The sequence below is a fragment of the Serinus canaria genome, chromosome 1 (genome assembly GCF_022539315.1).
Source record: "Serinus canaria isolate serCan28SL12 chromosome 1, serCan2020, whole genome shotgun sequence".
Taxonomy (NCBI): domain Eukaryota; kingdom Metazoa; phylum Chordata; class Aves; order Passeriformes; family Fringillidae; genus Serinus; species Serinus canaria.
Window position 1 is genome coordinate 36,344,163 of NC_066313.1, and position 60,948 is coordinate 36,405,110.

At 37.2% G+C, this 60,948-nt stretch overlaps 1 protein-coding gene across 1 annotated transcript; it reads left to right on the forward strand.

The window, feature by feature from the left end:
• Positions 1-16,611: 16,611 nt before the first annotated feature.
• DEUP1 (deuterosome assembly protein 1) lies at positions 16,612-56,945 on the forward strand. Its single transcript, XM_050980124.1, has 14 exons — positions 16,612-16,655; positions 20,385-20,556; positions 21,899-21,994; positions 27,173-27,307; positions 30,106-30,219; positions 32,633-32,842; positions 37,574-37,719; positions 38,343-38,448; positions 40,107-40,304; positions 41,298-41,384; positions 43,901-44,100; positions 50,531-50,672; positions 55,294-55,335; positions 56,775-56,945. The coding sequence occupies exons 1-14, from the start codon at positions 16,612-16,614 to the stop codon at positions 56,943-56,945; spliced, it is 1,863 nt and encodes a 620-aa protein (XP_050836081.1).
• The last annotated feature ends 4,003 nt before the right edge of the window (positions 56,946-60,948 follow it).

Consider the following 60,948-nt stretch of genomic DNA (forward strand, 5'->3'; position numbering starts at 1 on the left):
GTGGCGGGACAGAGTACACCTTCAAAGAGTTTAAAAATAATACAAAAGTGGGAGGACTGGCTAATAGCCCAGATTGGTGTGCTGACAGAACAGATTGGATACATTGGATGAGAGTAACCTCATGAAGTTCAGCAGAGGGAAGAGCAAAGTCCTTCCCCTGGGGAGGAATAAAGCAGTGGATCAGTTCGAGCTGACAGGGCAGACAAGGAGCTGGGGGTCACAGCAGACAACAGCGCTGACCGTGAGGCAGGAAATGTGTTGTGGCAAAAAAAGTCAGCAGCTTCTAGGGCTGCATTAGGAAAAGTGCTGCCAGCAGGTGGAGGTCCCCTCAGGGCTGGTGAGGACAGATCTGGAGTACTGTGTCCAGTGTTTCCCAGTACAAGACAGATATAAACTTACCAGAGTAAGTCAAAGCAGGGCCACAAAAGTAACTAAGGGAATGGAACTTGTTTCATAACAGGAGAATCTGAGAAAGATGGACTGTTCAGCATGGATAAGAGACGCCTCAGGGAAATCTCATCAATAAATAAATATAAATACCTGGTGAAAGGGAATGAAGAAGAAACAGTCAGACTTTTCACACTTGTGCCCACTGAGAAGACAAGAGGTAATGGGCACAAATTAAAAAACATGAACTTCCATTTGCTTTTGTGCTTGAACAGTGGGATTTGACTTGATCTAAGGAGATTCTTTCCAAACTAAACAATTCTGTGATTCTGTGACAAAACAGCAATGAAAAATCAACTAAAGTGACGCTGTTCATAAATCAAGACACAGTAAAACATGCTGAATGCCTCATTCTCAGGAAATAAAATAATAATTTGATCTAACAGAAAACCTAGTATTGCAAATGACTGAAAGAAAAGCACAGTGTTTCTACAGAAACACTATGTAGCTCTGGAAACCAAAATCCTCTGTAGAATGATGAGTATCAGTCATTTTGAATTATATTAGAATACATTACTGTGAGGAAAGATAGCAGAGTTCTAAATCAAAGGAAATACAAATTCTGCTCTCTTTTAAAACGCCTGCTTTTCTCATTAAGAAAGCCTTAAGAAAATTCAAAGCTTACAGAACTTACTATTATTGAAGCATAAGATATCTAATGGTAACTGCCAAATAGAGATGGTCAGGCTGAACAATCTGGTAAAAAATAATGCATTTTTAATATATCATACCTCCTATGATGTTTGTCGTATTTAAGCAAAGAGTAAAAATTTCTGAATTTTGAACTGGGAATATAGTCCATGCCTTCTGATTCTGTTTTCTCTGTTTCTTGATGTAAGTTTTAGAACAGGCATCCCTGTATAATGTCTGATAATGAGGCTTGAGATCCAGTGTACATTCTTAGGAGTCACTACAATGCAAATAAATAGCACAGAGGGCACAAGGTGAAAAAGAGATAGAAAAAAAAGAAATTAATTTAAAGCATAGACCCTGTTTCTGGTTGGAAAATGAATGGAAGGCTGTTGCCTGAGCTTCAGGAGAGTCATAGCATGCTGGAAAATCTGGCTAAACCACGGATCCTCAAAGCCATAAATCAGAAGGCCAAAATGATCTTTTTCTCTCATTATCAAAAGAGAAAAAATCTGTTGATTCTGAGGTCAGGCAGAAGAAAGCAGAGATTGGCTGCCTCAGCACTATGTCTGGTACTATAGTAGACACTGTAAGGTAACTAAAATACCTAGCATGTATGAAATATAAAGGAAAATATTCAGGGAGTGCAGGTACCCATCCATATGAGAAAGAAATAATTTAGGGGCACATACCATTGCATTATTCTCAGTTACAGGCCTTCAAAAGATAATACAAAGCTCCCTAGATGTCAGTATGCAGTCACAGAGAAATTATCATCTGAGAAAGCAGCATACACTCGCATTAACTTTGTGCCTGAACTAAAAGCTAATCCATAGTAGTGCACAAGATAATGACTGTTCAAGATGTTAGAGAAATACTCACATGTAATCTACGGATTGTGGAAAAAAACCCTATGGATTAGGACAGAATTACTTAAGCCACTAATTATTGGTATGACTGCAACCTTGGCAAAAGATCTGCCAATAATAAAACAGAAAAAGCCTGAGTTAGTGATCCTACAGGCAGAATTATTTTTGAAAATTCACAAGTCATATACATGACAAGGAACTGTAGAACTCTCAGATGGGTTTGTTTCCATACTTCCTTTCATCCAAAATTATAAAATAAGAATAAAACCTTCAGCTTCCAAAGCACAGTATAATGAATAAAAAAGCTGAAAGTTTTTTTTACTTAAAGAGGAAATATGCCTCTCCCAGTCTGAAATCACTGTTCTCTGAGAATAAATTGTATTCTAGAACCAGTGATGTCTGAGCGTGATCTATACAAGCCAAAGCAACCAAGTCTGCCAAACACTTCACAGCTAACTAGCTACGATTCCTAAAAGCATCAGAAAAGAGAATGAAAATAAGGGAATGTAAGAACACCAAAAAAGTCACACAACCCTAATTGCAGTACTATCTTCTTAACCAAAATTACTTATGTGTAACTCATCTAAAAAACCAGTGACTTCCAAGGCAGGAAACCTTCTCCTTCATTAGCTGCTGTTTAGAAACAACCCACTTAGATCTCAAAATAAAATGCGCATAAATACACTGTTAATAATGTGGCTTCAGGGTTCTCTGAGAGGTTGCAGGTTTCTACTGGTAAACCAAATAAACAACACTTGAAAAACTACTCTCAGAAAAATGTCACGCTTTCCAGACAGGTGTTAGGTACATATCACTTCCTGTTCCCCCACATTCAAAAAGCAGTCTTTTCAAAAAGAAAACAGCAAGTCAAGGAATCAAAATTCTATTAAATAACATCCTTCACATTCTGAGACATTGTTTTGACAAGCTTCTCTATATCATTTCATTAGTAACAGCATTTTTAAAGAAAGAAATGTCACATTAAGTAATAGGACTACATATTCAAGCCACCTGTGTATTTTCTTCTATACTAATTTCTCTAGATGGTGGAAAGTATCACATTGATGTGAAAAGTGTTTCTTGAGTTTAAGATTCAGTTCACTTAGCTTTAGACATATAATATACAGTTTTCTATGTAAACCAGGCATTGTAACTTTCCTTTATAGTCACCGGACAGAAATAAGGACTTTGAAGGCAATTTTCAACAACCTCATTTTAGTTATAAACATAGGAAGAGACTAACTGGGCCTAGAATGCTTATTTCTGTTCACAGACAGAAAGTCAGAAATTTCAGCTATGGACAACAACTATGTAGATCTTTCCAGGTCTTGAGACTTTGACTTCATTTGACCTAAAATCATAGAAAAGCAGCATGATTTACAACCAGATTTTGAGGAATTTGTTGCATACCTAAATGGCATCTTCACAGAGTAGGGAGACAAAACAATTCCTTCTCTAGCTGGGGACCAAGGACAAACGATCCAAATTTCAGGCCCAAGAGCATAAACAAGGGGGGACTGACGAGAAAAAAACAAGAAGGATGGGAACTCATGCCCTAAAGCTATACTTGGACAATTAGCTCCAATATGCTGATGGACCAGAACTTAAAAAAGTGTGAGACCCCGTGACAAGATGTCCATTTTGTTTCTGGCACCCCAGGCGGGACATAATCCCTGGCTTGGGAAGCCAGTGCCTTATCCACTGGACCACTGGGACCTGTCAGGTCTGAGAGTTTGTGCCCCTTCGTGGTCGCCAGAAACTGATGCCTTGTGAAGGCTGACCTAGAACGGGGACTAGGCAGAGTTAAAGAATAAGGTAGGTATTTATTAGAAGGCCTCAATGGATCCACCTTGGGCAGCACAAGGCACAAGAGCCCAACCAGGGCTACACCCAAGATGAACCCAAAATGGTCACAAAACAGACGACCGGTCACAGGGTCTCACACTTTTTTAAGTTCTGGTCCATCAGCATATTGGAGCTAATTGTCCAAGTATAGCTTTAGGGCATGAATTCCATCCTTCTTATTTTTCTCTCTTCAGTCCACCATTGTTTATGCTCTTGGGCCTGAAATTTGGATCATTTGTCCTTGGTCCCCAGCTAGAGAAGGAATTGTTTTGTCTACCTACTCTGTGAAGAGAGCTTACTATCCCCTAATATGAAGCTCAGAACTACACACTAAAGCAGTACAGAATCTGAGAAACACAAAAGCTAAAACCCGAGGCATCACCTTCCCTAAAACCCGAGGCATCACCTTCCCCAAACCATGCACATACCAAACATATACCAACCATAACTAGCTTTGCAGACAGTGAGAAGGATACAGAATTATAAGCCTGAGTGCACACTAAAAATGACAGAAGATATTTCTAAATTCACCATTTGTATAACAATATGTCAAGTTTCATAACTAAGAAAAATAACCTACTAGACCCTGAAAAATTACAGAAGGCAGAAGCAGAAACGTTCACAGGTTTGGCTCCATGTGGCAGTAACAGTCTACTGGCCATGTGGCTTGGAAGTGCTCTTAGAACCAAAAAAAAGAGTAACATTCACTTCCCAAAACTCAAGGAAAGGACAGCAATGTTGTGAATCTGTTTAGACAGCCCTCTCTAATGCTGCAAATATGGTTACTCTCTTTGCACTGATAAAGAATTCAACACCTCACAAGGACACATGCTTTTTTTTCCCTCTGAAGGTTTGGAAAAATGCAATAACATAAAAAAAAAATTTATCAGCATGTCAGTTGGTGCTTTGATCTATGGAATTCCTTTCAGCAGAAAACTCGGTAGGAAAAATCCTTTACACTATAACAAGAACCATCAAAGCAGCTTAATTTTAAATGGTCAGAACTGGCCAATTTTTAGCACAAAGATGCTAAACTGTAACATAGACATTTATAATGTTTCTAAACAAATACAGTATTATTTCAATAAATATTTTTTAAATATTTATTACATTTATTATTAAAGATCTAATTTTCACGTGTGGTAGTACTTAAAAGCCATAAAAAAAATTCTAATATTCCACTGATTCTGAAAATCTGAATGCAACCCCTCTGATTTCAATGCAACTCTAACAGTAATTTTGTAAAATAATCAATTATATCTGTTGAACCACACTGAAAAACAAGATGAAAATGCAAAACACCTTTTCATTACAACATATTAACAGAAACATTAGTTTGCTTAGATTTATTTTTCTCTGTCAAGAGAAGGCAAGATGAAATTCCATTAAACTACTTTTAGCTAAAGTGAATAAGAACAATCTGTGAATGAAGAACATATATGAATAATTAATGCCATGGCCACTGAGTTATTGAATCCCAGACAAGACAATTATTGGATGAGATGACTTGTTAACCAAGCCAAGACTGTTTCTTTTGTATTCTGTGCACAACAACAGAAAATGGTCACTGCTACAAAAGCTGAAAATAAAGGATAGATAAACAAGTGAAAATATAATTAATAGTATGTCAAATTTCTGTGTCTGGAAATTAATCCAAGTAGTTTGCTGAAAAGTATATGAAGCCTATGACAAATTTCAGAGTTGAGTCCAGAATTCATGAGTTTAAAGAACCACCCTTTTTCTCTAATTGTTAAAAGTTACAATCATAAATTTGGCCCAGACAGTTTCTTTTTTTTTTGCAGTAACCATATGTAAGATGGCCAAAAATCCATTGCTCTCAAGCATCCATCCTCAGATACTTCAAGCAATCTGTTATCCTACTGAGTAGCTACATTGAAAGGAGTGCATGGTTTTGGCAGGAAGCATGAAAAGATTCAGAAAAATTGCTACCATGTAAGTGTGGCTAGCCCCATCTGACTGGTCTATATACTCTGTAGAAATAGGAATTTTGGGGGTTGGAGAAATGAAATTCAGAACATCTTGGATTCCACCACTGGTGAGGTTCCAGATGGCTGGAAGCTGTCCAATGTGACCCCCATTCGTAGAAAGGGTAGGAAGGAGGATCCTGGTAACTATAGGCCAGTCAGCCTGACATCAGTACCTGGTAAGGTGATGGAACAGTTTATATTGAGTGTTATCACACAGCACTTACAGGATGGCCAGGGTATCAGAGACACCCAGCAGGAGTTCAGGAGAGGTAGCTCGTGTTTGACCAACCTGGTCTCCTTGTATGACCAGGTGACCTGCCTGGTGAATGTGGGAAAGGCTGTGGATGTTGTGTACCTGGACTTCAGCACAGCCTTTGCCAGTGTTTCCCACAGCACACTCCTGGAAAAGCTGCAGCCCACAGCTTGGGCAGGAGCACTCTTTGCTGGGTTCAGAACTGTCTGGATGGCCAGGCCCAGAGAGTGGTGGTGAACAGTGCTGCATCCAGCTGGGGCCAGTCAGCAGTGGTGTCCTCAGGGGTCTGTGCTGGGGACAAGTTCTGTTCAATATCTTTATTGATGACATGGATGAGGGGATTGAGTCTTTCACTAGTAAATTTGCAGACAACACTAAGCTGGGATCTGTTGGAATTGACTGAGTGTGATGATCTGTTGGAATGTAGGAGGGCTCTGCAGAGAGACCTGGAATGGTTGGATGGATGGGCAGAGCCCAGTAGGATGAAGTTTAATAAATCCAAGTGCCCAGTCCTGCATTTTGGCCACAATAACACCCTGTAAGATTGCAGGCTGGGGATGGTGTGGCTGGACAATGCCCAGGCAGAAAGGGACCTGGGGGAGCTGACAGCCAGCTGAACATGAGCCAGCAGTGCCCTGGTGGCCAAGAAGGCCAAGGGCATCCTGGCCCTTCTCAGGAACAGTGTGGCCAGCAGGAGCAGGAAGGTCATCCTTCCCCTGTACCTGGCACTGGTGAGGCCACACCTGGAGTGCTATGTCCAGATCTGGCCCCTCAGTTTGGGAAGGACATTGAGACACTCGAGCACATCCAGAGGAGGCAGTGAGGCTGGAGAGGGGCTTGGAACACAAACCCTGTGAGGAACGGCTGAGGGAGCTGGGGGTGTTTAGCCTGGAGAAAAGGAGACTCAGGGGTGACCTTATCACTCTCTACAACTCCCTGAAAGGTGGCTGTAGCCAGGTGGGAATTGGACTCTTCCTCCAGGCAGCAACTGACAGAACCAGAGGACTCAGCCTCAAGCTGCGTCAAGGGAAATATAGGCTGGATGTTAGGAAAAAATTTTTATTGAAAGGGTGATAAAGAATTGGAATTTTTTGCCCGGGGAGGTGGTAGAGTCACCATCCCTGGATGTGTTTAAAAGAAGATTGGATATGGCACTCGGTGCCATGATTTAGTTGAGGTGTTAGGGCATGGGTTGGACTTGATGATCTTGAAGCTCTCTTCCAACCTAGTGATTCTGTGATTCTGTGAAATATCCAAAAATCACATCAGGGAGGTCTATCTGCTTGTTGAAGAAAACCTCTGAAAAGTGATACTGTTTCAGTCAGTAGAATCTAGACTGGATATAAAGAGGATTAGAACTGGCCTTTAAAGATGATTATGACTTTGAGAGAAGTAGGTAACCTAGAAGGTTCTTTATAATACTGTGAATTGAGTGGGGGAAGCTATTTTTAGTCCTCAATTTTATATTTGGGTTCTCAATTTAAACTACTGGGAATGTGGAGAGCGGAAAATATTGCTTTAATATCTCCCCAGCTGTGAACTTTCTCTGATAAGATGGAAAATACTAATATCACCTTATATGTATGCAGCTAACTTTGTCCCAGAGGATCCTAGGACATCAACAAGCTATTCATAAAGAAAAGTATATTCACTCAATCATAGATTGCAGCAATCAGGCAATAGTCAGGAATACAAAACAAGTAAAAAACGGGGAATAAACAAGGACATTTTGAGCACTGATCTCACACTAATCCCTGTGCTTATAGCTCATGATTAGACAACCCTGTAAGATAATAACTTAATTATTCAACAGTTGAATTTAAAAAAGGAATAAAAATTGAGCCTTTCCTGGGATGTAGAGAATGAAGAATACAGCATTTCTAGTCAAAGATAATTTTTTAGCTCAGTGTTCCTAAACATGTGCAAGATGTGCAAGATAACTGAGGAGGACATGGAAAGTTTCAGAGAGATAGAACTGGAATTGTTTTAAGGCAGAGGAAGAATATTCAAGATTGTGAAAGGATCACTATAGAACAAATCCATGGTGGCTCTAACATTAGTAAATAACCATATTATTTAACAACAAGGTAATAACCATGTTATTTAGTAGTCGGTAACAAGTAAATAGTAATTATTAACTAATAATAATTTAGTTATTAGTAATAACTATGTAATTTAGTTATTCATAAAACAATTAAGTTCTTAATGAACCAAGATCTTTCCTGCAGACATTAGTCCACAGTACATCTGGTTTTATGCAACATTGTGAGATTAGCTAATGAAGTTCTGGAAATTCCATTCAAATATTCTTCTTCATAACTGGTGCAAAAGTTTGAGAGGAGGATTGATTCTTCATTTAGTATTTGTTCAATTCTCTGTTCCAGATAATCTGTAAGCCTTTCCTGTTCCAGTAGCAAGGCAATGCTCCATGAACAGCAGTGTGCTTATATCCCCAATGGACTTGACAACTAAGTAACACATAAAATTGCATTAAGTACATCATAAAATTGCACCAAAAAGCATAAGCATTGTGTAAGGGATATGTTTTCTCCTTCTAATGCTTCTTTTCCCAGCATCAGTGTATGTACAGCTAGCAACTAACATCCCAAATAGCTCCCAATACACAGAGGTGATTTGGGTCCTTGCTGGCAGAATATCATTCCTCTTACTTTAAGAACTACTGTTGTCCAACTCCCTTCCTCATGTGCTCCACACCTCCCTTGTCTTTCATCTACCTAGTCCTTCCTAAGCCTCTCTAAGCTCCTCCCTTAATCCTGGTGTTTCTCACACACCACACTGGTATCTGTAAGGACTGCTAAAGGACACTTCATTCTCAAGTCTTGTGTTTCAGACAGGAGGACGCAAGCAGAAAATAAATCTCATTGCTCAAAGGCCAGAGACACAATTAAAACTGGGGCTGATTTCTATCCTACTTTCTTGTTTACCACTTTACAGCAAGAGTAGCAGTATGCACACACACACACACACACACAAAACACACAGAAAATCCTGATCCAATTACTATTTCCTAGAAAGAGCAATGGAAAAGGTAACTTGTCAGAGGTTGAAGTTCATGATATTCAACAGTGATGTTTCCTGTTTCCTTGTTCCAAAAACAGGCACAAACCCTGGCAAATTATTCATGAGAAAAACATAAAATTTGAAAATGTCCAGTAGCCTGAGGAAATCATTCCCTGGATATACACTTTGCTGGATATACCTTAAGACCTGATGGAGGTCAGGCTGAAGCAAGCAAGTAGCAGAAGAAGGCAGGTTTGAAAGTACTACTAAGCCCCTGCCCCAGCTGGCTCAGCCTAGTCGGGCAGGGAGGTCAGCAAGAGCAGCTGCTCTGAGGAGACCTCTGCTTACACCCCAGAAATGCCAATCAGAAACTTGGTCAAGCAACCCTCAAGCCATGAAGGGGCAAAGGCCTGAGTCAACTGTGGCATTTTTCTTGCCACACGTACTGTGTTGGAAGATGGAATACTTCAAGAATACCTCTCCAAGAATCTTTTGCTCTAGACAGTCAAACACTCAAAACAAGTGTAAAATCAAGACATCTGTGTTTGTGTTTTTCTCCATGGTTCCTGCAGGTTTTTCCCCACTAATTTGATGAGCTACCCTAAATGAAAAACAAACTGACCATGGCTTATATCTGTCTGGCCAGTTACCCTTTTGGATAATAGCATAGTGCTTATAATATAATAATTAGTTATGCCTGCAATAAAGTTGCAGTGTAGTCTTATGAGACGGTAGGTTTCAGGTTGGGAGGGAAAGTCAAGGATTAAGGCTCCACTCTTAAAAGTAATTGTGTTACTCTGATGAACAATCCTCATTTTCAACTTGTAGAAAAATGTAAAGTATTTCTGTTTGCTTGAATTTTCTAGGAAACTTTTGCTTGCTTTTGGTTTTTTTTACCAGGAAGGTGAAGCAAAGTTTCCATTGCTGCTGGTGGTGGTATACATTTGGATGCAGTTGGTTCTGCAAGGAGCACTCACACTAACCCAAGTCTCATTACTAATGCTGCCAACTGTTAAGCAGAACAGGACGTCCAAGCAGATGCAGTATTTGCTTAGCCCAGACTCAGCCTTGAGCATGTAAATGCTCAGAGCAAGTGTCTGCAGAAGGCAGAGACAGCAAGCAAATACTGTGCTACTGTCATTTGCACTCTGGTTAGAATTATGGCTCTCAAGGTCAGAAGGATGAATTTAGATGTTAGGTTGATAAAAAGCTCTTTTCTGTTTCTAGAGAAAAGCAAGATAATGACAAAGCCAGTATCCTATATGCCTGCCTCTGAATCCCCAGCCAAATACCTCTTTACGGTCAAGTTAAATGGGGGCTTAACTTTTCCCGGCAAGCCAAATAGTTCAGACCTCATAATGGACTTCTATAGAAGGTAACACAGCAATTCTTTTTAATTGCCCTACCACTGTACCCCAACACTAATTCTGAAAATAATGACATTCAGTTAATTAGAAAACTAAACAAGGACTCCAAAGATAAACGAAATAAAATTAGTTAAGGCAGAGCACCTGATCACTCAAGCATAACCTGAAAATATCATCTTAATATAACCAATATAGCACCGTATTCTATATGAATACATTCTTATGCAAGTGAGCAATGTGAACTCCCATAACATCTACTCAATTGCTTTCTCTGAAACCCCAAATGACAACTTAAATGTCAGCACTGTTAATTATTTCTCTACAAGGTATTTCAACAGAACATTCACTTAATGTGCTTGATTCAAAAAATAAGAACTTAAATCTATGCCACATTGGAAAATTCCAATTATACACTCTTCCATCATTAAATTTCAGTATGACCAAAAGTAGCTTGTACAATTGTTAGCACATTTGTGCCGTTGAAAACTAAAACTGTCAAACTATCACAAAATAATTTACATTCAAGATGAAAACAAACCAGTTTTTTTTCCTGTAATCCCCTCATACAGTACAAAGTCAAATTTATGCTTCTAGAGTGTTTATTTTTTCTATCACTTGCTTATCTTAACCAGAATCATTTTAATAAATTCTTATGTCACAATACAGAAACTGAGGCAACTGTGACAGGATATAAAGCCATCGATGAAATGTACTGTCTCAAGTTTAACAGTCTTTTATTTTAACTGCAGACAAGATCACAGACAACATTTGATAAGCTAAAACAAGCTAACCAAGAAGTATTTTTGTCTATAGAGCTAGAAACCATCCACATGCTGCCAAACCATAAAATGCTTTTATATTTTTATGCTTCAGTAGGAATAACTACAAAAGACCATGCCATACTGAAAGATGTTGCAGTAATGCTAAAAACTATTATGAGTTTCCAGGAAAATATGAGCAGCAAACTTTGAACAAGTGATTGTTCTTTTGTGTGGACAATATCTAGCACCATACAGATAAAGTTCAACAATGATCTTAGGTCAAAACAACCTCATGCCATGCTCCAGGGTCAGAATGGCTGGGAAGTTGTCCAGTGGAAAAGGACCCAGGGGTGCTGGTGACAGCAGCTGAAAATGAGCCAGCAGAGTGCCCAGGTGGCACCCTGGCCTGGATCAGCCAGGGTGTGGCCAGCAGGAGCAGGGCAGTGACTGTCCCCTGTACTCAGTGCTGGTGAGGCCACAGCTCCAATCCTGTGCTCAGTTCTGGGCCCCTCACTGCAAGAAGGACATTGAGCGTGTCCAAAGAAGGGCAACAGAGCAGGGGAAGGATCTGGAGCACAAGTCTGGTGAGGAGCTGCTAAGAGAGCTGGGGGTGTTTAGGCTTGAGAAAAGCAGGATCAGGTGGGACTTTATTGCTCTCTACAACCATCTGAAGGGAGGGTGTGGGCAGCCTGGGTTCAGTCTCTTCACCCAAATAACAAAGGACAGGACAGGAGGAAATGGCCTCAAAGTTGCACCAGGTGAGGTTTACATCCTACATGAAGAAAAATTTCCTCACTGAAAGGCTTGTCAAGCATTGGAACAGGATGCCCAGGGAAGTGGTGGGATCACCATCCCTGGAGGTATGTATAAGATGTGTAGATGTGGTGCTTGGGGCCATGGTTTAGTGATGGACTTGGCAGTGCTGAGTTAGAGGTCGGACTCCATGATCTTAAAGGGTCTTTCCCAGCCTACACAGTTCTACCATTATTTTCTGTCATTCTTAGAGACTGACACAAAAAGACTAATTTGTAAGTGTCACAAAAACAGGCCTAATGGCACCTTTATCTCCTGTCTGCATTCTCCCAGAGCACTATCCTTAATTTTCAGGTTTCCTCTTACAGGATAAATTCTTAAAATCCTCCACTCCAAGGTTTCAGCCTACAGTGTGACACATCAATTGGTTTACCTGGCAAATCCTACTAAATCTAAACTCTTTCTGTTCTTTCCTTCAGTGATTTCATAAGCAGCTTAAGAAAAGAGTAGTTTTCAGTTTAAACTAGAAACAAAATATTTAGAAACAGTACTCTTCATCTATGTCTGTGTTATGTCAGGATTTAGCAGCTCCTGCCAGTAAATTAGTTAGGCACTTTCAGAATCTTCAGGCACATTTTATGCCTGTCTCATTTTCACAGCAGAAATCCCTCTTGCAAAGGTTCTTTTTTAAATGTCATTCTTCTGTTATTGCTTACATCTTAAGGATCTTTTTCATAGATTTTATTGTCTCTCAGTGACTCCTGCACAGTTGTTGATGGATGGCCTATACTCAGCTATTCCTTTTCTTTTCTCTAAATTAAGTTGGGGTGTCCATACACATTCAAACTAACATGCAGAAGGCAATTAATAAACTTTTATAGAGCTGCTGTGAATGCATCACATAAATATCACTAAAATCATGTGGTTTCTATGCTAAAGAAATGAGTCTGTTTCTTATGAGAATTATACTGAGCTTACTGGTACAAAATGTTCAATCAAATCTGTCATCTGAGATTGCAAAGTTGTGAATATATCCTGTAAATACAATCTGTATTTAAAGTTAAATATACAAATGCACTTAGTTTTTACCTGTTATTACATATTGCACTACAAGCCAAACACACATTGAAGAATTTAAGTGACAAATACCTAGGAAGGATAACTAGTAGGTGTATAATAATTCATCACTGAAATTATATCTAAATTATGCTATTCCTTTAACACCACCACTTTTATTCTGCTCTAAGAATATTCTATATTGAATTGTGTATTATTGCTTTATTATTAGAAACTCTCACTTGCTAGATAGAGAATCCAACATTTTGACTTGTTTAATTCCATCCCATTAATCATTGCCCAATCCGAGATCCCTTGGCAAGGCAGCTTCCTAGGTAGTGCCTAGCTCCCCTCGTTTTTGTGAAAAGATCAGTGTTGCACCTTGTCTTGTTTGACATTTGTTCACACTCCGTTGTGTACCTGCCCTGATTTACTTTCTTTTTTTCCTGCAGAAATGCACTTACAGCTTTCCATGAATTTTAATCTAAAAGCTGATTTGAAATTAGCTTTTATTTTTGACTGGTTGGCTGTCACAATTTGTAAGGCATGATCTTTAAAGTCAACAAATAACAGTTTTGAGTCTCATAAGACAAGCTCTAGTCAAGAGATGATGTGGATGAGCAAAAGCAAATAAAAAAGGTCAGAAATTTGATATGGGAGTTTTTTAATATAGTGGGGGAGGTATTTGGATGTACATAAGAGAGTTTGAAACACAACTCCAGCTACTGGCAGTGGAATTGTCCTTCTAAAGAGCTTTGAAAATGTAGAAAAGTAATTTTAAAATTATTCTTCTGCATTTTTTTAAGTTGCCCCCCTCCCAATTCCATTTAGGCATGACAGATGGAAGTTAAATTTCTGAATAACTGATTACCACTGAGAGAGGGTAAGACAGGGAAGAAATTAAAATATATACACTGGGAATATGGCTGAAAAGTTCATTTCAATTGAACAGATGAAAAAATTGAAATTTGCTGTCAGTGCATTAGAAATAACTTCTAGTTATTTCTATATAATACTTCAGATCATCTCAAAGCTCAGTATTTAAAATAAATAAACCCAAATTTCACTATTTAAAAAAAAATCTCAAAACTATTTCTATTGTAAGAAATTATAGTTGAAACATTAACTCAATTACAGTATGTAAATAATGAAAAAAAGTGTAATGAAGTATTAAAAGTGTAATGAATAAAACGTTTTCAGGGCTCAGAGTGCAGCAACTGATCCTACAGCTTCCTCCTGTCATCCTGACTGGCTTGGCTACAAGGGTAAACTCTTATTTTCTAGAATGAATAGGCAAACCTCATCAGGGAGTTCCTGTCACCTTGGCCAGGGAATTGGACAAAATGATCTCCAGAGATCCATTCCAGTCCTAATAATTCTGCCATTCTGTGACTTTCCTGAAACTCCACATGTAATTTCAGTTTAGTCTCTTATTTAAAAAAAAAATCAAAAATCATTTTTCACGGCTTGAAACAGCATTTCTGCTGACACAAAAACCAGTATGTAGGAACCCTGAAGTAGATTATTCCTTAGAACTGGTACTAAAGCTTCTGTTCACTTGGTTAATTTCAGTAAGCATCTTAAGAGCAAAGCCAAAGCTGGACATGTAGTACACAGAAATAGACTAGTAGATCCTGAAATGGCTTAGTGAAATTTCAAGACAATACACACAAAGTGAATGGTACCATCCTGGTAGAAAACCTCACTGGTGTTTGAAGAAATGTAAAGTCCCTCAAATTATTACTGCAAAGAGCTGAAACAGCTGTGATTCCTAAAAGCATTTTGTTGTACAGTAAGACAGACTGAAGGCCACAAGAAAGGAAAGACATCAGGCCAAGGTCGTTTGCAAAATAATCTGAAAATCGTTTGATGCTCTTTGAAAAAAGCACAGCTAGCCATTGAGGGAGGAAAGGGTAAAGTTCAGCCTTTTCATCATCTAGTAATGACAGTTTTAAGGGAAGGGAAAAAGAAGAAGGAGAAGGAGAAGGAGAAGGAGAAGGAGAAGGAGAAGGAGAAGGAGAAGGAGAAGGAGAAGGAGAAGGAGAAGGAGAAGGAGAAGGAGAAGGAGAAGGAGAAGGAGAAGGAGAAGGAGAAGGAGAAGGAGAAGGAGAAGGAGAAGGAGAAGGAGAAGGAGAAGGAGAAGGAGAAGGAGAAGGAGAAGGAGAAGAAACACCTTGCCTACTGATTTAGGAAATTATGTTAAAGGAGAAGTACATGTTCATCACCTCGGGTGAAATTTTTCCATGGTGAAAGTCACTCCAGCTTCCTTTGCGTCGAAGGAGGGACGCAGGCAGTGACGGCGGGACGCCCGCGCCGCTCCCCCTGCGCCCGGCGGGGCCGGTGCCCGGCCCTGTACCTGCCCCTGCCCTGTCCCTGTCCCTGTCCCTGTCCCTGTCCCGGCCCTGCCCTGTCCCTGCCCCGGCCCAGTCCCGGCCGCCTTCCCGCCTCTCCTGCCGCCCTGCGCGTTACCGCGGCGACGGGCGGGAGCTGCGGCGGGACGGGCCCCGGGGCTGGCCGGGCTGCGGGGCTCGTACCGCGGCCACAGCGGCAGCGGGGGCGGCAGGAGCGGAGGGGGGAGCACGGCAGGTAACGGGAGGGGAGGGGGCGGCGGGGGAAGCCCGGGGGTGCTGTCCGTGGCCCGGTCTCCTCAGGTGCCCGGCACAGCCAAGGCTGACCCTGTGCCGGTGTCACCTCAGGTGCCGGTCTCCTATGGCTGGTCCTGCGGCAGCATCACCCCTGGTGCCTGGTGCTTTTTCAGCCAGTGTCCCTCTGGCAATGTCACCTCCGGTGCGGGTCCCCTGTGGAGACAGCGCCCCTTTGGCAATGTCACCTCAAGTGCCGGCTCCCTGTGGAGCCAAGGCTGCAGTGCCATGTGTCATCGCCCACACGTCTGTGGGTGCTGGGACTGTGTCCTTGAGAGCCCCACTGCTCTCCCCCACCAGGAATTAGGAATTAGGGCTGTTCCATGCTCCCCCATCAGCCATACTATTCTTGCATGCATGCAGGCAGGCATGCCCCCACACCCTTGTGTCCTGCCGGACCCACAGAACCCGGCTGGTCTCTGCAGTAGCATTGTTCTGATCGTCCTGCCGAGGTATTTGAGGGCTGCGTGGCTCAGACTGCATCTGCCAGGCCAGGCAGTGACCAGGAATTTGTGTTTGGGAGCGGCCACAGCCGGGGTGCAGGTTAATCGCGGTGCGCAAAGGTACAAATGTTTGATGGGCGCAGCCATGGATCTCTGGCAAATTAAGATTCATGTGCTTCAGAGCGTCTTCGCAAATCGTTGACATCACACAACAGGGAATGATCCAAAACAAATTTCCGGGTGGAGACCCAGGGCTAGGTTCAAGCTCAGCACCACCTCTGGTATCTCAGTGCTGCAGCAAGTGCGAGAGTTGCTTTCAGAGCTGAGCTTACTCCCGAAGTTTTTGTCTCGCCCATTCCAGTCTGTAATTAGAGCTGCGCTCCCCTGTCCCTGTTGTTTTTAATGAGAAAATTGCATACTATGAAAGGAAAGCACAGAACTGTCCAGTTTGCACTACTCGGCTATGTAAATGAATTCATTTAAGAATCTGAATTATTTGATTTTTGGTGTTTTAACAGGTTAAAACAATCAGTGTTATGGAGGAGGACTTAGAAATGTTCCAGGAACAAGCTGTGACTAAGTACGTAATGACTTACTCTCTTGGGAGTTGAATATATGATGGAATTGAACTATGTATGTTTATTAAAAACGTGAAACACAAAATATTAATGATTTTGGAAGCAAACTTTACTCTGTATTTCTTCTGCTTTCCATGCAAACTGGAGAAGTTGCTGATAATTAAGACATCTTATTGCTTTTGCTAGTACTCTACTCACTGTTTCTGTTAGTAATTTTAATGTTTTAAATATTCATACCTGAACCAGAGGTGGGGGGGAGAATGAAAGTTATGTAGGGTTTTATTAAGATGTTAAGAAACATTATTTCAAACTTTTTTTTTTAAGTACTTGGAGTTGCTAGGCTACAGCAATATAAACTTACGTATCACAGCTCTTAAAACATTGAGAATCTTGAAAACAAGATCAATTGCTAAAGCCCTAGCCTTATTTTGCACATATAATAACTACAGCTGTTCTCCCCAAGTATTAAGTGCACTTTTCATAATAACACATAATCATTTTTTATTTCTACATAATCCAAGTTTACTTCTTTTAATGTTAATCTAAAAAATATGTTAATATTTAGTTAATCTAAAAAATATATTAGCACAGTCTTTCTAAAGAAATGAGAACATGAGTAAGATTTGATGTAGCAAATTCAGCAATTTTAAGGAACAAACAAATGTAAGAAGTACTTCCCCACTTAATGACTTAGAATATTTATCCATCATAATTTTGTGAGTAAACTTACTACTTTTCAAATAAACCAGTTTATTCTGCCATTATTACCAAGAAACAACACAACGTGATATGACACATATTAAGTGTAAAAGTATTTCTTAAAATAAAAGAGGCATGATCTATCATTCCTTATTCTGGCCCAAGAAAGTTTTTAATGGGATTTAAAAGTGTGCTTTGAGGCAATTCTTTTTTCATATCATAGTTACATGATTTGTAGAAGTAGCCATATAAAAACTTGAATTAGAAAACCCCAAAGGTATTGCTATTCTTTGGCTACAACTCAGAAGCCTATTTCAAAAATTCAGGATTCTGCCTTGCCTTTATTTTAATCAATATATGAAATTTCAGGCTATTTGCAGATGCATCTAGAGGAATTTGTCCCATCATTAACCATAATTCTTGCTAGTTAGTTAGTTCCATTAACTATACAAAGATTCTGGAAGAGTAGTTTAGGGTGCATCTTCACTGAAAGGAAACAATTTCAGTCTATGCTGACAGTATTCCAGGGATAATACAGTGCCTTTAAAACTTGGGAAAATGGCTGAGTAATGGTGGTGAAAATCATGACAATTACATTCCAGCTGCAAGGACTCATAAATCACAAATTGTCTCTCCATAGATGTGTATGATTCAGTATGGCTGAAAGTTGTTAAGTTGGTTGTAGTTCTTATAATGGAATTTTGGGGTAGTAGATTCTATCACAACTAGTTTGTATATTTCTTATTTTTAGAGAAATGTTTGCAATAATTAAATTAATTAATACTGACTGTGGAAGCTGTGGTAAATATCCAAATCTAATAAATATACTATGTAAAATTGAAAAAGTTTTACTTTTATTTGTATAAATACAGCCATACTTATTTTCCTATTTGTGAGCAAATATAAATAATATGGAAAGAAAGTATAAATTCAAGACAGACAGAATGAACCAAACATTTCTTAAATCATCTCTTTTTAAGTAACAACTTTATTCTAGAGTGTATGGACAATACCATGCTTTCTACCATTCATCTTTCTGTCTGTTAGGAAACACTCAGAAAAATGCAGACCCATGCAGAACTCCAAAGCAAAAGATGGAAAAATAGAGCTAGAAAGGTCTAGCCAGTGCAAAAATCCTTTGTGACAAAGAAAAAGGCCTGGAGGTGGTAAAACTTTATCTGGATTTTTGCCTAAATTTGGAAACATTTTGTTTTACATGAAGATAAATAGCTATTAATGACAGTAGAATATGACTCATCTCTATTTTCACTTATATGGAGACAGAATAAAAGGAGACTAAGAGCTTGCCTACACCACTTTAAAATGACATAACCTTAAGTGTTTTGAGCTGTTTCAAAGTAAATGAACCAAAAAAAAAAAAAAAAAAAGTAGCTGTCACTTGCTAAGTACAGGTCATTACTTCCCCTGTATGGCAAATCCATTCAATGTATGCATTTAGCAAACTGGGAATGCTGAATCCACATGGGTAAAAAAACCCATGCATACTTCTTTGCTTATGAGAAAATGTGTTCTTTGTGTGTTTGCTTACACGTGTCTTACTAAACAAAAGAAACCATTGCATGCCACATCCAGTGATCAAAATAAATTCTCTTGACTGTGGTGCCAAATAATTGGCCATATTCTGAGGGAGCTAATCAGCACTCTTTCCAAAACACTAGTGGACTAAAGCAATAGTCACTGCAGCAAGCAGCACCTCTCTGCTAGTGGGTGGGGATGACTGCAGATCTGTTTTCAATACCAGAGCCTTGGTACAGAGTAGTTTGGTAGTAGAACAGCAGCAGTAATCTACAACTTCACATACAGATTTCCTTTTGCAGTTGGAAGTGTGCTTAGAGGATCCAGGTAAGGAATTAGAGAAAGTGAAAATAGACTGAGAAGCTCTTTCAGAAGGGGTTTTTCTTTCAACAGCTCCTTTTTATATAATGATGACTAGGTTCAAGAAGCATGCAAGAACTGTAAGGAGAAATTTTATATTAGCAACAAATGCAAAATTTGCCATGTGCCAGAAGATCTGAAAGAGGCAGGTGACATTTAAGAGTGAAGGGTGTCAACCATGGTGGATCAGAAAGGGTAATCTGATGATCTAGGCTAGAAGTTGCCTTCTTACTTGCATAATAATATTTTGATAATCCATGTGACACAATAGAGCAAGCACCTGTTTCTGAAGGCTAAAATAATACAGCTGAGTCATTGCTGATGGTTCACCAAAGTGTTGCCATGTGACATTAGAGGAGGCTGGAAGTGCACAGGTCTTTACAGCAGTATCTAGGAAAAGGTAGTCCTGATATAGCAGGTAGACCTGATAAAGCAGTATCACTCTATCTTCTGTTTTCAAAATCCCATTTTATATTCCACCCAGAGGCAAAGTTTATCCATCATTAATGCTACTTTTGAGATGGGTTCCAGGCACTTAGGAGTGGGGTGTTTTTGTTTTGAGCAATATACATTACTTGCTTGCACTTCGGATATTGTCATCCTATGATTCGTATTAAATTTCAAAACAGCATTACCAACAGTTTTAACATTAAAAAGTCATTAAGATATATGTGTGCATTTAAAAAGCCCTTCCAAGCTTAACATTGATACCATTACAGTTTCAAGCATTTGTGGATGTAAAAGAAGTTTTAAAGAATTTAACTTCCAAAAATCATGTTTAGTTTTAATTATGGTGTTATAAATCTAACAAATTCACTCAAATTTCCTGTAATAATTATGAAAACAAGGGATGTGCGCAATTTAAGCACCAAATAAAAGATTTGTGATATCCACATTAAGGAGCTGGTTTTTCAGTTTAGTGCAGTCAAAAGTTGAGCATGCAAGCAAACTCAAGATTGATGAAGTGACGTTCCACCTAGATTTGAAGGCATCATTTAACTTTCCCATTTCTTTCTTTCTGTTGTTCAAAAGTGGTTATTTTGGTCGCAATTAAAACAGAATTGTAGCGATGTAAAGAAAAATTTGTTTTCTCCCTTATTCTTTCTTTGAAAATATAAATCTCTTCATGTTTTTAGAGCTTCTCCATGTGAAGCTGAACTTCAGGAATTAGTGCATCAAATTGACATCATGGTAAACAGGAAGCAAGTAGAATGGGAAAGAAAGATGAGAGCTTTGGAAGCAAAGATGGATATCCAGGATCAAGAATTAGCAAGTGCCCAAAGCAAACTGGATCAAAAAGGTCAAGAGGTATTTAAGAATATCACATTCTATAAAGAAAGTATTTATTCTTGTAGTTTCTTATTAGCATGCTTTAAATTCTCCATAAGACCGTTTGTTCTATCATGTAAAAATACCAAACACCCCTTAAAGGTCACTAATTATCCTTAGTGTTTTGTTTTATAGTGTGCTTCTGTTCCGAAAAGTGATTGTAAAAATGTCATTGAAAATCTCATATTTCTTCTATTTCCCTAAAGTCTACATCAAATAGTCTCAGGGTTACAGGGTTAGCTGTAAAAAAATAGTTTGATGTTTTTTCTAAATGCCAGCACTTCTCATTTCATCAGAAATTTTAAATGGAAGAATGCAGTTCAAAAAGGTTCTCAAAATCATGTCTTTGTTACTCCTGTTTATTCCTGATTTTTAACATTTTACATTAGATAGCATCTTTGTATGATAATTTTACTTATTGTGAAGACTTGAAATGTATTACTACATCGACTTTCTCATGAAACTTAAAGACCCACTGTACCTGATGTTGTCTGTATTTCACAGTCTTTTCTTCTGAATGATTCAGAAGCATCAAGAAATCTGTGCATAGCATTCAGTTCTAGTTCAAGCCAGCTAAATTTAGGTGTTTGCAGTAGGGCATCCTTGTGTGAGCTAGGTGGCTAAATTGGGAGTTTTGAAAATGGAGTGACTCTCCCTAATGAGCAATTAGGAACTCGCCCTTAGTCCCTGCAGTCAGAGGAACCAAGAGAAGAATTCAAGTAGTCCATCCTGAAAGTATTAACTTGTTTGTTGTACAGAGACATTATCTGAAATACTTCAGCCTATTCTACCAAGCTTCCAAGTGCCCCTGCAGAAAAGCACAGATGCTGTGTATGCTCTCTGACATATTTCTCAGGTCTCTGTGAAACTCAGTAAGAATTTATGATATCGCAAATGGCACTGCACTCAGGGAGCTGAAATGAGTCCACAGTGTCTTCCGGTAATTTGTGCATAAATACTGGAAGGTAATTTGTATCATTTTATAAGCTAAACAAGGAAAATTTTCACAATGGGGAACAGCATAGTTGGGTTGAAAAAGCTTTCAGGAATGGTCTTTCATGACAGATTTGTACAATATTATGACTAAATCATAACATCAGCGTGTAATAGGATTTTTTACTACAAAATCCCTAATTTGATGTTGACACAATCTAGGTCTGTGGTATGCAGTTCTATTCTCAAGCTACTGATTTAATACTTGTTTTTAATATCTCTTCTTAAAGCAATGATCTTCTTTCAAAGTTTCAAATTACTTTCCCAAAAATTACATATTTTGGAAAATGTCAGAAAAGGTACATTTCAATGCTTATTTGAACTTTAGGTGGGACTGCTTCAACAAGAATTGGAAAACTTACAGAAAACTAAAAATGAAATGGCTCAGAGTTATGAAACTCAGCTTCAAGCACTGAAATCTCAAGTAAGAAAAATGTCGGTTTCATTATTTTGTGATTGCAGTATAAAAAACTCACACATGCCGAATTGTATAGATGTGCCATCATGGATTTGGGAAAGATTAATTGTGTCATACAAATGATGATGACTACAGCTTCCTACCAGGGTTCATTATAAGTTATGTACTGTCGTGTCGAAACTTTTTGGATGGATTTTGATGTGGATGTGGCATCTGTTATGAAGACAGATACTTGATTTCCTAACTTCAGACTAATAAACTAAAGCCTTGGTGAATTAATAAAATAGGTAATTGGATTCATGCTGAGTCTGATGCACGTTAGGGATTTTAAGATTTATACTGTGCTTATCATGTCTTGCTATTTTTTTTTCCGGTTTTAGTTTCCCTGATTTACTCAACTGTTAAAGTGGCCTGATAGCTTTCCATAAGGTACAGATTTCCTTTGTATCAAAATTGGAGTAACCCACATTAATGATGTTGGGAATTTGTTCTCACTTTATTTATTTCAGAGTGTTCATGCAGCCCAGAAAGCCAGTTGTATCCTAGGCTACATAAAAAGAAATGTGGCCAACAGATTGAGGGAGGTTGTTCACCCCCTTTTCTGCTCTGGTGAGGCCCCAACTGCAGTGCTGTGTCCAGCTCTAGGGTCCCCAGTAGGAGAAAGATTTGGACCTGTTGGAGCAAGCAAGAGGCCATGAAGAAGATCAGAGGGGTCTGGACCATCTCTCCAGTGAAGACAGGCTGATAGAAAGGACAAGGGTTTTAAACTGAATGAGTGCAGGTCTAGATTGTACCTGGGGAAAAATTTGTTATTTTTTTCAGTGAGGGTGATGAGATGTTGGAGCAGGTTGCCCAGAGAAGTTCTGGATGCCCCATTCCTGGAAGTGTTCAAGGCCAGACTAGATGGGGCTTAGAGAAAGCTGGTCTAATGCAAGGTGTCCCTGTTTATGGCAGGGGAGTTGGACTAGATGATCTTTCAAAGGTCCCTTTCAACCCAAACTATTCTATGGTTTTATGAAGCAGTTTGGCTGTGTTTGCTCTGCACCTATCTTTTTGTTTCTTCAGTATTTTCTACTTCAATCATGAATATAAATTTGTAGCAAACTTGAGTTGATTCTGTTCCTCAGATTTTAACTACTAAGATACACAACTCTTCATTGTTTTTCCTACTACTTTTCTGTTCCCTTCACTGGATTCTTCTACAGAGATGTAGCGTTATAATTCAGAATTTCCAGTCACCACACTTAGTATATAGTGATGTCAGATTGCATAAATTGAGTTTCATTATTTTCATTTGGAAGTGATAGTACACCTGAGTCCATCAAATGAATAAATCTATTACTTATTTTTAATGTTATGTTGCATTTAATTTATCTTTTCTTTTACAATTGAAAATGGATTTGGAAAACAATTCTGTAAATAGGCAGTGAATGCTTTGGCTGTTTTGTAATTAACACTTCTAATCATTTGGGAAAGTAGCTATAAATAAAAGCTGGTTTATAATTTACACAAATTACAGAAAAGCATCATCTTATCATGATGATTGAGAAGGTAAACATCGCACAATGAACAGGAGTGTGACATTTTGTGCATAAGTAGTATGGTATCTTTTAGCAGTACAGAACTATTCTCAAAAATATAGTAAAGCTCTTTTTTCTTTATAACATTTGCTGCAATATTTTTCCCTTCTTAATTTTTTTATCCCATGCTAAAAATGCTTGGGTTTACATTACATGTTGCTAATATCTTCACTGAAATTGAGCCTTCTGAAATTGAAAGTCCAGGCAATTTTTCATTAAGATTTTTACTTTGGAGTGTTTAATTACCAAACAAGTCCTTTCCATGGGCAAATGCAACCTGTTTTCTCTTATATTTTTCTAAAGAACCTGACATTTTCTAACTTACAAGCTTTTCCCTTTAAACCTGGCTATATTTCTTCCCCAGATGCTCCTTTTTAGTTACCACTCAGACCACTTAACCTTTCTTTGGGTTACTTGATTTCTTCTTCTTCTATCCTTATGCAAGATAAGATATCCTTATCAATCCAAACCTGATAGAACTTTGGATTTCTAGCTCTTAAGAATATACATCACTTTCCCAATCCATGTCTCGAAACATTTAATTCTCTTAGTCATCCTATTCCTATTTCTAAAGGTTCCAGCACTCACGCTGTTTGCATTTTATTTTCTAGTCCCCATTCCTCTCCTTTGACCAAACCATATTTCTTCATGGAAAATCCACCTCATTCACCTCAACTGAAAAAGAAAGCTGTTAAATGCCTGTGTTAAGAGGCCTCCTTGATTCTTGATGTGATAAACAGAAGTCTACCTCTCAGAACAATTCCTAGCACCTATGCTAGACAACAGGACTGTCCCACTCTGCCCTGCTTTTGCCACATCTTCTTACTGAGTCTCTTTCCTGAATAACAGTGATGCATTTTTTGCAATGGAATGGCTTTAATGTCTCCAATTCTGAACTACACAAACTCATATCTAAAATATAGACCTTCCGTGACAATATTAATCTTTGCCTTATCTCCTTTGATTCCCTTCTTTTGGTTCTTATTCTCACTTGGAAGCTATACCAGCTTCTAAACTGTAAAATCATATGAGCTACAATTTAGTTTTGCACAAATTGTGTGTTACTATTTACCAATATCATTGTATCTTTCTCTACAGGTGTATTCTTAAAATCCCACCCAAGATTTCTTCTTCTTAATCATGTTAAAAATAGTAAGGATGACTTTTTGTAGCTGTCAGAATGCTAGACTATTCAGAACAAATTTTTTTCTGTTTAATGAGCAGTATTCCCTCTGAATTGATTGTGTGCCTGTTGAATGCAGTAAAACCTATATTTTTCTTGTATTAGGGAAATAACTCCTAGTATGTAACCTGAAACTCCTAGGCTACACTTTTGTATTAATTCAAATGTGCAGCATTTTGTCATAACTAAATAGCATAAATTTCTGAGGTTCATCTGCATTACTTTGATCCTTCTTTTTCTTTTTTTATTTTTTTATATTAATGCCTAGTAAATATTCTGACTTTGAAAGTGATGGAAATCTCTCCATAAGAACAAGGAGCATAAGAACAAGGATCCTTTCTGCTCTAAGAACTTTGCAACTAATTTCCTCACTAAGACATGTAAAACCTATGTCTGAGCTATCCCAGGCTCCCTTTAGAATCAACAGAAAGAAATGGACAGCCCCAGAATACAATTTGTGTCAGTGCATGACAAGAATTTAAGATAGCTGAAATGACTAAGCATTTACAGGCAGATTTTTCTGATGCAGAGTATCTCAGGCTTGTATGTCTAACTTTCAGAAATCTAAACTAAGATGGATTCTACCCCAGAACTCACTAAAATGCCTCTTTTTTTTTTTTAACATGCACAATATGCAAACAGAACAACTTGGACCTTTTAAAGCAAATATCTGGCCTTAAATGAAAGGATTTTTGTCTTTCAGCTTGGTTTCCAGTCATTGTAACATCCAGACAATAATTTGCCTTCAATATCCTACTGTCATTAAATATCTAAGATTCAAACTAAATGTTCTCATTTTGGCCACTCTGTTCCATTTTGGACTGATTTACCAAATTGTTTGGATACTATATTTCCTAGCCTTTTATGCATAAGCATTCCAATACCTGCCTTATCTGAATTGAGTCTTGCCAGGCAGTTCACATATGCCGTAATATATTCAAGAGCAAAACTCTTATTTCAAAAAGGATATCTTTCTTCCAAGGTCAATGAGTTCCATGTTGTTTGAGGCTGGATACTCTTGACTCATTTTAAATATTTTATCTTAACTCTGTTCTCTGACAAAGTCAATTTCAAATATAGGCAGCTTCACTGTAAGACTTTTGATTTGGGCTTAAAGGTGATAACTCAGCTCTGTTATGCCCATGTTACAGAATTGCTATTCAGACATTCCTAGTTGGTGAAATCTGTGCCTGGGCCTCTTCATATGATGACACATTCTAGTCCAGGACAATCTGTCTTCTTGTTATCTTTTCAATTAGTTTTTGCTGTCCCATATTATGATTCTCAAGTTCATCTCAAATGTGTCTAGGAAGTTCCAGTTTTTTTTTTTTTTAATTTGTTCCTGTTCTTTATCTTTTCTGGACTTCTTTTTCTTATCTGAACAGACCTCAATTGCTCATCCAGTGTTGACTCAAGAGGATTCCATTCCATTTCCAAACAGTAGTTCACTTTGAGCTCTTAACAAATACATGAGATTTTATGGATTTTGTTTGGATATACAAAGAACTTTATGTGAGAGTCAGTTTTTTAAGTCACATATATTTAAATGCAAAGGAGCTAAATAACAAGAGGCATGATCAGTATTTATTGGAAGCTTCTTTTCTACATAATACTCTTCTCAAAGTTCTTTCACTCAGCTTTCCACAGAACTGTGTTTTTAGTGTGTCCTTTATCAATATTCTTGGGTTTGCATTTTTTTTTCAAAACCAAATGTACATTTTCCTAGCAAACAATATCACTTTTCTGTATCAAATCTGTAAACAGGCACTAGACAGACCCTTTGTTTTATGTGATGTAGTGAACTGATGTGAAAAATGGCTGTTTTTCTGGAGAGGCTGGTCCTTCTCCTGGTACCTTTTCTTCTGTGCCTCTGACTCCCAAGCCAGGCTTCCATGGTGGCATCAGTAGGCATTGTCTGTTGTCTGTTTAGTGTCTAATTCTGAGACCCACACAGTGGGACCAGAAGAGTCAATCATCACACACATAACATTTCAACAATTTTCATCATATGAAGGAAACATGCAAGTTTAGAGTACATCATGATAATCTTGGATTCTGACTAGTGAAGCACCCTTTACATTGTCAACACAAGATGGCAGTAAACAAGTATAGAACAATCCATGTGAACACTGCAGGGGAAATGACTCTGTGGGTATCAATGCCATGGAGAGCTGCAGCAGAATTAAGTAGCTGTCAAATGAACCCATTCAAAGAGTTAGTTAACATTTATATGAGAGCATAGTCTTGTTCATCTGTGATAGCTTTATTAATTGATTTTAACTTTATTAATTGATTTTTTGTTACATTGATTAAACATTTAGAATGCTAAAGCTGCAGTTGGTGATTCTAGTTAAAAGAAAACTTTGGCCATGTGGTCCTCCTTGATAGATTCTTCATGTTCAGCTCTACTTTTGTTTTTAGTTCTCACAGTTGATACATAGTTATGAAAAGCTACAGTCACATCAGTTAAAACAAAAAAAGCTTGAAAGTAGAGAAAAATGTGAGGAAAACCTGGAGACATCATCTAACCCAAGGAATTTATACGTGAAACTTGAGGTAAGAAGAGTTGTCATTATATTTTAATTTTAATATGCTTCAAGAACTAATCTTTGATTTAAAATCGTAAGCTTTATTTTGCTCATAGTTCTACAAAAATTGTACAATTGTCTTGCTTTGAAAAGAATGGTTCTTAGTTTTAATATCACTTAATAGCAAAATTTTTGTAAATGTAACTATAAATAAGTTTTTCTTTTTTCCCGATGAATAGATGTGTACTGTATAACACAATCTCTTGAGGCATGAGAGCTTGTACATATGCAGGATACTGTCACATAATATCTATCATTAATTCAAGTTTTATAGACCTCTGGACAACCTTGACCACTTCGGGCTACATAGAAAAAAGGATTTGGGATTGGAAAACTGCTTGTTAAACCTGTATCCTGTCAGCACCCATATGCCTGGAGCAATCCATGACCTTGACCTCAGTGCCTAATTTCCCTAGGCAATTTGTGATGAAAGATTAGGCACTTAAAAATACATCCTGCAGAATCCAGCATACTGGCTGAGGAACTAGATAATAGATGCTGAGGACAGGATTCAGTCATACTCCCTATCCCTTTGGATTTTAGTGGACTTATTCTTGAATACAGGAAGACACTGATTTTTGTTCATAATTCCCAGCCTTGACTTCTCAGAGGTTACTTTATGATATCTGGAATAATCAGGTATTTATTGGACCACCAGGAAAGTTAGGCAACATAGGGAGCTTGTAGAAAGTGTGCCCGCAAGTGGTGTCTTCTCTCCAAATGGCTCTGGCTGCATTCTCTGGGGCAGAAACTGATATCCAGTATTATTTCTTCTAACTGAGCAGTATCATCTCTGAATATGCTAATATTTGCTGCTTCTTTTTTACCTATCCAATAAATTTCCTGGTACCCTAAGCTAAATGAAACAACTTTAAAAGGAAGAATTTTGGAGCCTGTTGAAAAATAACATTTGTCTGTTAGGTCATGGGAAGATTATACTTCAGGTTCTGGATTGAAAGATTTTTACACCGAGCCCTCCACTTACAGGAAGAACAGTCTTAGCAGTAATCTGATGAAGCATAGGATGATCACAAAATTCATGTTTTCTCTGTCCATCCTTTGGAGAGCATACTAAAGTAGTGTGTGCTCCACGTGCTTGCTGGGCTGGGTGCTGTAGGCAAAGCAAGGAGAGTGGTACCAGTTGATGTGGGAGCTGCTTGCCCAGCTCTAAGCATGGGGAGGACTTACACGTTTATGATGTAGATTTATGATGTAGATGATTTGGACACCTTGAGGACTTTGCAATCAAGAAATTCACCACTAGTAGATTTTAAGTAATCTCCTACTTTTAACCCAAATTAAGCAGGATCTTAGGGTCTGTATTTTGGACTTTCCTTTTATGTTATTCTGTAAGATATAGGACTGACTTCTGCGACCTCCAGGTTCCTGTAGCCACACAGACATATCCCAACTCTATATGATGTTGGCTGTCTCCTCCACATAGAAGTTCTCACCATCAGAAAAGATATGATGCTTTGGACTGCAGCATAGCTGGCAACATCAGCTACTACAAGAATAATAAATGGGTTGTACATCTATCATTGATATATCTCTGCTGTCAGCTAATTTGAGAATAACCTTACTCAAGATTAAAATGTGAAAATAATGTAAGACAATGCTATAATTTGATTAATTATACAGTATGAAAAATGAGTGCTTGGAATATATTCAGCAAATTCGAGTATTCAGGAAATAATTACTGTGGTGAAAATCTACTAAGCTCAGCAGTGCTTTAGTAAGGCCTTGAACCTGCAGTCCTTTTTAAGTAGTCTGAAACTCCATTTGTATCATGTTTTATAAAATAGGGAGATGTTTATTGTTACTAATGCCAAAGCAGATATCAGGAAAGCTGTGAATGAAGATTTGTATTAATATGTGTTGAAAAATAGTCAAGTTTTTTTCAGTAGCAAAAAAACCAACCTTATTGTTTTAAATTGGGGAATATGCCAGTTTAACTTAATTATAAAATATCATCTGTCTTTTTGGAACAACATTTCCATTAGTTTTCAATATTTAAATCAGTGTACTATTATCTTGCTGAATTTTCAAACTAAAAGAGCAACAGTTTTAGTAACTGAAATTTTGCTTATTTTTAGGATACTAGCTTTAAAATATATTTGTGAACATACAAGGTTTGGCATGAGTATAAAGCATATTCAAATACACTATAAATATGAATGTAAGTGCAAATACAAAACCAATATTAGATAAATCTAATATAATAGAATTTCTTAAACAGCTTTTTGTTTAAACAAGATGAACTCAGAACCTGAAGCAGCAATTTTAAAGAGAGCAAGAAGTAAAATTTATTTAATGTAGATGCTGTCCCATTAAAAACCAAGGCGAAAAGTGAGCACTTCGTGTCTGAATATTAAGGGATTGATTCCCTGCTGATTACTCTGCTCATAACTGATCCAGCTTTAAAGTCACAAGAACTGCTATCCAGTACAATTTGTGTATCATAGTAAATACAGTTTGTGTATCATAGTAATAACTCTATTTTATTGTTTTTATTCAATTACTATGTTTACACTCATTGTTCTCAGATCAATAGCCCTTAAGACTGGTCTTCCTCTGGTGGGAGTGGCTGGACAGCTGGTTTATAGAACTGTTCTTTTTTTTAACTTTTTTCCAAAATTATGGAAAGATTGTGTATTAATTTAAAAAACAGGTATTTCTTAGAATGATACAAATTACAAAATTCTTTAGATTGTGGAAAACAGATATTTCCTCTATGTTTACTAGGCTTGCTTTGCTGTCTTTCAGGGATTTAAGGCAAAATCACAAGAATGGGAGAAGAATGGGACAACCTGGGTAAATAACTCTGTTTATGTAGATATGCAACCAAAATTACTGCCCGAGAAATGTAATTTATTTCAGGTAAAATTCCTACCTTCCTGCTCTAGGAAGAAAATGAACTCTTTGCTCAGCTAGAGCTCACTTTAACCTAATTTTTAGACCTAAGCTTCCAGTGAACCTTACAATGCATGTCTATATTGGTAGTGAATATATGGTAAGGCAGAACCATACTGTAAGATCTAATGGTACATGCAGTTATTTTAATTTAGGTTTCCTCATAAAAATAAAAAAATGAATAAGGATCATGATGGAAATGTTAATATTTCTGAAAAAAACCCCAAACAATATAAAAAAAAAAGAATGTTCCTTTTTACTTTTTAAACATATAATAGATATACTTTTCCATGTTATTTGCTAATATGCAATTAATTTGACAAGTTATTAAAAAGTATCTTACCAAGTAAATAGTGCATGCCATTAAGGTGTTGACACAAGTATAAAGTTCCTTCAAATCTGACAGCCTTCTTTTTTTGAAGATCGTAAATATACAGTAGTATCATTTATACAGAAAAATGAATTTCCATATGCTACTCCATAATCACTTTTGGAGTTGTTTGTTGGATCACTTAGCCCTTTTTTTTCATATTTTCCAGCTTTCTAGTTACTATGCACTTCCTTGGTTGACTTTATGATTATTTTTACTTGCCAATTTGCTTATTGCTTTTTTATATATAGACTATTGATACTATATATTTTAATTTTTTAAATTCTTTCTAATCCAGAAAAAATATTATTTAATGATGTCAGGATGACCTATCCTTCTGTAAAAAAAAAAAAAAACAAAACAGAAAATAGCTTACAAATGGACTGCACCACAAGACAGCTTAAAGATTAAGTAAGGGGAAGCCAATTATGTTGCTCACTGTTAATTCCCTTTTCCACTGTTACTAAGCTCATTGGATCTTAAAATAGTGAAACACTTTCTTAACAATTCCTATGAGACACTAAACATATCCAGAGTTTCCAAGGACGACAGTTATGTTTTGGGTTTAGCTGCTGAAAGCATTATATTCCAGCAATTTATCTTCCATACAAATGTCATAAAAAAGCAAGTCTTTGACTAGACAAAACTATTGACTGATGACATGTTGATTGTACAGTTAGACAAGTCAAAATAGAGTACTGAGGATGATGTTTCACATTTTTCTGTTGAAACTTTCATTGCCATCAGTGAACTTGCTTTGAAGACAATTTCCTTCACAACTGTAGCATAACACCAACTATTTTTTAAAATCCACGTCTGATGGACTGTTACCCCTTAGGTGTTTCAAAAGTGTTAATTGTTCCTGCATCTTTGCCTCAAATTTGTTTTTCATTACATCTTTGATTTCCAGTTGGAATCTTGCACTATATTTTTCACAGGATGTATTTACACTTGTATATATCAGAACCCATAACTTGGATGTCAAAGGGACCTTAATTTTTTATCTATAGAAATGAAACTTAACCTGCACTTTTTTTTTTTCCTTTTTATTTGATATGCAGCCAGTGGTCCATTCTGCTTAGGTTCTCAGCTAACACAAATTATGGGGACGTAGTCAATAACATCAAAAACTGTCTAAAGGATGACTTTTTGCAGTCCTTGTCAGTGAAATATGGTATTTTTAACCCTATTTATTTTTACTTTTTATTTTCTTGCCCACCTTGTTCTCTGCACATGATATATGATTTCCAGGTCATATTTTGTTGTCATTTTTCAAGTAATTCTCAGTCTTCTGAAAGATTAGTGCTGCTTGTTAATCTCCCAGTAGTGGGATTCATGTGGATAATTTTTTAAACGGCAAAAACAGTTGCCATAGTAATTATGCTTCTTCACAATGCCTGTGGATTCAGAAATACTGGCAATACCAATTTTCTGAAGTTTTGTGTTTAGGATTTTAATTGGTACAAGAAGCTGCATGGGGTGTAGGACTCTGCCAAATGTACGAATGATTCTTTCCCAAGTTTAAGGATAATGATCTCAAAGTGCAGTTCCTGTAGTAACTGAGCTGTTTGTACATGACCTATGTAATGGTAGCCCTCTAGTCAAAGGTTAATATCTATCCTGAGGCACACACAAACACAGCTCCTACTGAGTTCAATGAATCAAAGAGGAACATTTCTCTCAAATTATTTCTCACAGGTAACTGCTTTGAGTAGGTCATCATAATCACCTTTTTCACATTTGAGGCTCATTAACGTTAAGTATTAGGAAAATACACAGCACAGGAGAAAAAAATCCTAGAAAAACTCCTGTGCCCTTGACGGTTTCTGGAACTTTTTTTTTTTTTTTTTTTTAAGAGCAAGTAATTAAACCTGTTTGAATTGTGTCATCTTTTTTAATCAAATCCAAGTGAAGACAGGAATAGCCTTATGATTTTTGTAGTAACGATTTCATCCAAGCAATTTACCTACAATTACTGAGTTTAATTTAAAATATTTTCTTGTTTTATAGAAGCAGAGCCAGCATTATCAACTCCAAATATGCAATAAGAAACAAAACCAAGAGCTAATTACCTATACCCAGCCCAATAGTGAAAATGATGATTCGATTATTGAAAAGCTAAAGGCAGTTGTGAGTGAAATAGCAAGAAACAAGAATACACTGGTAGAGGAAAACATGAAACTCCGTGAGGATCTAAAAATGTACCAAAATCAGTGCCAGGTAGTAATGGTTTTTATGATGACCGTGGAATTAATATTGGAAAATCAAGATGAGATGCCTACATAAATATACTTTAGGTGTTTTCTGTGCATGAACACAGAATAATCTGGGAGTATGGGTTGGGTATTTTAGTAAAACAGAAATAAGTTGAATTGTAGCACTATATTTTTTTCTCTTGTATGTGTATATAGGGTTTTATAAGTCTCCTATATGAATAGCATCTACATGAACTTCCCCTAGTTTGGTTCCTTGTATATAAATGACTTCTGTGAAATCTCTTTATCTGATTTACATCTTATTGTTCATTGTGCCATATAACTAGCAAATAAGTATATACAAAAATATATGGTATATTTTGTTTGTTTTGAAAGAGATTATGCAGCCAATGTAGAAATTTTTTTCAGTTTCTGGCTATTGTAAATAACCATCAGGTTTTATCCCTAGTTCACTGTTTTCCAGCATAGCAGTGATCTATGAAGACAGCCATTTGCTCCTCTTCTTTTGGTCACGGCCTATGAGTTTTGACAAGATTGAGATAATACAATATCTTTACAACCTTTTTTATTATGTGTATTTGAAACATATCAGGAATGAGATTCTTGTTGATATTTTTTTCTGGTGACATATACTAGTTAGTTTTTGCTTATCTATTAAATCACTTCTAGGTTCAGTAATATACTGAATGGTGTATAGTAACTTCAAGTCTTTGTGGAGAAAGATTTGTTTCTGTTTACAGATAGTCTTGCAGAGTGCTAACAGTGCAATATACTTTATAGGAGATAGCATATATGTGGCGGAGATTAATTTCAGATTGTGTTATCAGGTGTTGTCAGAAGAGCCAAGTTTAGACATGCCGTTTGCACATTAGTTTACTGAGCCTTTTGCCTGTATACAACTTATCAGTGTGCAAGCAAAACTTCTGTTTTGTGGCCTGTTCAAAAGGCTGCCATCAAAAGCAGTGGGCCTAGAATATGCAGTGGAACAAATCATGGCAGTCAGAGCAAGTGGATACAAGCTGTATGACGGAGAGTTTGTGCTGTCGCCTTGGAGAAAATCTTCAAACAGGAAGAGTTTTGGAATCATGTATTCAAGAGAGTACAGGAGCTGTAGGAAGCTTGAAGACACTTTAAGTAGAAGTGGAGCTGGATGTACATAACAGTGTCATCTGAAGGGCAGAAAGTTGCAGAATAATTGTGTTGGTGGTGTGGAATGCTGTTATGTTTGTTAGAAAAGCTGCATTTGGAAATAGCTGCATAAGGGAAACAATGATGTCAATGTTTGATGAAAAGGAGTAGCTCAGGGAAAATATTTTTTTTAGGAATGTCTGTATGAGGTAGGAGAAATTACAAGTCCTGTTGTCAGCCAGAAAAAGTAAGCAGGTTTGCGTGAAGGAGAATTAGGTGGAAGATGGCAATTGGACATGATATGGGTAAAGAAGGAAGGAGTAGATGGAAATCTTGGTGTGGAGAGCTCTGATAGCAATGAAAGCAAGAATTGTTGAGCCTCATATATTCCTTTATGCCTATGATCATTTCAGTGTGCTTCTAATTGTTTCACTTATACTATTAATTAGCAAATAATAAAGTGAAATGTATGTAAGAGCAGTTTGTTGATTTACAGAAAATGCAAAGTTTAAAAGATCTAAATGGATACTGCAGTCTATTTCTCTATCCTGTGAATTATCTGACAAACTTATCTGCAGCCATAACATGAGAGGTAACCTGAAAATATCACACAAGGGACTTGGTTCTTGAAAAGTCAGCATTAGGTCAGCTGCTGGATACTAATTTATGTAAAAATACACCATATAATTATATTCCAAAGGTTGAAAAGTGTATTCGGTTTATGATGAGAAGGTTTTGGTAATGGGGGCACTCCAGGGATGCCTCTGTGAGAAGGTACTGGAAGCTTCCCCCGTGTCTGACAGAGCCATTGCCATGTGGTTCCATGATGGTCCCACTGCTTGGCAAGGCTGAGCCCAGCAGCAGTGATGGTGGCACCTTGGGGTTAATGTATTCAAGAGGAGGGGGGGAAAAAGCCCTGTGCAGTGGGGAGAGAAGAGTAAGAATATGTGAAAGGAGCAGCCCTGCAGACCCCAAGGTCAGTGCAGAAGGAGGGGCAGGAGGTGCTGCAGGCACCAGAGCTGAGATCCCCCTGCAGCCCATGGGGCAGACCATGGTGAGGCAGCTGTGCCCCTGCAGCCCATGGAGGTCCATGGTGGAGCAGAGATCCACCTGCATCCCCTGAAGGGACCAGAGCAGGGGGATGTCTAAAGGGGGCCATGGGAAGGCTGTGCTGGAGCAAGCTCATGACAAGACCTGTGGCCCTGTGGAGAGGGAAGCCCACACTGATTCAGGTTTGCTGTCAGGACTTGCGACCCCACTGGGGGCCCACACTGGAGCAGCCTGTTCCTGAAGGACTGTAGCCCATAGAATGAAGCCACACTGGAAGAGGTAATGAAGAACTTCAGCCTATGGGAAGGACTCACCATGAGTAAGTTCATGGAGGACAATTTTCCTTGGAGGGGACCACACTGGAGCTGGGGAAGAGTGTGAGGAGTCCCCCTGAGAAGGAAGCATTAGTGACAAGGTGTGATGAACTGAGTGCAGCCCCCATTCCTCATACTCCTCCAGCACTGGAGGGGAGGAGGTAGAGAACTGAGGAATGAAGTTGAGCCTGGGAAGAAAGGAGGCATGAGGAGACGGTGTTCTAAGATTTAGTTTTTATTTCTCATTAACCTGGTCTAATTTGATTAGCAATAAATTAATTTCTCTGAGGTGAGTCTGTTCTCCCTTGGCAGTAAGTGGTGAGTGATTTCTCCCTGTCATTATCTCCAGAAACAAACAAAGAGCATTTCTCTTGTTTCTCTATCCTGTCCAGCTGGGAAAGGCAATGACAGTGTGGCTGTGGTGAGTTCCTGGCATCCAGTCAGGGACAACCCACCACAAACAGCTTTGAGGAGAATTAGAACAAGAGCTGATCAGGAAATTTTTGGGACTTTGTTTTGATTGGCAAGCTAGTAAAAGCAAAACTTTTTACCGAAGGAAATAAAAGATTTAATGATTTTTTTCAACTTGAAATAGACTCTTTATATGAGATATTTCCTAAAAAAATCCTAAAGTTTTCTGCTTCAAAATTAATTTTCATTTTAACCACATACAACAGATATTTTCTAAAATAATATGTGATGCATATCTAATTATTTTTTTTTTTACTGATATGTGAAACTTTTGACCTGAAGTTCTGTTTCAATTATTATAGCAGCTGCTGCTGTGGCTGCTGTTGTTCCTGCTACTGTTTTAATTCACAAGAAAATACAATTTATGTAAATATGTGTGCTGACTGCAGTTTATCACAGAAAATATGACTTCTGCCATACAATTGTGTGGAATACATTTCCCTTATCCACCCCAGAATGAAGTCATAGGAGTAACCATCTCCCAAGTTCATATGTTATAAAACAACTGCAGCTGTTTCTGGAATGTTGGAGCCATGAACATGACAATAAGCAAGTCTTACCAACAACTTTAACAGTTCATTAATCTTTATTTCTCTTGAGTATACCCAAAATTGCATTTTGGTGTTTAAAAAAGCTCTCCTGGTCTTAATGTAACAAAGGATAAGATGAATGAGTCCATATGTGCAGCCCCCCACTAAAAAACCCCAAAAACTGCAACAGCACTTCATATCTGTCTTCAGCAACCCTTTCAGCCAGAGGAAGACCACAGGCTTTTTGGGAGGAGGGTCATTCTCATAGGAGCCTCTAAGGGAAATAAACCTTTGAAGTTCCTCCTCGCAGTGCAGTTTCTGGACTCCAGTTTTCTTTTGAAATTTTAAAGGCTTTGTTTTTGCTCTTAAAAATGGAAGCTATATTCAAATAAAATGAAGAAATTATGAAAAACGTGAATGCTTTTAGTGTAATAGTTTGAAAGGTAAAGGATTAATGTCCTTGGAAAAATCTTTTTTTTTTTTTTTAAATCTGAAACGTGCTGTAGGATCTTAGGTGAGAAGCAATACATATTCACTGAATATTACTATTGCAAGCACTGATTGTTATTGTTACTTTTGTTATTTGTGGGTTATATTAACAATTCCTTATATTTAGTATGCTTTCAGTATATTTTTGTGAAATTCTGGTATTTTTTGGAATTAATGTTTTATCATGCCAACTGTAATATGTGTCTTCAGGTTGTCTAACATGCTATTGATCAGAAATAAAAGATAAAACAGAATAAGGTTTGTCAAGTCCCTAAGAAAAATCTTTTTTTTGATTGTTTGAAAATTTTGTGATGTTCATTTAAATAAGCAATTAACTTCATGCAGTCGGAACTACTTTTAAGATTTGTGCAGCCTTGTATTTTCTAAAGTTTATAAATTTGGAAATGAAGAATGAAAGCCACTTATGGCACCAATTCTGGCATGTGAAACATGTTCCAGGATGCAGAACCTGCTAAAACAAGCAAGCTATATATTTTAGATGCATTTAGTACTATAAAGAACTTCTGAATTATATTTCCTATGATAATTTCAGAGGCAGATGCATTGGAACATTGCAAGGGCTAAAGAATATTCAGAATCTGATTTTTAGATGAGAGGAACTGACATGGAAACCATATGTTTTTCAGAAAATAAAATCATGTATGTACAGGTATTGAATATGATGTGTTAAAAACCAGCATTTTAAGCTGTCTAGTTTTATTTAACTGTTTGTGCATTTGCTTGTTTCTTTAGAACATGGAGGCAGACATCTCAGACATGAGAAATGAGCTTCAGTCAAGGGATGGTCTCTGGAGAAGGATACAACTGGAGTGCCAAAAGTTGTATACAGAATTATTGAAAATCAAAGAGTATAAAGACATACAGGAAATTCAAATAAAGTATGAATGGTGAAGACATATTTAAATTAACAAGTACTTCTGAGCTAATAACTTTTTTCTTACATTTGTTTTAAATTAAATCTGTTTGAAAAGATACTCTGGATTCAAATGTCAGGTTCTAAATTTTGGACTGGATGTTTTCATTGACAATTATATCAGACAATTTCAGGCAATAGATACAGGCTCTGTTAAAATGCTTTAATGATGTCTAGATTTTTACAAGTCAATGCATTTCCAATATTTCTGCCTATATCTTCACGGTCTTTCATTTTCTCAGCATTAAAACACTTGGAAACAATGCAACTAAGATTCTCCCTAACCTCCTTTGAATAAAATCATCATGGTTTTATGGCTTATCTGATCTGCTATAACCCTTTCGAATTATATGAAATACCAGTCTATAAGAGCTTTCAGGAATCTTTCAGCGTATAGTTGTATTGTCCTTGATTGCTAGACATCTCCCAAAATCCAGCCTGGTTTAGGCCAAATGTTGGTTATGTTTGGGGGTATTTTTTTATCAGCAAGCAGGTGTTCTACAGTTTTACACTGTGGAGAAGATACTACAAGGTAAAGAGTATTGAATGTTCTGGTTGTTTCATGTTTTGTTTATTTCTTACTTAAAGGCATCAATCATCTCATGTTCAGCTTACTGAGCAACTAGAAAATAAAACCCCTGAGTTATTGCTATGTGCAGAAAGTCAAGAACGCCAAGAAGAAGAACTGAACAAGGTATTTCATATTATTTGCGGATCTTAAGTGCAGTATAGGATTTTTAGGAGAGAGTACTGAGATAGGGTATGTGCATATACTGTAGAGAGCAGGAGGATGCATTGTAGGTTCTGGAGACCATGAAGTTTTTTATATGAAAAAGATTTTGTATATAGTTGCATTTAGTTGTATTGCTGTAAAACTGACATTCTGATTCAGTGCCTACCTACTTCACTGAAATCATGGAAGAGACCATGCCCACACATTACTGTGGTTCAGATAATACCATGCAACTAACAAAGCCTCCAAAGCTCTGATTGGAGGTTAATTAACCTCTGATTGGAGGTTACCAATTAACCTGTACAGCTTAGCTCTACAGGTTAATTGGTAACCTGTAGAGCTAAGCTGTACTTTGTAGGTGGTCTCAGAGGAAGGATATGCAAACAGATCAAGTGATACAAGTCCCTGTGGCAGGTACTCTCACAAGGCTGAGCTTAACCAGGTACCTGCTGCACAGTCCAGGGCAGAGCTCTGTCGCTGGAACTGTGCATCACATTGTGTTGCACATTTCACAAGTGCTGTGGGCAAGCAGCAGTGGCATGGCACTGTGGAACGGTGTATGGCTTGGCAGGCTGAAATACTTTGGAAGTAGAGGATGCTCAGAACTCGTCTTACAAGCATGTTGTGGTTTTACCAAGTAGCAATGTAAGTGAAATCACAGAATTGTAAGTGTTGGAAGGGTCCAGTTACTCTGCCAGGTTACGGGAATGCTTGCAGGGTGGGTTTTGAATGTCTCTATTTGTATGCATCTGACTTGGGTTCATCAATTTTGGCATGACAGTCATGATCTAGCTCTAGTTTTTGCATCTATATTTATTATTTTATAATTCCAATATTTCTGTGATGTTTGCATAAATAAGAACGGAATGCAATCTGTTACTCATTGTGTATAGTACTGCAAAAAGTTGGTAAAATGGCTTCAAAGTTTGTTATGCTGGTTTTTGTTGTTCTGTTTCTTATGTGATTAAAAAAAAACCTGTTAGTACTAAATTGTTGGTTATAACAGGAAGATTAGGAAAACAATTTTTGCTTTGATACTTTGCAGAACTCTGCACGGGAGGTATTGAAGAAAGTTTGACCTTAAATTTTTATATGCAATGGCAGGAAAAATTCTCATAAAATGATTTTCCATATATGCCCTTTTTTCTAACATAGTTTCTTATTAAAGAACTTCTAGATTGATTTCTTTATATTGCTCCTAAGTTAATTTAAGCTTCATCAAACTTTTTTAAAACTTAAGTGCAGTATAAATAAATCATACTTAAATTTATTGAATGGATATTTCCTTGGATATTCTTTACCATGAATTCTAATCCTATACATGATTTTTATTACTTTCTTTTAAAAGGTTAATTGAAGTGTATTGTACTTTCTTCATTTCTGATATAAAATAGGCAAATGAAAGTACAAGAGAAGTGAAAAAATATGTAAAAATAAACAAAGTCAGTCTGTGCACTGACTTCCAAAGACATTTTTATTTTACAATTTCAGAATCTTTGGTTCAGTTAGAAGAGTTGGTATCTTGGAAGCAACAACAGAAAAAGTCACTGATAAGTAGCAAGTGATGCAATCATATTTACTGCACAGCATTTTTTCTTTTTGAAATGTATTTGCTACAGATAAGAAACCATGTTTATCGAGAGGAGCAGTCCCATTCCTCTGAGCAGGAAAGAATGAAGACAGAAATCTCTGACCTGACAGAGGAGCTTCATCAGAAGGAGATCACTATAGCAACTATCATGGAGAAAGCTAGTCTTCTGGAAAGGCAGTTAAAAATGGAGTTAGAGACAAAACACAAATTGTTAACAAAACAGCAGGTATGCAAGTAGGCAAAAAGCAGCCCACATCATTTTACTCCACTATTGATAATGACATTCATTATCTGTGGAAAAAAAGACATCACATTTCTTGCTGTAGTTTTTATCAGCGGTGCTGTAATATCTGCGAAGTATTACAAAAGCAGCCAAATTGATGCTGGAACAAGAAATCACCAGTAAATGTCAGCTGTACCTCCAAATAGAAATTCATTCTGACCATCACATCTAGTTATCATTTTAACATGCAAAAGATGTTGAAAACTTCCAGTTTGTGATTATTACATATGCTTTAAGTTTCTTATTTTTCCAGTGTTTTCAAAGCTTTTTGAAGAATGATAATAATCTGCATAGAAAATTCTAGTAATTTTATAGCTGGAAACTGTAAGATACCAGAGAGGATTTTGATGGCAAATTTTTGTTTTAAAAAGAAAAATTGTTAGCTTCATTACTTAGTTTGTAAAACAAAAGAACCTTCATGCTTAGAGGTTTCTGGGTATCTCTGCATTTTCTGAGAGGGTCACTACATGTGGAAAACTGTGATTGAAGTAATACTTTACTTTTGACAATAGTAAAGTTAGTGTTTGGGGGAAATGAGAGATATCTCCTGCTGTGTGGCACTTTTTACCAGGTATTTCTGTATCAAGAAAAGAATAGATGCAATTTCTAGATGTCATGAATAGGATTTCATCTAGTTTCAGTGGCCTGTAAAATCTGTCCTCTTTCTGTGTAGTAACTGCACATGAACTTGTTTTCCTAAGTCATTACTTCTTTCAAAAAGGTAAATAAATTCATAGGTATTGTATTTGTATATCTTTTATAGATGGTTTAATACTTCTTCCTACTCTGATATTGCTAGATTTAAAAATATTATAGTAAGTTTTGTAGTTACTAATATACATTTTGTAAGATTAAGCTTAAATATATCTATATGCAGTGCTATTTCAGTTGAGAGTAATATTATTGTATTCAACTAAGATCTCAATCTTTTCCTAGTTGCTGGAATTCTATTACCAAGTTGTCAAATCTGAAAACACACATCTAAAAGAAATGGTGGAAAACCAGGAGTGTGAAAGTTGCATGGTAAATTTTTTTAACCTATGAAGTATGCAGAATAGTTACTTATATTTATTGTAAATGTAGATTAAGATCATGGCAGATTTAGAGATTTCTAGCTTGCTACATTAAATAAATAAATAAATAAATATCTGGTGTGCAACATCATAAAAATCAAGTGGTATTCACACACAGCCTGAATATGAGTATAGCTAAGAGTAATTTTTACCTTTATTGTATTAAACTATAAGTAAGTTAAATTTTTCAGTAACTGTCTAGACACGAAACAATTTCCGGGAGCTTATTTTTTTGTAAGTGGTATCACTTATTTAAGTTTAAACAGTCATCATTCTCACAGACAAAAATATGCCCCTTTTTTAATATCTTACCCCTTTGTTCACATGGTATTTAAATAGCAGTGTAAAAAACTGACACATTTTGCTCCCACCCAGCTTATTTTCAGAGTTTAGTATTTATATCTCTCCAAACAGTGGGACTTTAAAATTTAGTTAATAAAAAGTATGCTGTAAGATTATCTAGAAGTATGGTTTATGAAGGTATAATAAATAGTATATATGCTGTTTTCCACAAAAAGCTTCAAAAGATCCCCTGCTAACAGAATATCTGCAGTTACTGTATCACTAAAAAAAATCCCACTGGAATGTTGTTTGGAAATACTGATGTAAATACATTTTGGGGGGATTTGTAGCCTGTGAATTGTCATGAAAGAATGTTACATTTACCCACACCCTTAAAACAGCATGGATGTCCATCAGTGATGTCTTACCTACACACACATACACACTGTTTTGGATATCTGTGTGTGTGTATTGGATATATTATTGTGGAAGCACAGATGGATGTGTGTATGCCTGTCTAACTCTTGTCTGCAGTGACACTTTTTTTGAAGATTGAGAAGAGCTGTCTGACAAGGGACCTTGGAGACATCACATGTTTGTTATATTTTAGCAGTAAAATCCAGTTACTACATATACCAAGGTCAATACATGTTTCAGTAGATTTGTGGACTTAAAAATTCTTTGCTGCTTTACTAATGTATTGTGAGGATCTAAACATTAGAGATTGTGATATATTTGATATTAAGATTCCAGGGATTGGAGAGATTTTTATGGACATGTTTGTGCTGTATAGTGCAGCACTACACAGACCTCTGAGACCAGTGCCAGCCTAAGTCAGGATGATGTAATGCATCATCAGGCAGGGTTACTTTCAGGGTTTAGATGTCCAAAGCAATGTAGCTGGGCCAGCTCAGTTTTGGGGTTCATGCCATAATAACTTTACTGCTGATTCTAGAGCTATTAATGGTAGCATGACTTAGTGATCTCCTTCTCCCTCGGTTCTGCCACTCCTCCCACTTGTGCGACCTAGCTGAGCCCCTGCTCCCCCATAGTTGTACAAAATATTAAATTTTATTTTGCCTTCTGGCATTTCCATGCCAGCTTGGCTCATAAATTCACCCTAAAACTGAGGAAGGCAAGGTTTACAGGAAGAGATGGCATCAAATCAGTGCTAGGAATAGACAAGCTTTCAAATGCATGAGCACAGTTGTGCCAGCAATGTACAAAGAACCAAATCTGAAATAAGCTACTGAGTTCCAAGAGAATAAGGTAAATCTAGGAATATATGAAAGCACAACTTAATGAAATGCAAGGGGTTTTAGTCTTTTGTGTGTAATCTGATAAACCTTCTGAAAATTTCCTGGTGATGACAGTATACTGTTATTGCAAATATATTGCACAATGCAGTGCAGTACTCTGCAGAGAGATAGTTCCAAAATAGCTGGCTCAGGTGTGCAGCATGGGCTTTGTGGGTTAAGTGTTAGAAAAAAAGGAACAGAGTATCCTGGCTAGACAACTTCCAGAGCTAATCTCCATCTTCCCTTCTTGATATCCTAGTGGATGGGGGTCTTTAGCCCCTGATCACAGTGCACATGTGGCTTGCACTTTCAGTATTTTGCCTTGCACACCGTGTGGGCTATTCCAGCTGAGAAGCAGGGTTTAGTGACAAGGACAGAGAGCACTGGGCTGATGTGACTTTACTCCCTGCTTCTGAAACTGAAGGTGACTGTCTCAACACACATATTCAGTTGTGCCTGTACACATACTCTGCATCTAGTGTAGTAATGAACTCCCATAATTTTGCTTGTTATTTTTGGAGGAATTGTTACTGGAGGGAGCAATACAGTCTGCAGCTATAGCTGTTATGGTTGCTTTTTATGTCATCAGTTTTACAAAGCAAGCGATAAATTTACAACAATAATATTTTGAATGCATGTTTGCTGAGAAATTTTAATTTATTTTATTGTGTTATAGAAGCTGTTATCCCTTCTTTTCTATTTATCTGCAGTGATTTTTTTTTCTGGAGGCAATTCTCTTGGTTTGCCCTAAATGTTGCATGATTATATATGGTAGCTAGGTCTTTTCTTTAGCATAGAACATTGTTTTGTGTTTGCTTGTTAAAAATATACCCATTTACTGTGGAAAAAAATAACTACTTAATGATGGTATTATCTCCATTCACAGTGTATAGATTTATGTAACAAAGAACATGGAAATTTCACAGCTTCTGTTCACAAAATGAAACATAAGAATTTAAGACTACAAAATAGCCTTGTTAAACCACAAAATGACACAGAAACATCGATACTCAGTTGCGTGGATACATACAGAGAAACAGAGCGCCGCTGCCAAACCCATTCAAAGATGCAAGAAAAGGAAGAGAGGTAATATTTAGATTGCACACATTTATGAAACTTCTTGTAAGTTTTGGAAGGTCTGACTGGGCCAACCTGTCAAGTTTTTGCTGTTTCTGTTCATTCAGAACTCCCACCAATATAACTATCAGATCTAGTTAGTATGTTTGTAAGAACTTCCTACATTTTTCTGGATGGCTAATGGAAATTGGCAACAAATGAAGTCCCAGAAATGTTTCATATCTGTTTTAGTATTTAGCACATGAAACTTTAAAAACTTTTTATGTGCTGCTCAAGCTATTCTTAGTTCCAGGTTTTGCAAGATAGAGCAGACTGTATTTTTACTACCAAATAAAAACAAGACAAGGCAAAGCTAGAAAAATCAACATGAGTGGTAAACTTCTCGACAGGAGGTTTTCTTAATAAGCAGTTTGAACTATAGACCCTGCTGAAAAGCTTTGTGTCCTCCAGTTTCATTTGTTGGAAGTTTCATTAAATGTATTTTAATGCCTTGTCTGGTTTCAGTGTTCTTAGGTGACCTGATTTTAACAGAAATGTAATTTAAGATGCTCTGAGTAAGTCATTACTAGAATAAACTCCTTGTTGGGGAAAAATAATGAGAATATTCAGACTCATGGAAAGCATTGTAGTGATGACTTCCTTCTTATTTCCCTGTATTCAGTAAGCCATTGAATTACCTACAAACATATTATTATCATGGTATTGCAGTTAAAAAAAAAAATAAACACCCTGCTAAACAGTATTTCACAGTACAGGAAAATAAAATTAATAGGAAGCTAAATATATTGATTGTTTGTAATAAAGAACTGACATGATAGCACTAACATGAAATAGTTCTGTGAAGTAAAGTTGAAATAGTTGGAGACAAAATTGAACATGTTAAGATTTCAAAATGATACATTTAGGTTTTGGCAAAATTTAAAAATATTTTCTTTCTGCAAAAAAGAGCAGTATCCCAGTAAATGTAGTTCCATTTTTGCCTAAAATTTTTTTAAAGAGTGTTGTTTAGTGCTGGAGATAGCATTCATGGGTATATAAAAATAAATAGATATATGTGTTTATATATATATATTTATATATATATATATATTTCTATGCATATACATAATGCATTAGTATATATATATATACACAGATACACCTATCTTTGGAAGCGGGAGGTATGGCTGATTTCCTATGAAGTTTGAAATTATGTTGAAGATGTTGCAGAAACAAATACTTGTAAATCAAGATACAGATTATCCTGCACCAGTAGGTCTCTTATCTTCACTAAATTGGTCAGTGAAGATTTTTGCTCATGCTTCAGCTCCTCTAAAGTGATGAAAAAATAAGATTTTTTTTTTCCCCATCTTCTCAGGATTTACACCTGTACATAAGAGACCGTGAAATTTAATTTATGAGAACATAAATATTTGATACAATAGAATTATGCATGTAATTTGCAAGACTGTGATTTCATAGCTGTTGGAAGATCAATCAAAACTGTGAGAGAGACACCTGTGAGAGTTGACCTTTCTCACAACAGAAATCTCAGCCAGACTACTGAACACAATATAAATTATTATTATTATTTTAGTTAATATGAGGAAAGAGATATATTGAGCCTAGATTTCAGGCTCTAAATAATTTATAAGAACTCCTAAATGTAAAGCTATTCAGATAAATAAATACACAGATTTTAAAATGTGCAAATTTGACATGTACTGTGTATGCCCATCACCTAGCCAGTGTTTTTATGATTGGGCCCTCTCTGTACTATCAGTTCTCTGTTCCCAAGCTGGAAAGTACCTCAGAATTTTTCCAGAAAACTAAAGTTAAATTTTCAACCATCAGATGTATGCAGATAAACTAGGAAATTGATGTTGGTTAAGTTAAAATCTGGGGTATGTTTATTTTATTCTGAGCATAAACCCTGTTATTTCTGGTTTATTTTGCAGTTTTGTTTCCATGGTAATTATGGCACTGGAGAAAGGGCACAAAAGACTTTTTTTATATGCTAAAAAATTAGAAAACACGGTGTTTGTGCAAGGGATGGGTGTATATTCTACCATATTTTTCAGTTGTGCCTCTCAGTCAGTACTGGAATCCTGGGCACAGGCACCATCCTATCTTAGGGAGGAGACCTCTAGAGAAAACACAGGAAATTGCAGGAAGTTATACTGGCAATCCAAAAAGTAGCGTGATTTCTTCCTTCTTTCAGTATACAGTGAATTTCTAAATATTAGAAAGTAAGATATGCAGAAATAGCTTCTTTCTGCTAAAAAAGGACTGTGCCCACATTCTACCTATAACCACCTTAATTAATTGCTGTTTTCTTATGTAATTGTCTTACTTCTAATTGTCATTTACATAAGCTTTCCCCACTCTCAAGATTTCAATCCTTTAGTTAGACCTTGACCATATGCAGTTGATTTAAATTTGGGCATGGTTGAAGAGGACTCTCTGATGAAGCTGATATGTTCAGTTTGTTTCTTCCAAAATTAAAACATGCCTGTGAGTTCCGTATGAAAAGCTATTTATTTAGCACAAAAATATGCACAAAATAGGCAACTGATCAAGCCAAAGTGCACTATCATCATGTGGGAAAGTGAAGGGTAAATTCTAAGACTTGATGCCTGCTAAGGTAGCTGGGGACTTAATGGATGTGTGTTTACAGTGAGTATCTGTGTTCAGGAGGTTTTTGGAGATCATACAACTCTTAGTCACACCACTGTATCAGTTACTGCAATGGATAAAGTGCAAGCAGTGAAAACAATTCTTCAGGAAAAGGCTTTTTATCCATTTTAAAATCAAGCTAGCCATTATACTTGCCAGCTAAAAGCAACAACACAAATTCTTGAAGACATTCTGGCCATTAAAGATCTGTAGTTTTCTTTCTCAACACTGGTTCTGTCAGCCAGCAAAGCTGAGTAAGGAATTTTGGGTTTTTGCATCACTGGAGTCATTGATTGCACAGGGACCAGGCAGATGTTATGTATGAGTCAGGAAAACTAGATCCTGTTTAAATTTCCTTTGTGAGAACGCTGTTCTTTCACTGCTTGTCCCCTATTTCACCATGTCAACAGTGATATTATTTGTGTAGTATGTGTACATGTTAAATACACTATGACTAATCCCACCAAAAGCATAAGTTGTTCAGCTGCACTAATAGTGTGTTTGCATTGGTAGTGTTAACAAATGGACAGCTTTTCACAAATTTGCAGATTGTATTTAAAGTAGATCTGTGCTCTTAGATATTATTTTGTGCATAAACTGGTAGAAGTTTGAACCACAACTGTGGAAACCATCCAAAATAAAGGCCCAGCATCCCTATCAAAGCACCTCAATGTAGGTGTCACGTTTTTCCAAAATACCAAGCAGCCCTAGCAACCCTATGGATTACACAAGACATGGGAGAATGGGAGTTCCTTTTAAAAAAATCAGTCCTTTTAATTTTTTTTTACTTTTTTGGGAGGAGAGGAGGTGCAGTATCTGGTTTTATTATCTAAAGGTTACCATAACCCAAGTCAAGTAGGCACTCAAGTCTGAAAATTCTGTTCTTAGAAGAATTATAACACAACAGTAATAATTTTTATTAAATACATAAAGAAACAGTTCTGGAGGAAAAAAAAGAACACAGATCACATAGACTTTACTATGGGTTTAGAGATAAAATTGCTTCCAAAAAGGTCAGAACATGAGATTTAAAAAAAAAAAAAAACAACTGTGATTTTATTTTTCATGCCATCTATCTTCAGATGTGGCAGGCTTTTTTTCACAGTGGCCTTCATCCAAACCATAGATGGAATGGACTTTAAAACAGGGAGAAAAATAAAGAAAACAGTATTCTCCTGTGCCCAAAGAGCAGAGTATATTTATGTAAAGAAAAGCATGAAAAAAGGAGAAAACTCTGCGTCCATAAAGGTAAACTTTTTAGGTGATTTAGAAAACTGGAAAGTTTGGTGAGTAATCTGAGAGAGTTTTAGGTTAGCATGTATAATAATACTATTATTATTAGAGTAAAAATAAAATTATAGTAACAAATAATAATACAGCATCAGGCATATAATTTGCTTTGCTGTAGCATTCAGATTATCTTGATCACAGTTTCTTTTATAATCAGAGAAAAAAAATATGCTCTTCATTAGTTCTCCGAGTTGTTCTGCACAGTCCATGTACTGAATACTCAGTTTCCTGTTTTAGGGCTGTTGTGGTTTAATCTGGCAGGTAAGCAGCACACAGTCGCTTTCTCACTCCCCCACTCACAAGGAAAGAATTGGCATTTTAAAAAAGTAACATTCATGTGTTGAAATACAGTTTAATAAAACATAAAAAGAAGGTAGTAGTAATAATAAAAATGATGAAGAAGAAGAAGAAAAAGAAGAAGAATGCTATAATTAGAATATATGAAACAAGTGATGTCCAGTGATAACAGTGCAATTGCTCACCACCTGTCATGTGATGCCCACGCAACATTCCCCCAGCTTTTTATTGCTGATCATGCTCCCTTATGGTCTGGAATATCCCTGTGGTCAGCTGGGATCAGCTGTCCCATCTGTTTCCCCTCCTGACTCCCCTTGTACACGCCCAGCCTCCTCTCAGGTTGAGTAGAATGAGGAGCAGAAGAGGCCTTGGCTCTGTGTAAGCTCTGCTCAGCTGTGACTAAAACATCCCTGTGTTCCCAACACAGTTTCCAGCACAAATCCAAAACACAGCCCCATACAAACTACTGTGAAGAAAATAAACAATGTCCCTGTAAAAACCAGCAGAAGGGCTTCTGTAAAAGCAGGTCCATCAAGGCTCCACAGCCACTCTCTCCCAACACCAAATATTTAAATTAAGATTAGAAAATTATGGTGCGATCTTCCTGCAGAAAACACTGTATTTCCCCTGCACTTGGGAAGTTCTTTTTATTTAAAAAGAAAACAAGTACTGACTAGCACTGCATACTCTTGAATATTTATTAAATTGTATTTTTGTGGTAGAGAACATGCTCTTTAAAAGCTTTTATAACTGCATTTCAAATTAGTAGAGTGTTTTAGGATATTTGCAATGATAGAATCTATTCAAACTGCTATCATGTTTTAGTAGTTACCTCCCAAGATTAAAATTTCATCATAAGCACAGACCTCAATACAATGGAAATTTTTATCTCAGCTAGAAATACTGTAACATAAAATTAATAGAATCTGAAATAGGATTTTTAGTGTGTTTTGGTATATAATACAAGGAATGATGCAACTGAAATTTAGTGTAATTTCGCAGACATCTGGGCAAGTGAGTCTCAAAATTGTGTGCTATTATCAATACAGTTTCAGAATTGTTCAGTTAACTTGGAAATGGGAGGAAAATGGCTTTCTTTCTTTTTAAGTTCTTATTAACCCTAATAGTTTTTGCTTTACATAAATACAAATTATTAGAAATATGTACTTGCACATCAATTCTGATCACTGAGATACAAGAGTTTTGGAAAATCATAATAATATGATTAAAAATTATTTTTTAAACTTGAAGTTTTCATTTATTGTTACAAAAGCAAGTTTTTGTACAATTTTTCAGAGTGCATTTTAAAAATCTAATAAATTTCTTATATTAATCTCCAAAGAGTTACCATTAAATCAGTGGCAAAACTATCATTGCAGTAAAAATGCAGAATCAAAGATTCCTGTACTATTTTTTGTTTAAATATTTATTCTAAATTCTAGCCACTTGAACATAGTTGTGTAAGATACTATTAGATCAAAATTGACTAATTATCCAACCAATAATAATAGGTTTTTTTCTCTCCTCTTGCACTTTCACATTTTATTTCCTCTATTTGTTTGGCTGAATTCACTCTGGCTCCTAGACACGGCCAAAGAGTGCTTGCATAGCTTTTTCCACTGGAAAAAGGAATGGTAGCCATTAGCAAAGGATAGGTAACAAACACTTAAGGAGAACTGGCATCTTCAATACCTGAGGTGAATTTGTGTTTTAGCTCGTTCTGCCACAGTTACACCAACCAAGGCAAGGTTCCTCAGCCTAAGTTCCAGTGAATGGGTTTAAATTAGGGTGGTTTAATTCACAGCTGAAGCAGACAGAGAAAGCACACTGAGAGTTTTACAGTAACCTAGGTGGAAATTGCTAAATTGCTGCAATTTGGTAATGCTGAATCTTATGCCCATGCAACTTCAGGCATGAAGCAGTTTGAACAGCTAAGTAATCAAAACTGTGTAAACAAGTAAAATGAAAAATCCTTGGCTTTGCTGTGATAGCTTAAGAGCTTAAACTGGGTTTCATATGTAGATTTGTTTTCTTTTAGATCCTTCCAGAATAAAGATCCATGGGAAGTGGAATGTCAACAGACTGCTACACTCACTGCTGGTGGATACCACAGAAACTGCACTCCTGCTTTGTACGGCCAATGCAATATCACTGGTTCAAAAAGTGATTGCACTTTATCTTCTCATCCACTTCACAGAGGCCATGAAAAGAAAATAGATTCTAAATCTCCATTACCACCAGTGGGGCATCCTTTGGGCCTTCCTGGGCCATTTCCTGAAGTGGGCAGAACATGCAGCTTTCAGAGCCCTCCTTACAATGCAGGAGAAATCAAATTATGGGTAAGTAACTATTCTCCTGTAACATATATATTCTCAAAAATCCATCTGAGGACCAAATGCAGCCTTGGAGGAGCCAAAAATTAGATCACTCATGTTGTCATTATTATTTATACAGTGCCAGCCCAGCAAAAATGGAGGTACCTTATCCTAACAGAAATGTTGTTTTTCTGGAGATTAAACATCCCCTACTGAGCCATACCTCTGTTATAATAACAGTGGGGATAATTACCTGCCATTATGTGACTGTGAGAAAGATTTCTACATTTTATTGGCTTCTATATTGGGGTTCTTTGCTTTGTATTGCCTATATAAGAGCACTCTGCTTCAAGTGTATTTCCATAATACCTGCAAACTTACTGCCTTAAGTGCTGTTAGACAAATCAAGTTCCTATTTGATCTACATCTCTTTGATTGATGGATGAAATCAGAAAAATCATAGCAACTATTTTCCATATGTTAGCTATTGTATTTGAAAAGAAACAGAAATTGTAAGTGTTGTGATCCTTATTTTTCCTGAAGTGAAGGAGGAATAGGACAGCACTCTTTCTTTTTGTCTTCATAGTCTGAAGACTATCACCCTCCACGACAAATGGGACAAATCCCACTTTGCTTAGGACAATGTAAGAAAATCTTTCCATTATTATTTGGCTTTAGAGCTCCCTTTAAATTTGACATTTATCCTCTTCCTTAGTATTTTCTCTTCTACCTTAGGCCTCCACTACAGGCCACTATTGTTTTACACTTGACAATTAGCACTTTCCTGACCTCAAACCACGAAACCATACCATCAGTAAGCAGTGAAACTAAGAATGTCTCTGAGGGATGAACTACAGGCCTCCCTCTGTCCAGCTGTGATGCATGGGTCTTTGTAACCAGGAGATTCTCAGCTGCAGGGCTCTGGCTGAACCTCTAGAGGCAGAAGAGGGAAGGTTTCAGCATTTATTTATTAGGGGCGATTGACAGGCAATTGTACCCGTGGTTGTTGTACCCTGGTTCTGCTGTCTGCTTCAGAAACAAATGCACAGCCTTCCCTGTCAGACATGTGGCTGCTGCAGAAGTGTCTCCACAGTGCAGAACCTCACTGTTGATAGGAGGAACCATAATGATGGTGTGCTTGGGAAGCAGGGATTGCAGTGTAGCCCTTCACTGACTGTGTTCCCATCAACTTTGTCCCAGTAGTCTGAGAACAGTGAGAACCATGTAGTCCCAGGTGCTTGACCTCACTTCCATTTTATATTCTTAGTTTCACAGGAACTTTAGGTAAACAGCTTTTGGTTTCTTATGGCTTGAGAGTTTTCCTCTTTAAACTGCTAATCATGAAAAGAGTCATTTGGACTTTTCCAGATTAGTCTGATGAACACCAGTTCTTCTCTCTTCTGTCAGAATTGTCAGACAAAGCTGACACCAAATCACAAAGCTTCTGTTTACCAGACAGCCTGGGAAAAATGTCCCTTCTGAGACACTTCTGCAAGCTGCAGGGAAACTACTTCCCAGCTGGCACTCAGGCCACAGTCAATGCCAAGACTTTCCAGCTGGTGTGTGGGCAAACACATAACAAAACTATTAAGCAAGAGATACTCCTCATGCAGAGTCTAGGTTCAAATCAGTGGCTTGGAAGCAGGTACAAATTTAGACCACTGAAATTAAATGATCACTCAGGCTGACATCGGATACCACAGCTTTAGTGCAGAAATCATTCAGATCTGTTACTCCAGAGTTCCATGTTCAAATGCAAAGCTGTTCCATTGAGGAGAAAGAGGGGGGAAAATACTCAATATGTTAAACCAGAGTTCTTTGACAGAGTTCTGAGGTGTTCAGGGGTATAGAACACAGGGACAGGGCTCATGTGAAATCTCCAGTAGGTTCAAAACTTAAGAAAATCTTATAAGGCATTAGTTTTCTGAAGAATATTTGTAGCACAAATTGAAAATCAAATTTCCAGGTGATGTCCTGATACCTACTAAAGTAACTCTTGGTATTGAAGGAAGAGAGAAAATAGTCTGTAGGGCTTTAGACAGTGACTTATATCTCTCCTGCTGGTAAAGAATCTTCAGACACAGATTAATAAATGTTCCACTGCAACCTCTGCCTGCCCTTTCACATTCTTACTTAGAGGTGACATGTATAAAAAGAGTCATTCTTGCCTTAGAATAAACTAGAAAGCTCAGCTGGGATTCACTGGAAATTCCCATAACCCCAAAAATTCTTGTTTCAAGAGTTTCCAAATCTAAGGAAATACTTTATCCTCTAAACAGTACTTTAGGCTGTGCTCTCTTTCTGAAATGAACAACTTCAGAAAATGATTGGTTGATCTTTTAGTCAAAAGATCAACCAATAAATATTTTCTCATGTTTCTCTTCAGATGATAAGACAGTTGTCTGTTCTGGTTTTAAGGCTTGGAAACACAAGACTTAGGCTGTAATAATTAAAATCTATATTAGGCATTAAGAAATTTTCTAACATTAGTATGGGAACTTGCTTAATAAATAGATTGCAATGAAAATTTGTGGAAATTCTACCCCTGGACATCATTAGGAATTATTTTGACAGTCTTAATCCTACCCTGAGGCATGCTATAGTCCATGCCTCTCACTCCTAGGTATTACTATTTCTTAGCTATGTAGGCCCTCTAAAAACCTTCCTGTGTCACTCAGCAATTTCTAGGCATCTCAAATTTAATTTTCATATATGAGCAGAAGCACGTTTAAGACAACACCTGCTGCCTAAGATGTACTGCAGTGTAGGGTTAGAGGAAACTGCTCCCAAAACATCCCAAATTTAGTCACTATGAGACTAAAATTAGCCAGACCAATTTCTACTCTTGATATTACATAATCTTTCCTGGAAAATAGAATCAGGTAAACATGAGAAGACTCCAACACTTGGGTTTGGAACACCCACTCATGATTTGGCCAGGAAATGTTAAAATATCCCATGTGTTAAAGCTTTCTTGCTGCCCTGCTGAAGGTGCATCCAAGAATACTGGGACAGCTCATGGGGCAAGTAAAAGACTACCTCTAGGCAAATTAATTAGGCAGTTCTGTCCCTCTCTCTCTTTGAGAGAGCTAGCTTCCTGAAGGGCTCCTCCCCAGCAATCCAGAATGAATTCTTAACCATTTTGGATAGTTTTTATTTAAGGGGAAGACATACTTAGCATATATTTCATCTATAGAAATAGGCATCTCTGTCAGGTGCAATCCTTCCTTTCCAGCAAATGATGAGGCAGAAAGGTGTTTCTTATTACTGGTATACACCAAAGAAATAGAAGATCAGTTGGCACTGTAGAAATGAAAAAATAAGGGTCCTCCTTGCCTTATTACCCAAACAAGTTAGGTGGAAAGCTTATGATGAACCCATCCCTATCCAGTTTCAGATAGAAACCCAAAAGGCATAAAAGCAGTAATATCTGAGAAAAAGAAATTCAAAACCAAAGACCATGAATCTTATCTGAGACATGGATTAAAGCCCTTTCTTTGTGGTTTTTCTTCCTCAGAGGCCAAAAGTAAAGACAATAAAGAACATAATAAAAAAGCAGACCAGAGGCTTGGAATGCAAAATGCTGCTAACAAGGAATGTTGCCTTTTAGACTTGCTTAGATAAAACCTTCTCTCAAAGTGCATGAAAACCAATGCATTAGGGACCTATCTAAATCATAGTCTGTGATGTCTGACCCTCGGGTAAGGAGCTGTGGGGAGCCATGACCTGCTTATTCTAAGTGATAAACATTCTTCTCTCAACTCTGAGGAAATTCAGAAATGTCTCATTCAGAGTTTACAGTGTTTTTCAAGAAGAAACACATCAAAGTACCATTTGAAGCAAAGGACATTTAATAGTTTGGGAAGATAGCTTGATTGTGAGGCCAGTCTGTTTCCATTGACAAGTCAGTTGTAAGCATTGTTATCCTGAATGCCTAAGAATCTTTTCTAACTAGTTTAAATTTTCTGAGACTGGCACCTGTGCAAATCTGTAGTCCACAAGGAAAAGTCCAACATGACATTTTTCTCTAGGTGATGACACCTATTAAATTTGTATTTCAAATTCAAATTTTCCCAGTTTCTCATGCTTCTCACTGAAAGTGTTTTATTTGCTCAGCATTGAATTAGATTTCATTTCTGGGATGAAAGGGAAACACATGGTGATTCTTGAAGTAAAGCCTCCAAATTCAATGTATTCTTCATAATACAAAAGCCTTCTTCAAATAATTTAAAATTGTACTAACAATTCTGTCCCTGAATCTTGACATCATGAGGAGATGTATTTGTGACCTAGCCCATGAAGGAATAAATGGCATGTAGCCATGGCTTCAGCATGTCAGGAAAAACTCTTCATATGGGAGCAGTGATAATTTATGAATGGGAAATCATGCACGTGTTTATGAAGAAAATCAAAGACAGGTGATGTCCCTCATTTTCTTAAACTTTAAAGGACTGGCATTCTTTCTTATTCTTGCTCGTACTAGGATTGAGAGAGGGGTGTTATGGTAAAAAGTGATCCAATACTTTTTAAGTTTCTTATTCATATATGTCAAATTAAGTCACTTTATCTTGCCATCATTTTAAAACATTCATTTGGAGGGACTGAGAAAAGGAAGATTCTGCTTTTTCTGTGAATTTAATTTTAGGAGCCCTATACATCAGGAAGCCTCTGTCACTCAAGAAGGATGGTATTAAACTCAGAATTTATTTCCCCCTATCACTTACTTCTATACTTTGAAAAGAAAAGGGGTTTCCTATAGGAAGTCTCTAAATTTCATCTCAGAGTCTGCTGCAAAGGATTTCAATGGATTGGTACTTTAGAGCACTTTTCTAATTAATATCTTTTAGCCTTAAAAGCTGCCAAAGAGCAGTTTTCAATGAAGTTGAAGTCCAAATCTGTCTCTAGTTGCTGTGGAAATAGGGAAAAAACCCCATTCTGAGAAACCTCATTCTGATACAGTGGAGCCTGGAGTAAACATGTATGGATGTAATATAACTGGCCTTTACCACAGACCATCTGAATATTTGAATTCCTATTTGATGTGCTAACACATAAACTTCAAACATTTTTAAATTCTAGGAAAAACCACTGAAACTCTAGATTAATAACTTAATCAGTAACAAAAACTATTTAAGAAATGGTTTAATTAAGGTTAAAGATGTCAGTCATTTTTCCCAATATATGAAAATATAAAAATAGAAGATTACCTCTCTTTTTATATTAAAGTCCCTATACTAAGTTTTTTCCTCAGCCAAATCTTAAAAATTCATGTCATAAAATTGCATTTATCTCTACAAAAAGCATTGAATGTATTTAAGCAGGCATAGTATCTTTAGTAAAAGAAAATTTATTTCATATTTCTTTTGATAAAGATATTCCAATGAATGCATCCTAGGTATTAGCAAGAAAGTTAGCAGAAATTGGTGCTTAAAAATTTAGAACTTGTTCCAGCAAAGATTCACACATGTCCTTTGTTTTATAGAACTCTGCATCCCATGACAACCATCTAAAGGCTGATTATTGGTATGGTTTCAGTCTGAGTCTACTAAATGCTCATTAAATAGAAAGAAGATTTTTCAGTGAATTACTTGCAGTGAACAAAAATTTAGTACATTCTCCAGAATGTCAGAGCTTGGAGTTAATAGTACTGAAATGAGCACAAGTTTTCTTCCTTTCCTCAGAAAGCATCATACCACAGACGCAGAGAGCTAAAATTACAGGAGACAATCAGCAGTATCCAACATAATTATACTCTGTCATTCCAAAAAAAGATTATTGTCCTCTGCCCTGGTCTACATTTTACAAATAACTAACATTATCTGTAGTTGATAGATTTTGGAGGTTCTGCAGCGACTTAATTCTGTCTAATGGGATATTTAAATTTTTAATAGCCAAGTTACATCCTAATGCTATGAATATCAGAGATAATCAAACACAACGTTCAGTTCATGTCATTTAGGCACACAGATGCCTTTAAAAATGGTGCTTTCTTGAAGAGGTGTAAAGCATTATAGTGTTGTTAGCTGCTGTAGGTCAAGATGTTTTTCACATCTAGAATTTGATAATGCAAACACATTGTAGCACTTGCTGGTTTTTCCTAACCATGATTTTCTATTCATTTCTCAGTCTCCCCCTGAGATGTCCTTCCTTGCAACAACAGAAAAGTTCCTTCAAGAGGAAGAGAAACACGCCAGAGAATTTGAAGAACGTTTAAATTCACACCTTGAAGAGCTGCAAAGATATTCTGAAAATACTCTTAAAAAATATGCCAGGATGCAGCAAAGCAGGCATACTTAAGCCAGTCACACAATTAAGAAAAGCAAACCAAGTAATCAATCATGAGTTTCTTGGAACTAAAATCTGCAACTAGCTGGTTAATGTATTTAGGCACATTGCCAATAACATGTATTTGTAACACCAAGTTTTCAAGAAAATCATCATTCTCCTACAGATTTAAGTATATTGTAACTTGACTATATGACAAAATAAACTCTGAACATATTCTAAAACACACAGGTGGGTTTTGCACAATTAAATTGTGTGCAGCAGAGACCCTGTTGCAGCACTGTAAATTAAGATGCTTAAAATTCTGTAATGTACAGAGGACTAATAAGTGGAATTATTCCCTTGAAATTAGAATCAACTAAGAGAAATTTTCTAGATTGTACAGAAAAATAATAAAGGCCTTTAACCATGTCTCAGCTCCTGGCATGAAAAGCTTATCTATGCTCTGGTGGTTCTTGGCTGCCCTGGGCCTCTGGAAATGCTGCTCTGTGAGAAGAACATTAAAAGACCAAGCACAAGCCTTGAAGCCACCCATATTTCCCCTTTTACCAGACCTATGGACTTCACCAGGAGCAGAACCTGATCTCAGGCACTTTGTATTTAGACTTTACAATTTTTAAAACCTGTGTTCAAAAGCACCTATTTTGGATTGAAGCTTTGTTACCATGTTGGCTCGTTGTTTAACTCTATTGGAACAGTGAGGAAAAACTTTAACTTCGGAAAACTTGTGATCAGTCTTAAGTAAGGTTCTAAATTCTTTACATTTTCCTACATCATAGGAAAACATTATATAACCAAGCAGAGTTAATTCAACTACATGTGCTGAAAATCTGCATAATACTGAGATTCCTTTTATTTGCAATTCACACTGAATTCTATTGCTGTGCAAGCGAAACAGAAATTACAGACACTGTTGATGAACCACCAATTTCAGTGAATGAGATACTGAAGAACTGCTTTCCACCATATACTGTTGCCAACTTCCTGGGAAAATCTGGATAAAAATAATACCAGGCTGTCAAACTGCTCCAGTTTGTGAGTAAAAGAAGTCTCATTAGTATTCAGGACCATGGCTAAAATGTAAATTATTTTTTGATGCTATATTTCCACTAAGACAAAATACACTAAGACATCATACTTACACAAAATACCAAGATTTTAAATACCAGTTTGGCTCAGCTTGCAGTAAAATGAGCAATGAAGATGAGGACATCAAAGAACCTTTTACAGGAAAATTCAGGAAAATTACTAGACTCAGCTGGAGGAACAAGGACTGAATAAAAAGATGACGAAAGGACATCTGAACAAACTAAATATATACGTACCCTCAGCTTGGGGGGGAGATGCAGTGTTAAAAGAATTAATGAAGAAATTCAGAAACCTCTTAAAATAAATTTTAAGATGGGAAAGATCTGTATAAGCAGAAAGACAGCAAAATACTGTGTTTCAAAAGAGCAAAATAAATAGCCAGTTAGCCAGAGTCTTTTGCCAGTCTCAGATTCAAACTTAAAAGATGACAATCTGCTCCAGATCTTTAAAGAAATGTATGTATCTGCCTCCAGTTCAGGCATGAGGACATCACTCAAGGTACAGGTCTGTGAGATGATGCAGAATGAGTGAATGAAATCATAAAAAAATTGGTACAATGGGTTTTTTTTTTTTGCTAAAGAAAAAACCCATTAAACCCATTTTAAAATCTGGACAAGCCACTAATTTTGGCTAATAAAATACCAGAGTTAGTTTCAGCCTGGCTTTTGTGCAATGCCATATAGTAAACTGCCTGTGAGAAGCACTGAAAATTGTGCAGTACCTGTATCTGAAGAGCCTACTTGTTACTGTTATTGCCTGCTCAGAGAGCATTGTGCCACAAATGCGCTGAGACACGATGGATCAAGGTGCCATCTTTTAACACCTACTAACCAGAAAGGTTGTCCTTCTCTTTCTCAACCGAAGAGCAAATGTTGCTCATCTGACAATGCCCAATTTAAATGAGCCCATTGCTACCATAGTATAGCTGGAGCCAGGCCACTGGTTTGAATACTTTAGTTGCATTAAAAGGCAGAAACTCAACTGAACAGGTGAAAAGTTTCTGGAGGAAGATACATCTTCCTGATCTTACCATGCCAAAAAAACTTTTTTAAAGAATGATGGACAGCAGAAATAATAAAGACTGAGAAATTACTCATTTATGGACAGGGGTTGAACATGGATATATATTGTAAAAAAAAGGAATAATCAGATGGGTCCAAGGCTATAAATTTCTCAAAACACCAATAAATAAAAAAAAAGTATTAATCATTAGGCTCATTTGACATGACAAGGTGCAAACTTCAGGAGCTGCAAATTGCCCAAAAAATACAGAAAATGTCTATTCTACTTTGTGAATAGCAAGGCAATGGAAAGTTTTTGTGAGCTGCTGGACTTTGATGATTTTTCAAAGCTGTACTGAAAAGCAATTTTTTGGCTCCCAGTTGAAAGACTTGTTTTAAATACAAAGAACAATGGTTCAGGCTGCCACTAGCTTTTTTTTTTTTTTTTGGCTGAAGGAAAAACAGAGGTCAAACGCATGCAGTTGCCAACATGTTTCATCAAGATGTAATTTTGAAATAGTTGGTGGCGTAAGAGCTGCCAGAGCGTTGCTGTCCAATTCACTTCCCAAAACTTTCTCAGAGGGGGCTGAAACAGCAGTTACTGAATACTAAAGAGCCATTTAAAATGACTCACATGAAAGTTGGATATTTAGCACATTTTCTTCCATTTCTTACTCTCTCCTTTTATGTATGGGAAATTTAGAGTGGAAGAGTGTCAGACAGTGGATACTCTGAGCCAGTGCAAAGAGGAATGCAAACTGCAGCAGCAAAACACAGTGCCAAATGAATCCAAAAATGAACAAACAATCACAGGCACGGCTCTCTTGCCTTTCCGATGGGTAAGACTTAAACAACAGCCAATAAATCTGTGCTGTGATCAGAGACAGTACAGGAAGTGCCTAACCCCCCAGTGTCACTGTTCTGGCTTTATTGTAGTGGAACTGGTTCTAATTCCTGATTTAACAGCAGTACAACAGCGCACAGAATCAAGCCCACCAGCACTTCATAATTCAAAGCTCAACTAAACACCACTGGTGGGAATGGGTAGGAAGTCATCAACAGAGACTGCTGAATGCATGAGCCCCAGGCGACTTCACATCTATGGTCTGTCCTGCCAGCCATCAAAGCCTGGATTACACAGCCAGCTCAGGTATGTGCGGGACTCCTCTCTCTCCTGCTGCTCTCTGCTCCTGTGTCTCCCACAGACTCAACAGCTTGCAGAGTGCGCTGGGGAGAAGGTCCTTAGCTTGTGTCATTCCCCTCTGGCTTTACAACCTACAACAGCCAATTTCGTCATGCATAATCTTTTATTTTCTCAGTTTCATTCCATTCAAAATAGTTATCCACACGATTTTACACACCAACTGCCTTGTGCCAGGAAAATGTGGGTTTTTTCTCCTCACATACATCTTCTGCTGAGAAAATGCTAGGTGAAGCAGAGTTCACTGGAGTTGGGTAAACCAATGTGGGAACTGTGTGTTGTTTTTCTCTTCTGGGGATCAGATCTCAAAGTTCTGTGTGTTGGAGTTACTCTTTAATCACATGGACACCCTCAAATCCATAAATAGGCTGTAGTTTAATGTACTGCATCTAAGTTTCTGCTAGTGGATTGAGCAATGTCCTAGACTGTGATATGCTGCATTCCTGTGTCCCTAAACCAACAGATCAATCTGTTTCTTTCACCTATTCCACAGTTACAGGAGTGTTTAAAGCTGTACATGAACCATCTGGGCACTGAACATAAACGGTCTGAAAAAAGAACAGTGCATCTTCTCTGGTGTGTGCATTTAAACTGAACATCAGTGAATAAGTAAATATTTTCTTTGTAGATGGATTGAAACATGAGACCAGGAGCCAATCTCTCCAAGCTCTTAAAATACATGTAGTTCTTCTTTCAGACCACAGGCAGTGCCACTGGCTTCTCT

What these genes read in the sequence shown, in the direction of transcription:
- DEUP1 (XM_050980124.1), top strand. Translation starts at nt 16,612, where the DNA reads ATGGAGGAGGACTTAGAAATGTTCCAGGAACAAGCTGTGACTAA. An exon ending in ATTTATACGTGAAACTTGAG is followed by an intron (nt 27,308 to 30,105) that starts GTAAGAAGAGTT and finishes GCTGTCTTTCAG; the next exon opens with GGATTTAAGGCAAAATCACA. An exon ending in AATTGTTAACAAAACAGCAG is followed by an intron (nt 40,305 to 41,297) that starts GTATGCAAGTAG and finishes ATCTTTTCCTAG; the next exon opens with TTGCTGGAATTCTATTACCA.